The sequence below is a fragment of the Pelodiscus sinensis genome, chromosome 9 (assembly GCF_052426305.1).
Source record: "Pelodiscus sinensis isolate ZL-2025 chromosome 9, ASM5242630v1, whole genome shotgun sequence".
In the NCBI taxonomy this organism is placed as follows: Eukaryota; Metazoa; Chordata; order Testudines; family Trionychidae; genus Pelodiscus; species Pelodiscus sinensis.
In genome coordinates, this window is record NC_143060.1 from 21,419,566 (window position 1) to 21,491,654 (window position 72,089).

General features: G+C 43.0%; 1 protein-coding gene across 3 annotated transcripts; it reads right to left on the bottom strand.

The window, feature by feature from the left end:
* Positions 1-214: 214 nt before the first annotated feature.
* Positions 215-32,563, bottom strand: SERBP1 (SERPINE1 mRNA binding protein 1). 3 transcript variants are annotated; one of them, XM_006125015.5, is made up of 10 exons: positions 32,066-32,562; positions 25,080-25,233; positions 23,584-23,730; positions 23,371-23,442; positions 22,695-22,769; positions 12,993-13,170; positions 8,604-8,651; positions 6,159-6,332; positions 2,879-2,917; positions 215-1,845 (listed from the first exon to the last, which is right to left on the bottom strand). In XM_006125015.5, exons 1-10 carry the CDS (start codon positions 32,451-32,453, stop codon positions 1,789-1,791), a joined length of 1,332 nt encoding a protein of 443 aa, XP_006125077.3. In that variant the 5' UTR covers positions 32,454-32,562; the 3' UTR covers positions 215-1,788. The 3 variants fall into 3 exon arrangements, with proteins under 3 accessions (XP_006125077.3, XP_006125076.3, XP_075792306.2); XM_006125014.5 differs by having other exon boundaries at positions 23,371-23,466; XM_075936191.2 differs by lacking the exon at positions 23,371-23,442 and having other exon boundaries at positions 32,066-32,563.
* Between the last annotated feature and the right edge of the window lie 39,526 nt (positions 32,564-72,089).

A 72,089-nucleotide genomic window follows, 5' to 3' on the forward strand; every position in this document is an offset into this window, starting at 1 on the left:
TCCAGCATTTGAAAAACTACTCCTTCACACAGCCTACTATATTAAACTGACAAGTAAGAACACTAAAAGAGTCTAATCCAATGGCATTAACATTTGTTTAAAATTAGCGCACATGTGTTTTGGGTTTTTGTTTTTGGGGGGGAACGGGTAGAAAAGGTAGAAAAGTGTTTAGATAAAGCAAGGCAGCTAAACAGCAACATTTTTATATCCAAAGATATCCAATATTTTTGCCTGTCCTAAACAGCATTTTAAAAAATAGGGCATTACCATTTGTTTGCTAGCTACCTGGTTAAGAAATTACAAATATTTTATAAGATGCTCTAAGAATAAAACATTAAATAAAATGAACAACCTCTTTCCAGTCTCCTAACAAATGCTGCAGAGAAAAATCCTTAGGAAATATTTTTATTAGTCATTCTCTCAAGTCCTTTCATATTTGGAAAGTGGTAATGTTCCTGTTCACAGGGTTTAAATTAACCTAGAAGGGATTTCTTCAGGACATAGTGGGTCTTCTTTTAATCACCCTCTCTGTGAAAAGCACTCATTTGTGAGTTAGTAATCAGAGACCAAACAGTGAAAAAATAAAGCAAAAATTTCAAACAAAATTTAGAGCAAAAGGTGTTTTTTGGTTTGTATCCATTCAGACCACAGATGTCTCGCCCCCTCCCCCCCCCCCCCCCCCGAAAGAACTGACTTTGACTCAATCTTTCCTATTTCCTGACCTAATGACGCCCTTTGTTTTCCTCTTCCGAACAAGGATTGCAGGTAAGGGAACAGTGTGTAAATACATCAGATAATCTATTTATATAAACATACTGCAGTGCGAACATTCCATATTCCAAATGGAATTTAAATAGACTATTAGAAATAGATGATGCTCCCTTTCCACCTCCCACTCTTATAGAACAAAAAAGAATTACCCAGATCTAGAGGATACTTTCTCAAGTAGTAATATTAAGAAGGATAAACTTTTACCAAGAATCTAGTTTTTTTTAAGGAGAAGGGAATAATAGTGAAAAGGGGGAGTGAAAGGTGCAATATAATTTTTAAAAAACTTTTTAGACCAATTATCTGTCCATCGCTACTGGACTAATATGTAGGTATTTGACTATAAACCAATGTGCTTTGACTATTTTTCAAGTATTTGATATCAACTTTGTATAAAGATTCTGCATACACAAACGACCAAAGATAGATGAAAAATGACTTATTTTTCCAATTTTGAAAATAACTATTAAAAACCTAAAATATTCCAGAACAATATTCCACATGGTACTAACAGTTTGCCAGATTAAATTATCATATCCCAACTGACCATGGGCTGATAAAACTCTGCTAAGTAGGTATTAAAGGAAACAGAAATAGTATGCAATATTTAAAAACCATTTTGTAGTTTGGGGAAACTCTAAAATCCCGAATTAAAAAACACAAATGAAGTGAAAGCTTTAACTGGTACACACTGTTCACACCTATATTTCAAGTTTGGAAACGCATATTTTCAAGCAGCAATACAAAAAAGTATCCATGAAGAATGCATAATCTCTGAAAAAATTATGAAAACATCCCTGCTACCATTACATTTCTAAATACAAAACTGACTACCATATTGTTGCTTCTGTGTAGCGAGAGAAGTTCATTTTGAAAACAGATAAAATTCAGTCTTTAGGTGTGAATGGTATGAATGACAGTCTCCTTTTTAAAATTTCTTAGTTGTTTAGGATCCTTAAGCATGCAAGCCTCGTAGAGGAGGGCCCAACCAGGGGGCAGAGTTGGCTTATGACATCCAGTTTAGGACAGAGCTGGGAAAGCCTCTGGGTCATCTACATCAGGAGCAGAAGCACTTGACTAAAAGAAAAACATACAGAAATTAACCACAGAAATTAACCAGAGAACCACAAACTTTTTAGTCTTCATGTTTTTCATTTGTGCTATTGTTCTGCATGATACACTTGGGTCTAGCAAGCTGGAAGCTTCAAAAGTGTCTAAAATGCCAAACAATGGGTTTTCAAAGCAGCATATAATACAATTAAAATAAGATTACTGAAATTTCCTAAGATTTTTTTCCACAGTGAATCACACTGAGAATTATTCTAAGTACTGTCAGATTGCTCACAGTAACATTTTACTACTGCTAACCCACTATTCAGTTATCCATTTACAGCATCTTTTAAACATGTTCACAACTCACCATATTTAAAATCTCTCTCATATACTGGAACACATATTTCTCAAAAGGTATAAAATAGCTCTATGTTTGAAGTACCCTACATATGACTGATCCCATTCTATTGGAAGTACAAATTTAAATATGAACAAAGTGACAACCTGTGATGTGGCCATATATTGACACAAATTCTCAGTTTTGTCATGGCATGAAGGGATGGATTACAACAGAGTTGTTGACTGTATAGCTTTTATTCATAGATGAACATGTAAATATTTTGCCACTTTAAAACAGAAGAATTGAAAAACTGAGCAACAACTGACAAGCTAGAGAGCTTAAAATAAAAGGGTGACAGGAGAGGGGTAGACTCATTCACTAGTAACAAAGAGGTTTAGTTATAGCACTACCGTACAGGTTACTATTTATTTGGTTTATTCAACCCAATGATCCAAAAATTCCAACTTGCAATTACAAGCAAGAAGGACTTTCAAACAGAAAAGGCAAAAATACCAAAATCCAAATAGAAGACTGAAACAAGAAAGTCGTCCTCTATTCCATGCCCATACGTATACATTGGTGGGAGTATGGACATCAGTGGGCCCTTGAAACTAAAAAGGTAAGTGGTAAAAGCCAATCTATGCAGAAACCAATTGTCTCCACTATATACTACCTAATTCAAAGATAAAATTAACACTATCATTGTAAATCACCAACCTGATGGGGTGTGTGAATCACGTCAAACTCCTTAACCAACTGGAAGGAAACACACAAAGTCAACACAAAATAACTGCAAAATATGAAAATCTTTAAGAAAGCCATCACAAAAGCAGTCACAGAAACTAGATGCTATACTGGAGTACCAAGCTGGAACAAGAAATAATGGATTTTTTGATGTACTTTTAAGGAAAAAAAAAAACCCAATTCAATTACATTTGTAGAACCATTTCCCAACACTAAATCTAAATATCCAATGAGCTAATGCAGAAGTGATAAGAAAACTAGACTTCTGTGAGTGGTACAAGAAAGGTATTTTTTTTAAAAATGCCCCAATGGAATTTAACAAATATAGAAGGTGCAAATCTCTAGCAGTTCCCAACCGCTGGTCCGTGGACTGGTGCTGAGACGCGAGCTGCTGGCCCGCGGTGGCTGCCATTGTGGCTGGTTTTGCCCAGTGGTGGTTCTGGGGCTGAGGCGGCGGCAAGAGGTGGCAGAGCAGGAAGCATCTCCCTCCCCTCCCTCAATCTCTACCCATGGAGGCATGAGACATGCTTGGGAAGGGAGGGGACATGAAGGAGGATGGAGAGCATGCACTGCCAATGGCCGCTCCCCATCTGCATGGCAGTAACAGCCACACTCCCTAGAGGGGGCAGCCTCACTCTGGGGAGTGGAGAAGCGGGGTGGGCTATAGGGTGGGTGAAAGGTTGTTAGGTGCTGGGGACCAAGGGGCTGGGTTGGGGCAAGGCGAGCTGGCAACATTGTATTTACATATTAATTATTTGCAAAAAGCTTGCGAATGGGTCCGTGGTATAAAAAAGGCTGGGAACCACTGGTTTAAGGGACCAACTAAACTTGCTCATACTGTATCTACACTAGGATGATTTGCTTTAGGGTTACATTGGTACTGTTGTAATGCAGAACAGCCCGCCTAAGGTGCTCTCTCTTTCTGGAAAGGGAGAAGTGCTGCACAAACCAGGAGCACAGAAACTACAAAAGCAATAATGACGGAAGTCTATCAAGGACAAGAAAATATAGCGGGAATTAAGGAGTATTAAGACCAGGTTTCCAGTCTGCTAACTGTGCATACTTTTCCAGAGGAAAATTTCCATCATTGAGAACATGTCTAAATGAATGGAGGAAGTGTAGCCATAAACTGAGAGTTATGTCAAGGATAATATTAACCAGGGGTCAGCAACCTATGGCTCAGTATGGCCACCCCCTCTGTCCCATGTGCTGGAGCTGGAGTTGGGCTGCAATGCAGCTGTCCCTAGGGCGACAGCTACACCACAGACTCAGTTCCTGCTCTGTCGGTCGTCACGTGGCCCAGTGGACCCACATAGCAAGTCACTGCCCGGTGTGCCAGAGATGGAATCGGGCTACAGTATGACTGATCCTGGGGCCGAGGCTGTGGTGCAGCCCTCAGGAGCATCCACACCATGGTCCCAGCTCCAGCCTCAGCACACTGGGCAGCTACCCACTAAGTGGCCTCACCCTGGAAGCAGCTGGGCAAGCCACCATACAGCCGTGGCCCCAGCTTCAGCTCTTCACCAGGGCTGGAACTGTAGCCAAGGAAGGCCGCATGACAGCTGCGCCTGGCTGCTCCCACAGCAGCCTTGCCAACAACGCCCCAATCAGGAGCCCCTATCCTGGGTCAGGCCCTCCAATCCAGCCCCCGTCCTGCTGTAGCACAGATAATAGGGGAGGCTCCAATTCAGCTGCAGCCGTCCTGGCTCAACCCCTTGTCTAGCCACTGCTGCCCGGGTGTAGCAGCCCAGCTCCAGCCAGGTAAAGTAATCTGACTCCAGGACCCCCCACATATTTTATTTCCCACCCCCAGAGTCCTGCCCTGCCTCCTGCATGTCCCACACACTTCAACCCCCATCCCTGAGCCCCTCACACATCCTAACCCTGACTCCTGCAACTCCACATCCTGAGCCCCCTTCCATAAGATTGACAGAAGACAGCCTGAATGGATGCAAAAAGCTGAATTTGACCAGTTATGATGTAAACGTCAAAAAAATGTGAGAAGAGATGCAGCAGCAGAAGTCCCATTAAATAAAGTCTGAGTACAATGTTTCATGTTATGCTATTATTAAACATCACATCAACTATCAATAATATAAAGTTGTGTATTTTAAATCATGCGAACAGGCATTCGTATACCACCCGTTGTTGACCACTTGTTCTGAATTATGATGTAGTTTGGCTCTGGTTTGAAAAGGTTGCCGACCCCTGCTATACACAATTATAGATGAGATAGCATTTCTAGGCACTGTGTAAGCCAGGGAAGGGCAATAAATTTTTTGCCAGGAGCCACACCGGAAGGGGTGGGGCCAGGATACTTTGGGATTGCCCACCCACAGACCATGATTGGACTGGGGTTGGGGGAGCTCCTTTTCCCCCCCCACTCCTTCCCACTAAGCATCCATGCCCCTGGTGGTGGGAAGACTTCCTGTGCTCTCCCACCTCCAGACCAATGAGGGCCTGGGGCAGGGGAGCATGCGAAGCTCCTCCCGCCCTGCCAGGAGCACCTGGCACTTCGACCACGTGCTCCTGGCAGGGTGGAGGAAACTTTGTGCACTTCCCCCCGCTCCCAGACCCTAATTAGTCTGGAGGTGGGGGAGCAGCAGGGCCTCTGCAGGCCTGATCAACCCACTTGGTGGGCTGAATCCAGCTCAAGGATGCCCTTTTGCCCACCACAGGTATAAGCTGTAATGAAACCCCAAAGAATCCCTCAAAGTGATACTAACATGTTAGAGTCAACTTTCCTAATAATGAAACACTACTAAGTTGCATCCAACTTAAAATAGATAATGAGTTTACTTGAAACTGAAAGGAATAAATCGCACAATTAACAGGTAAGTACCTCAACAGTGCGGATGGACTCTCTCTCTACTCCAGCAGGAGGAAAAGGAATGGACTAATAAAGACCCATCTCTATAAAAAGAATACACATGAAGCACAGATTCCACGGCCAGAACGGACTCCTGAGACCATCTAGTCTGGCCCCCTGGGTAACACAGGCCACAGAACTGCTCAAAAATAATTCTTGGAAAATTTCTTTTAGAAAAAATATCTAACCTTAACTTAAAAAATGATAGGATGGAAAATGCACCACGTCTTAGTAAACTGTTGCAGCAGTTAATTATTCTCACTTTTAATGGCTTCTATAATAATGGCAAAGATTTCTGGAGCAGCTTTGGTGATTTATTAACCCAATTTGCTGGAAGACAGACTTTGTTAAAAGACCAAGAGCATGTAAGTACAGATTACTTACCTTGTCAGTTCTACTTCCACGGCTGGCTCTTCCACCACGTCCCCGGCCACCTCTACCACCTCTGCCACCACGTCCAGGGCGACCAAGATCTCCAAAATTGATCTCCAGCTGGGATGTAATATCGTTTGCGGGTTTACGGAAGTGATGATCCATTACAGAATCTTCAGCATGAGCCTAAAATTAAAATGAAAGCAGCCACCACCACTTAAAACATTTTCCAATACAAGGCCCTGCTCTAACAACCACTTATGTAGGAGTTTAGCTTTAAGCAAGTATGTAAGTACGCTAGGTTCAGATTTCAAGATCTAGAAACCTGCAGGTTCTTCTTCTCATGAGAAATATAACTGTACAATACAGAAACTCCATTGACATACTAGCTAACATACAGCTAAGTAAACATTTACCAAAACACTTTTAAATGGAACATATTGGGCTATTCTTTGTTCTTTCCTGAATTCCATTAAAGAAGCAAGAGTGGATTTATCTGTTTCGAAAGAACGTATTTATTTCTCACTAAAAAATAAAAAGGCAATCCTGAATCTCTAACGTTCACTCTTTCTTTTCCCATGACTTTTGCTATTTCTGTACACCAATTGTTATTCATTCAGTGTCAAAAACCTTGTCATATCCCCCGTATTTTCTAAAGCCAAGAAAAAAGTTGTATAGTACTTTACCCACCATACCATTCCTTTGGCCCAAATGGCCAACAGATTAGATATATACACAATATACTGAACCAATGATGGCAGCTAGCATACCCTGTTTAAATAAAGAACAAGTTGGTATCATGAGCTATAATAAAAATAATGCAAGGGCCCTAAAGTTGGTGCTATATTAGTATATACTTTAAAAAGCGAAGTCTAGAAAACTCAACATTACAAAGCCATTTACACACAACTTTTTTGAGCCCATTTCTTGAAATGTGCTTACTGCAACTAAAACCTTTCAACTCATTCTTCTGGTGGACTATTAGCATCAAAACAATTAGGCTACGGCTACACTGTAGTCTTCTTCCGGAAAAGCTTATGCAAATGAAGTGCAATGTGGAATATTGCCACGCTTCATTTGCATAATTAATTAGCAGCTGCTTTTGCGCAACAGCAGCTGCTAATTAATTATGCAAATGAAGTGTGGCAATATTCCACATTGCACTTCATTTGCATAAGCTTTTCTGGGAAAAGGCTACAAAACAGCCATAGCCTTAGTGTAGTCAAAAACCGATTTTATCAAAATACTGAGCCATAAATAATTGTCAATTAGCACTGTTAAATAATTTGAATTAATTTTTAAAGAAAATACCATCTCCCTTTTTTCACTGAAGTTCAACTTCAGATTAACCATTGTCTAGTAGGATTTTTTTTGTTCAAGTATTGCAATGGCTTGAACATCCAGAGGCTGCATAACACATCAAAAAACTGCAGTAGTACATATAAGCCCTACTCAGGATCCAGGAAGGATTCTGTGCTAGGGTCTATACAAACATAGAAAGATACTGTCCCTGCTCAAAGAACTAAAAAAACAAAACACCCCCTCCCCCCACCTAGACATCCCCCCTCTCTCCCCGGAGGGAAATGAGGATGAGGGGTAAAAGTAACAAGAAAACAGGATTACATAGGATACACATAGGTACACTATATGCATAGCTTGAGAGTTCCACCTCATTTTGAAAGCCTTTCAAAGTATGAACAAACATCAGCAACTCCCTCTAGCATTATCTAACTAGTATCATCTGATGATTTCCTATAGGCATCAGAAGTTGGTACTGAGGTGTGCAGCGAAAAAACTTTATGGACTATCTCAGGGAAATGGTTTGTGTGTGTGTAGAGTATGGCAGGAAAAAAGCATGAGGATCAGACAAGTGGACACTTATGAAACAAAGGGCAGGAAGCAAACATGCTAGTTACGAAAAGATCATGTGAGATACCTGGCAAGGCACCAGGCACGGACAGAAGAGTTATACACCATGGCTGTGTCTAGACTGCATCCCTTTTCCGTAAAAGGGATGCAAATTAGACATATCGCAATTGCAAAAAAGCGCCAGTCTAGACGCGGGCCTTTCGGAAAATAAAGCCTTTTCTGAAAGATCCCTTATCCCTCTTAAAATGAGGGATAAGGGATCTTTCGGAAAAGGCTTTATTTTCCGAAAGACCCGCGTCTAGACTGGCGCTTTTTTCCGACAAAGCTCTGAGCCGGAAAAAAGCGGCAGCCATATTTATGCTAATGAAGCAGGGGAGATTTAAATCCCCGCTTCATTTGCAATTGCGATATGTCTAATTTGCATCCCTTTTATGAAAAAGGGATGCAGTCTAGACACAGCCCATGTATTTATATAGTCTATTGTTATTCTTTTCCTTACACATAAATGTTTTATCCAATGGTTAGCTCATTAAGCAGCTCACATCAAAACATAAATATCACTAATTACACATATAAAGGATCAGGTACCTCATTTGACTCCAGCGGACTCCCCTGCATTTCTGTCATCCCCTTTGTCTGATGTAAGTTATGTATCCACACCAAGGTATAAAAACAAAAGGAAGAAATGAGACCCCACTAAATACAGAAATATCGCTAAGTTTAAGCGAACCTCCTGAATACATAAACCACTGAGTACATTAAACAAAAAAGACTACACAAGTATTCACAAAGGAAAAAAAAAGATTGCGCAACTTCATATTCATGTGGTGAAGTATCTTGATTCACCAGTGGTCAATTTAAAACACCACAAATGCAAACTCAGTGAGGAAACAAAGATGCAAATTCATCTCAGGTGCTCAGCCATCATAGTGAATGGCACAGTGTAAGAATCTAGAAGGATAGTTTTTTAGAGTATTTATCAATGAAAATATCTACTAGGGATATTAAAATTTGTTTATTTAGGATTATTGATCAGAGGCAGCAGCAAAGGGGAGTGGGGAGAGAGGCGGTTTTGCAGGAGCTGGCTTAAAACCTCCCCCCAAGCACTGCCTCCTGCCTGTCCCTTACTAGATTTAAGAATCTAGTAAGAAATCTTGGGGGGATTTTCTATATTTTCAAAGATATCAGATAATTTTCCAACAAATAATTTAAAGCTTTTTCAGCTGCCTCCTATCACACCACAAGCTTCACTGTGAAAATTAGGACTGACAGAAAGCTTGGAAGCATAGTAAACACCTTTCGTATAGCAAACAGGTATGATGATGTGAGTTGATTTGCTAGCAACCAAGTCTTGCACCAATAAACCTACTTAAACCTGAAACTCTAAATCCCTTTCACAATGCCATTTTCATTTTCACTATTCAGTTACATCAACAGAAATTGTACATTCTACTCAGTAAAACAAATCTGAAGGAAAACATTTGAGATTTGATTCCTGTCACATAATTCAATGTACTGTGTCTGTGGAAGGGGGTTTATTAGATCTGGATCAAGATTTCCAGAATTCAAGAGATCCCATATTAAACTTGCAACAAAGAGAGACGCTGAGTGAATTTGACTGGGCAGCCACCCTTTTTTCTTAAGAGTTTCATGGAAAATGTAAAAAGGATAAAACAGATAGATAATTGCTTAGCTGTAAATGAAGTTGGTATAGGGGAACAGTTGTTTCACAACTTTAAGGCAGATGGAGAGCACCGGACACTTAAATCCTCTTTATCCTAAACTCAAGGTGGTACTCTCTCACTGGTTACCTCAAAATGAATCTGAAGGGTTGAAAACTGTTCCATCAGCAAGCCCATCTCTAATTTCTGTTTAGACTATGGAGGCACACTTATCTGTAGTGTTCACAACAGTCAGGAAGCAACTGGACCATAACCTCAAACTTGCATTTAAGTCAAACCACTGTTGCACAATAACTTTTGATAGCTATCAACCAGAGAAAGTTTGCACCAGTGGCTTAATATCAATTATTCCATGTCATATCAAATTTTCATGCTTTATTGTTGATCGGGTGGTATGAAAGGAGAAGAAATTGAAAGAAATACAGTGATAGAAATGTAGCCGTGTTAGTCTGGGGTAGCTGAAGCAAAATGCAGGACAATGTAACACTTTAAAGACTAACAAGATGGTTTATTAGATGATGAGCTTTCGTGGGCCAGACCCACTTCCTCAGATCAAATAGCGGAAGAAAATAGTCACAACCATATATACCAAAGGATACAATTAAAAAAAATGAACACATATGAAAAGGACAAATCACATTGCAGAACAGGAGGGGGATGCCGGGGGGGGGGGGGAGGGGGAGAGGAAGGTAAGTGTCTGTGAATTGATATTAGAGGTGGGACGTCCCATTCTCCCCACCTCTAATATCAATTCACAGACACTTACCTTCCTCCCCCCCCCCCGGCATCCTCCTCCTGTTCTGCAATGTGATTTGTCCTTTTCATATGTGTTCATTTTTTTAATTGTATCCTTTGGTATATATGGTTGTGACTATTTTCTTCCACTATTTGATCTGAGGAAGTGGGTCTGGCCCACGAAAGCTCATCATCTAATAAACCATCTTGTTAGTCTTTAAAGTGCAACATTGTCCTGCATTTTGCAAGAAATACAGGTTATCTACTTTTTTTTTAAATCTCTTTTTTGGATTACTGCACTCCCCAATTTGTTGGCAGAGCAGTCATGCAACTGCTATTTTGGATTTCTGTATTATAAAAAGCTCCCCTTCCATATTTAGCCAACAAAAAATTGTTTTCCTTCTTGGAAGGAATGACAAATCTGTATGGGTGGAAAAAGATGTTTGTTGAGCTGAAATACTGAGTGCCTTTATATAAATTTTTAAAAATTAAAAGCAATTATTTAAATGTCAGGATAGTCTATTTTAATAGATGCACTCTATGCTCGAATAGTAAGGGAAGGCCAAATTGTATTTATCCTCAGATTCAATGGTGCTTGCTCCCCTCTTCTGCAAAGTCCTATAATTATTTACAATTCCATTTAAATATTTATTTCCATGAGTTTCTATGAATGTAATGGCCTTTCTATTAAAATTTAAAAATCTAGTAATTATGCCCACTTGTCAATATAGGATTGTATTTGAATAAAAGTGGCATAACTATAATAAGTCATTTAACTGCAATGCCAGAAAACAAAATAGCTAATAATTAAGATATAGTATTTATGTTCCTTTACATACAGTGATAAAATGATTCTACAGTACTGCTGCAGTATTTTACCCTTATTTTATTTTTTAGGAAAACAACAACATTCAAGTTTCCATGGCCAGATATCAAAACTGACCTGGTTTAGAGAGAAAGGTTCCAGCCTGTCTATGTGACTTCAAGAACTGCTGAACTTCCAAAACCATATTAGATTGCCTTAACACACAAACATATAGCTAAATAAAAAAAGTCATCTAACTGACATTAGAAAACTCTCTCTCTCTCTCTCTCTCTTTTCTCTGCCACTAGTTCTGAAGAAATCAGATGGTCTGTATGCCTTCAAAGTCAGCTTTTCCCACTAATCTCAGATCATTTTCAACTGTTCTTGCTAGGAAGGCTAAATTAAAAAGACAAATTAACCAGGCTATTACGATTTTTTTATTTGTGTTGCTGTAGCATCTGGGAGATCTATTGATAGATCAGAACCCCACTGTTCCAGGTAGAGATGTAAAAGGATAATTGGTTAACTGGTAACCCTCTCACTACCAGTTTCAGTTAACTGGCAGAGGGCTGGAGCAGCTCCCCACTCACCCTGGGAATAATGGGAAGCAGTGCAGCCACGCAGCTTAGTGGGAACTTAGGCTATAGTACTTATCTATCTGTAACAGTTTAAATTCTATGACAAATGAATTTGGCACGTATATGTAACAAGAGTAACAGATGTAAAAAAATGGAGATCATCAAATTATCCAATTAGATAAACTAAGGAGAGTAATGACAGTTTACTAGCTTAGTGGAAGTCAGTGCAAACCTTGGTAAAAATGTCTAGACTCTTTGCTTGTAACAGACTATGTCATTCATCCTTTTTTTGAAACTAGTATTTAAAACAAGGACCAACTAAAAGCCTTTTAACAGCTATTTGTAAAGATGTTTTAAACCACTGTTTAGACTGCATTAGAAAATGATGCAATATATGTACTTGCTACTTTACTTGAAAGTTAAAGGAATTTGCATCTGTGAAATTTCTAACAGCAGTGTGCAAGGTCTGATGATATGCTAGATATCGTGGGGACTGGATACTGAGACTCTTCAGAACACAGGATTTCCCTGCTTTTGATGCATGTAACAGTTACTGTTCTTCTATAATGTTTATTGTAGTAAGTACTTCATGAATTTTATATTCTTCACAGGCACTTTAGGTAGCCATGCAAAGTTATACTGCAAAATATCAGAATACTGGCAATATAAATTAGATGTTACACCTGTTTTTAAGATGTTTTAGACAGGACCAATGTGTTCCTATATGTTTATACAGAGCCTAGTACAATGAGTTCATATCATCTGGGCATAATGGAAACAATAAAAAATTACTAAATGTATTATTTGGTACTTGAGCAAATGCTTTTCTGAATTTAAGTTGTAAGTGTATTTAAACAAATCATCTTGATTAAGGTAAGGTTTTATTTTAAATGCTTAAAAACAGCTTCCTCTCCAGAGTTTTAGCACATTAATTTTACAGATAAAAATACAATGCCCACTAAGCTAAAGATACAGCTCAGCAGCTGAAACTGACTGCATTAAACACTGTTTTATGATGCTTAAAATTATTAGTAGAAAAGTATTCTATTACTGCTTTTAAACAGCAATTTTATTGACATAATCTTCACATGTCAAGTGGTGAAATCTGCAAGTCAAACAGTAAATTATTTTAACATGAAATCTAGATACTTTGGAATACCATTAAGTTTTACTTTACCTCCTCACTCTTTGACTTATGAAGAACAAATCCTTTTTTCCACTGCCCATCAGCACCCTCATTTGGTTTACGGATGTTGAATTCAACTTTTGCACGATCCTTATTCTGAATAGCTTTCCATTCATCCAGGGTCATTTCTTTAGGGCCTTCTTCCTTGATCTCTTCCACCTCATTCTCTCTGAATAAAATTATTTTTCTCATGATTACTTAATTTCTATTAATATTTTTAATAACTATGCATAGCAAATCCAGAAACACTGCATCAGAAGCAGAATATAGGGGGATTCATTATGTTAAAGACTTAGTAGTTATTAGGATATCAAGTAGAAAATATTCAGAACACTGCCCTATAAAAAGAGTGTTGTCTTTCAAAAGTTAAGATGGGATGTCCACCCTAATCAACTAATAAAAAACTGTCAGCAACGGCAGAGCAATGTGCCTCTGAACAACAAAATGGGAGTATAGCATATTGAACAGTTTTAAGTCAGTGGTGGCATAAGGTAATCCTATACCCATTGATGTTATTTTTCACTGTACAGGAGACTTTTACTGTTAGCTACAGAATCAATTTTTCAGATGTCCCCATGTAGATGAAAGCAAGACTGCTCACCAATGGTGAGTGGGGAGGGTCCAGTAGCTGACAATGGAGGTGGGTCCATGCAAGGCTGATGCCAGGACAAAGATACAGCTCCTGCAGGCCCATCAATGTAGCACTTGCTGTTTCTCATCTCTTGGTCAGAAGGCCCTTACCCCCATCTTGTTTCCAGCCAACATTGGCCAAGTGCTATGTTGTGGAGGCTTGTTTATACAGGTAGGCATGCCAGACACGGGCCACTTACAGGTCACTATTGCAGCCCACCCACTGGCTCTTTACCTGCTCCCCCTCGGATTGTCCTCCCTCTCCGTCCCTTTATCCCCTCGAGCCCTGCTGTTCCTCTATATTTCCTCTAGTGCATCCCACTCCCAGTACCATGTGGAGAACAAGGTCCTGATCGAAGTATGGAAGTTAAGGACTAGTCGACCTCCCCCCCCCCCCCCGCCTTTCTGCCTCTATCAGACAGATGCAGCAAAGCGGGGGATGAGGGAGTACTTCAAAGCGGCAGCGCCGCACAGCTGACCCTGAGTTCTGGGGAAATGCAGTGTGAAACCTGCAATCAGCTGGGAAGTACCCGGCTGATCCTGGGTTCCATGAGTTCGCTTCTGCTTTGAAAGGCACAAGAGCTCACACCGGGTTCTGGGGAAGTGCAGAGGAACCCGGGGTCAGCTGGGGAGTCCCCAGCTGATCCAGGGCTCCTAGCAGCAGGAAGCTGACCCCAGGCTCCATGGCTTTGAAATGCACAAGAGCCCCTACTGGGGCTCTTGTGCATTTCAAAGCAGGCATGCTGCATGGGACTTCCTACTGGCCCCGGGCTATATGGGGAGTTTCACATTCCTCCTTTGGAATGTACAAGAGCCACAGTGGGGGCTCGTATACATGTCAAAGGATCAATGTGGAAGTGCCTATAGAGTAGTCAATTAACTGCATTTTAACATCCTTAGTTCACACCCCAAATTTGCAGGTTCCACAGCAACATTCTGGAGTGAGCAAACTGACAAATCTGGGAAGGGTATGTGACCCTGCATTGCCCCTCCCTCTCCCCCCAGTACTGCCTCAGCAAGATGTGGCATCAGATACCACAAGTGGCAGTTCTGTCCCAGAAGCCTAGCTGGACATGGATGACAGACAGCACAGGGCAAGAAGGGGCAGTTCAGTCAGTCTTCTTGTGAGAGAGAGATGTATGGAAGTGTGTGCCCTCAGAGAGAGTGAGGGCATTCGGGAGTGTGGATAATCCCTAAGAAAAGAAGGTAAATGAACAGGAGCTCTGTGAACTTGATGTTGCATGTGCCATTTCCAAAGAGCCAACTGAATATACTCCGCCTAGGGGCTCTGGCTCTGAAAGCACGATTGTCTGTCTTGCACTCTCAATATTGCCACCTCTCGGTTCCCACGCATCACGGATGGAAAAGGAAGATGTTCAAAAGCAAAGGAGAACAATCAGGGAAGTGATGCTGAGCAGATAGGAACAATTACAAAGTACAAGGATGAAGAGTCGAGGCAAGGGAAAGGAGTAGCAGCAGCAGTGGAGGATATAGGAGCAGGAATGGCAGGTAGACATGGGGAGAGGAGGAGATCAAGAGCAAAAGGGTCTGTAAGCATTAAAGCACACTCTTAAGCTGATGTAAGCATGCCCTAACTATGTAAGTGTTTCTATCACCAAGTGTAAGTAGCCTGCTATACCAACCTAGTAAATCCACCTCATTGAGAGATACACAATTTAAGCTGATGTAATCTGGGTGATGCAGCAATTTCAGCTGCCCACTCCCTGCAGCAGACGCTGTGAGTCCAGGCAGCAGTCATGCTCCCATCTTGGAGCTCAACAACAAACTGAGAGCCAGGCTCTCAGGCCCCCAAACTACCCTTCTCCAAGCACTGAAAGAGCTCCTAGTGAGAAGATGCACCACCCACAAAACAGCAGACAGCAGCATGAACACTAAAAACCACAGCATTTACTGCAGTGCCAAAAGTCCATCTGGCATAGGTTGACTTAACTTTGTAGTGTAGACATGCTCCTAGAGAGAACCTAGAAATGATTTCACTATTCCTGAGTGAACTTTCAGTTACTGTCTAATAAATAGCCATGACCCCTGAGCAGGAACACACCCTTTTTCTGTTACCTGATTCTGTCTTACCAGGGTGTCCAACACACTAGCCACATGCGGCTATTTGGCCAGGTGAGTGTGGCTAGTTCGCTATAGCAGAACTGATTGAACACCATAGGTCTATTAACTCAAGCAGTAGATTACTACTGTGAATTTAAAGATCCCAACCTAAAATGATGACCCATGACTGAGTTGTCAAATACAGGATGAGCGGTTCAGTATGCCATCTACCCTGGGTAGAGAGGACTATTGCAGCCCAGCTTAGGGGCAGGTGAGAAGTGCCTCTCCATAACTGCTGCAGCCACAAGAGGGATGCATGTCCCCTGGCTGAGGGACGGACAGGCAAGAGACACAAACTCTCAGGCTACGTCTACACTGCAGGCTTTTCGTGCAAGAGATGTGCTTTTGCCCAATAGCATCCATGGCAGTGTGGATGCTCTCTTGCACAAGAGGGCTTATTCCTTGTGGGGAGAGGACTAACTCTTGTGCAAGAAGCCCTCTGTTCGATACTTTACTGTAAATTTACTTACGTGCAGTGTAGACGCTCTGCAAGTTTTGGCGCAAGAACAGCCATTCTTGCGCAAGAAGCCTGCAGTGTAGACGTAGCCTCAGTCTGCAGTGGGTGGTGTCTGTGTGGGATAAGGCAGGGGCACGCCTCTGCTATAATATGTTTATAAACACACAATACCCACCCCCCTCTCTTCCCCGCACGGGAATAGGTGCTACACCAAATTCTTGCAAGGCCATCAGTCACCTGCAGCAGTGGTCCTGCCTTGTCTTTCAGATGACTACATTTCTGCACACAATGTTCCATGCCTTGCTCCGCCCCCCACCTTTGCTGGGGGTGTGTAAAAACACAGGGGGTCGCAGCCCATGCAAAGCTAATTCCAAACAGTGGAAAGAGCAGCTCTTGCCCAGCTGCATGAAGTGCCTGGCCAATGAGCAGCAGGGCAGCTGTCTGCATTACTGACCACTGTCAGACCAGGGCAGAGATGGGGATGCTCATTAGCAATGGATTCAAAGCACCACAGTTCCAATGCTCCCTCAAAGCAGCTGAGCCAGCACAGATAGGCTTGGGATGCCCCCCACCTCCTTCACAGGGACACTGCCAGGGCAATGCCTACACAGGATGATGCTCACATTCCCAGGGACTGCTGGAGACCTCTGTCTGGAAGCTTGGCTAGGAAACAGATCATAGAACCAACCTCCAGGGAGCTTCCCATGGACACCTATTAGGCATAGCTGGGTGTATTCCACTCCAAGAACTGCTTGCGCTGCAGCAGGAGTGGGACATCTTGACTCTCTTCCATCCTCCTCCATGCTGCTTCCTCTGTCCCCACATTTCAGGGTGTTTAGCAGCAACTATGGTTATCATGGGCCAAGTTTCTTCCTGGGGCAGTTCCCTCATCTCTCTGCCCCTGTATGCACATGGCAAGGACACACACAATCCTGCAGCAAACATTTTCCCCCTCTTTACTACCTCCCAAGTCCAGCACTTCGGGACCTGTTTAAAATTATACTGTTTATGTATATAATGCCATCTGTCTAGAAAAAAAGCGTCTTTGGAGACTAACCCCCCATTTACATTAACTTTATGGGAAAATTGAATTTACTTTATATCATTTTGCTTCAAGTCATTTTTCAGGAACTGTAATATCCATTGTAGTTATGTATTAACCACATCTCTCCCCTTGCAGTTAAGTCTCATTCACCATAAATCTTCAACTTCCACAACAACAAGAGAGGTAGGGGTCCTTACAGACAACTACAAAACTCTGATTCGTTTCCCAGAGCACACTTATCTGTGTGTGCTGAATGTGGCAAGGATTGCATAGATCAGTGTTTTCCAACCTTTTTTTTTTTATAAAGTACCCCTTTACAAAAATTGTAAGCACCCCCCAGTACCTACAGTTTTCAGACAAAAATTTTTTCTACAATTACAACACATTTGTTTAGACACCTTAATCTTAGTCAGGCGGGCGATGAAATTTTTGGATGTGAAAAGTACAAAAATAATAAAGCGCTGTAAAACTTAAAACAAAAATTCAGTTTTCTCCATATTTCGGTTGTGTTGACGTACCCCCCAGACTTCTCTCAAGTACTCTCCCTACCCCGCAAGGGTACTCATACCACTGGTTGAGAAACACTGGCATAGAAAACACAGTACTGTATACACTCTTGTAATTAAAGGACCATTTCATAAAGCATACATGAGAGTCAAATTAAGGTTCCACACGCAGCTTTCATTCTACTATTTTCTAAGTTTGAGGAATTAATTTCGCATCCTTAATGTTCTTTTAGCCTACGTTTTTGGATGTAATATATTCTGCCACTGAATCAGACAGCTTTTATGCCTCAAATCAAATAGATATCAAAGGAGGCTAGTCCTCTTTCTACACTGGAAAACTTTACCACCACAAAAGGCTACAGTGAGTCACTGCACTGATCCTTTATAACAAATAATGGTCACGATTAGGAATGTAAAACAGTAGAGTTGACTACTTGCATTCCCCCCTTCCCAGTTGCTGCCTGTGATGGGGTGTGAATACCCCACACTGAATCAGGTGGAGTTAAAACTCTGTGGACAGAGGAAGTCCTGCCCCTTCACTCCAACTGGGCATACTCCAAATGCTGGGGAAGCATAAAAGGCAGTAGCGCAGTTCAATCTGGGCTGGCCACCAAAGAAGGACCTTCACCAGAAGCACCAGAACCCATCAGACACCCAGGAGACCACAGTGAGCTGCTAGTGCCGGAGCCATCTCAGGGAGAGCCAACCACAAGGAAACAAGAGAACCCAGTGACCAGTGGGACATGGCCCCTCCAATGCTGTAGGAAGTGACCCAGGTAGAGTGTTGGAGTGGTATCTCCCAGCCAGGTAAGCTTGGTGTGTTTTGGTCAGACTCCCCCTTGAGCAAGTGGTAGAACACTCTGCCACTCATAGGAACCCTTAATTAAGCAGTTGTCCCCCCTCAACTTATTGACTCTGCCCTGAGTTAAAAGGCAACCCCATATAGACTCTGGCTGCTACCATGCTGCCCTGAGTTAAAGAGCCATACCTTATTGACTGTAGCCTTTAGGCCGCACTACTTTAGACAGAGACTGATCTCTATGGGTTGCCGACTGCCTCTTAGCCTAACAAGACGACCAGGCTGGAGCTTAAAAGCCAGTCCCTTTGCCCTCTCCCCCCCTCGCCCTCAATACAGGCAGCAGCATGATGTGTCTGAAGAGACACCTTAGAAGTTATCAGCACTCAAATCAGGATTTTCTGTTTAAGTCTATTTCTCTCCTATTCCTACATACTACAATGAAGTAATCAGTTGTGACAATCAATTCTTAATACTGTAAGGCCATAGTGGCTTCACTATGAAAAAATCAATCACAAGGGAAAAACTAAATTCAAAAGTTTTCCTTACAACCAAAGGAATAAAAATCAGTGGCAAAATAGTTATGATTTGTTTAGTTTTGCCTCCCTTATCTCTACATCTTTACGTAGTACCTCATTACAAACTTTTAAAAAGCCTCAGAGAGCTTGCAAATAAACCTGTCTCATTTACTAGGGGGCACAATTTTAAAGTACATTTTAAAGGAAAATAATGTTGATGTGTTGGGATCATGCTTCCACAGTGCTGAACATTTAAAATAAATCTAATGTAAATAAATTATTCTAGTGCAAACTTCAAGATATGTGCAATTCCTTCTCAAGCCTCTTTTTGCCTAATGTACAGTATCCAACCTTTCTATGCTGCCTCCCAATGGGTAACTTCCCTCCCAATCTGTTTCATGAAGCTTATATAAGCTAACATCCACACTTTACTGACAGTGCCTGGGTTATCTTCTACCTATTTGTCCCAGGATACTTCTTCTGTTAGCAATCTGCATATTATACCAACATGAAATGACCTACATGCTATTTAAAAAGATTACAAATGGCTATTCCAATTTAGAAATTTCGTGTGGAATTCTATGAAAGCCACTCCTAGTTCAATAAAAACACTAATGAATGTATGCATTGCTCTTTGAAGATGTATAGCAGTGTTGCAAATCTTATTTTCTATCCCACCCATCTTTTACCTGAAATGGACCATTAAAGCAAAACTTTTTCCTATTTCACCATTCTACACTCCAGATCTGCTTCAAAAGGTATCTAAGCTACTCCAAGCTGCTATGGAAGCCTGATGTTTCATTAAATGCAGCTCACTTGAGATTCACTTTAATAATGCTACTCAGATGTATCCTGGAATAAGATAAGACTCCAATAATTTCCAGGGGAATGAAAATTGTTTGATCAACTGTTAAACATGTTTACGTAGTAATATATAGCCTGTTTTGGTTTGATGCACTTAATTTTTAACACAAGCTTTAGTACTGACAAATTGTAAGCTAACAACATGTCCAGCAAAATATGCTTAACATTATAGCTATTGAAATTAGTAGTTTAACATGTTTTCCAGGAGAAAGTATATACTGGATGCAATTCTGGGAGATAAATCAAAACTTCCACGTGATTCACACAGTAAAAATGATTTTCAACATGAACCAGAAAACTGCCTAACCAACTGTTAACAAGCAGTAATGAACGCAGTACCAAAAGTCCAATTACATCAATGTAATTAAATAGTCTATCAGTAATATATTTCTTACTACTGTTCTCAATTCTGAATTTTCCAGAGCTATGTTGACTCACTAGTTGTGCAGGTGAGGTGTTAGCAATATCTATTCAATGCTATTAAACCCACAAACAGATGCATGTGTTTCCCATCCACCAAACTTCACATCAAGTTTTTCAGAGATAATATTAAAATGGTATTTAAAACAGATTAACACTTAATTTTGGGGAGTGGGAATCTATAATATGGAGATATACCTCTCTCATAGAACTGGAAGGGACCTTGAGAGGTCATTAAGTCCAGTCCCCTGCCCTCATGGCAGGACCAAGTACCATCCCTGACAGATTTTCCCCAAATCCCTAAAGGGATTGAACTCACAACCCTGGGTTTAGCAGGCCAATGCTCAAACCACTAAGCTATAGAGTGCATTATATATTCAATCCAGCTGCACTGTGGAAAACGTAGTTATCTTGATATTCTGCCTGTTGTGTGGAACCCTACTCTAATCTTGAGTAAGTCTCCCTTCCACAGCAGCTTTTTGTGTTACTATGGGCTAAAACTTTGTTGTTCTAGGGGCAAAACCTCAAAAACCAACATGCAGCAAGTTTACACTGAGCCAGAAATTCCTGAAAATGCTTCACATAGAACTCACCTAAGGCTCTGCAAGACCAAACAAGATGTCTCGCATCCTGAGCACTACCGCACAATCCCTAATGCAGGGGAAATCTGCGGGTGGATCCACTGACCCCACTCCTGCTCACCTAAATACTAGAAGGTAGGGATAGTCACACAACAGAACTGCATGAGACAAGGGGGAAACTGTACCACTTCTGCTGTATCAGGGTCTTCTACAGCCTCTAAGGAGCAAAATTTGGCTTTTAAATACACAATACAAATTTCTCATCCTCACTGGATAATAAAATTTCACGCTGACTATCCATAAAGTGACTGAAAAAATTAACTGGTAATGCATCAGAAAAGCCATACTGGGTCAGACCCAAGGTCCACCTAGCCCAGTATCCTGTCTTCCAACAGTGGTCATTGCCAGGTGCGCAGAGAGAATGAACAGAACAGGTAATCAAATGATTCCTCTCCTATTGCCCATTCCCAGCTTCTGACAAAGTCCAGGGACATCATTCCTGCCCACCCTGGCTAACAGACGATGATGGACCCATTCTCCAAGTATTTATCTAGTTCTTTTCTGAACCCTGGTTTTTACAACATCCTCTGGCAAAGAGTTCCAAAGGTCGACTGTGCATTGTGTGAACACTTTGCACTAAACCTGATACCTATCAATTTCATTTATTGCCCCTCTAGTTCTTGTATTATCAGTAAATAACACTTCCTTATCTACTTTCTCCACATCAATGCATCCCCATTAGAATTTTCTTCAGACAAATGTATGCTCTGAGATGTCCCAATCCAGCTGTCTTTTTTAAGACAGAGTAACATGGAATTGTATCACGTCATACTAAATTTGACACAAATTGCTTTTCATTCATTCTCTACAGTTCTTAAAGTGTCTCATTGAGTTTTTATGAACCCAATTTCCCACTACTGATAATCTTATTTTCCAATAGCCAATTGTTTCTCTTCAACCAATCTAAGTTATTAAAGCCACCTATTTCAAATTCTCTGCTTTCCTCTTCCTTTGAGGGTAGATCACTCATACGCACAGCAATGGACAAGCAATATTCTCCTCAGAAGTTTAGCCATCATAAATACAACCATTTTATAAATCCAAAAGTGAAAAAGTAGTGCTGCCTCCCAACTATCTCCTTCTGTTGTTACCATGCTCAAATGTGGAAGGGCAGCTTTCAAGTTTGTGTTTTGATTTGAAGATCTTATTCTGAAAGCAAACTGTAATTTAACTATAAATGAATTGATTACATAGCAAAAAAATGGAAAGTGGTCTAGTTGTTAGAGATCACTGATGAACCATTAATATGTGAACATCCATAAAGATTGTTTAGAACATGAGTTCCCAAACTGGGGGCTGTGAAGAAATTCCGGGGGGAGACGGGGGAAGGTGGGGGAACGGGAGGTGACCCATCCATCCCCCCCTCCATCAAGTTTGCTGCCTCAGTCAGTTCTTTTTTTTTCCTCAACAAGTTTTGCTACTATTGGGGGGGTGGGGGGGATTGAAGGTTTTTCAAAAAGTCAAGGGGGCGTGATGCTGAAAAGTTTGGGAACTACTGGTTTAGAACATGCTCCATTTCTCCTCAGTGCTTCAACAGTACTGTACTGTAGCCAATTTCATTATCTGTGGAAGAAATGACAATGGTCCCATGGGAAACAGCTCATGCCAATGGCACCACAGCCAAAGAACCCTAGAAATTGAATAAAATAATTCAAAAATAGCATGTTAAGCAATTGAAGAAAGAATAGTACTCACTTATTCTCAGAATCAGCAGGCGGGTGTTCCTCTCCTTCTGGCGTTTCCTCGGTCACATTTGATTGATCCAATTCACTGCAATTAGGAGGGTTTTGGTTTTGTTTGGTTTTTTTCCACACTAGCACTGAATCTCTAATTCACACAGAAGTCACAAGATTGAACTTTTCTCACTATTTCATGAAAAAAAATCTTTACAGATTTAAGAAGGCCAACCACCACAATTTTCTGGGAAGCTTTCCTAAGATTTGTATTACTCTTAATACCAATCTCCAATATGTTAAGTCTCAAATATAAAACTGAGGACTAGAAAGATAATGAAGCAGTTGAGAAAGTGTCCATGTAAAAACTGGTACAAATTGACAATCGCTGCTTTTTAAAAAGCGGAACAAAAATACATCAACATAAATTTAGAACCAAAAGTTTAAACCTCAAATGTTACCAGCAAGCTATCAGGTAAGTTTTTGCTTGTCCCATGTAAATAAGGTTTCAAAACCGATTAAGAACATATTTAAACTAATGCTGTTTCCATTTAACCCCTCCTCTACCCCACCAAAAAATATAACATCCCCCCCAACCTAGAAATCCTATAGAAGCAAATACTTGTTTAATATATTATAAATTGTGGAAATTGGTGGATCTGTTTGTTACCAATTTCAAGAAATTATGAATTACTAACGTTAGCTCATCTTTGACGGTTCCCCAGTTGTGTGATCCACTGCCACCACGTTTATCCTCATGCTTTAGGCCACTGAAATGTGAATGTGAGAGAGAACTAACAAAACTGAGTTAACATAATAGTGTTTGGATACAGAAAATCAAAGGCAAACAAAGAAGTGTATTTTATTAAAGACTAGTGAAAAACATAGGAAGAGTTAAATTTAAGACTTACGATCTATCACTTCCACTATGCCTGTCAAATTCACGCTTGCCACGGGAGTCAAAGCCGTCTCCTCTGCCCATTCCACGTCCACGACCACCACGTCCACCTCTTCCACCTGGGCCACCACGACCACGCGTAAGTCGGTCAATAATGGGTCTATCATAGAGCAGAAGCCATTAAATATTAAATTTCCAAAATGGAAACACAGCTTTCAGAGTTTTGAATACTTTTATTTTTTTATTTATTTTTTTTTTGCAAGCAATACAGCAAATATCATAAGCATTAAATTTTTTCTTCAAGGGCCTTTCTCCCTCCAGCTTATTTCTTTAAAAGCTAATGATGTTTTTATTATGGTACAATTGCTTAAAAATTATAATACCCAGTGGCACAACAGGCAATCCCCGGGTTACGTACAAGATAGGGACTGTAGGTTTGTTCTTAAGTTGAATTTGTATGTAAGTCGGAACTGGCGTCCAGATTCAGCCGCTGTTGAAACTGACCAGAGGCTGACTACAGGAAGCCCGAGGCAGAGCTGCTCTGCCCCGGGCTTCCTGGAATCAGCCGCTGGTCAGTTTCAGCAGCGGCTGACTTGGGGACGCCTGGGGCAGAGCAGCTGGGGTGCTGCCAGGTTGGTCCAGTAGCGCCGAAAAGCGGCGCTGCAGGACCAACCCGGCAGCGCCCCAGCTGCTCTACCCCAGGTGTTGGCGAGAAAAGCCTGGTTTGCTGGCGCCGGGAGGGGGGGGGGGGGGGGCAGGCGCAGACCAGGGAGACGCGGAGCAAAGCCGCAGAGGACGCGGGCGGCGGGACCGCAGCACGTCTCGGCAGCTTTTCTCGCACTAGCTGTGCCCCCCCCCCCCCCCCAAGCAGACCAGGGAGACGCGGGCGGCGGGACGGCCAAGACGCGCCGCGGTCCAGCCACCCGCGTCCTCCATGGCGAGAAAAGCCCCGTTCGTATGTAGGGATCTGACGTAAGTCAGATCCACGTAACTCGGGGACTGCCTGTATTTAGAACACAATTTTGCAATCCTTGTAACTTGACCTATGTACACACAAGCTGCACTGGTCAAACTAAAATCAGTTTGAAAACCTCTCATGAAACTGACAGAATCTCCTGTATGGTCATACTTATACTGGCTTAAAACAATCTACAGATTTAGCTTTTGAGTGTAAGCTAAACTGATGGAGGCCTATATAAGAATGTGCGGACAGAGTTCTACACCAGTTTAAAAAACAATACAGATTAGTTAAAATCAAAGCAACTATATGTTTAGACTTGGCTTTGCGTCCACCATAATCTGGTCAAGTATATAAGTAAAGACATAAAATAATGATTTGGTAATTCTACATTGCAGGATAACAAATCTTTTCTGATAGTTAACAAATTGAAGATATCAATAATCTGATCCAACTAGCTCAGGGATTTTATTTTGTACACCAGGAGAGGGAAATAAGAGTACTGACCCAAATAATCACAAAGATTGGTTTTCAAGATGAAAAAGTCTTACTTATCCACAGAAAATTCCCCTCCTTCACCCTTCTCTTCAGCAGGTTTATCAAATCGGCGTTCACGAGGAGGTCGTCTCTCCTGTCTCCTCTCAATAGGCTTCCCTTCAGTCTGAGGCTGCTGCTGATCAGGTCTTCTGCCAATTCGTCTTATACCTAAAATAGTAGGCAATCTGTATCAGCAAATTATTGAGCAACTAAGAAATTGTGACTACCTGTACAAAAGCAAACCACAATACAGAGCTGATACTCAGGTTTTCCTTCCAATCTCCTGATGACCAGGAAGTTTGAAAGGATTTCCTTTAAGTATTTATTTTATGCTTCCTACCACAATTATCACTTCAAAATGTTATTTATCTCCTTATACAGCATTGTATACATTTGTAAAGAAACTTTGGCATGGAAACCCCCCCCCCCCCCACTTGCTACTGGGCTGGAGCAACCATCTCCCTGCATCAGGCATAAAGCTGCTCCAGTCCCACTGTTAAACTGAACTGGTATGCCTTACCCTTAATGGTTGAGGCTTACCTGTTGACCAGTAACATGCCTAACTCAAACTATAGGTAAGTATTGTGGCAGAAAATCAATATTAAATTCATCAACTGCTTGGACATTGCTCAGAGGACTCAAAGAAATAGCCCAACGCAACAAAACCTTTGTCACTGCTTTGGTGCACATTAAAGGAAGTCAGTCAGATGCACTAGAGCTCTGCTTTGAAGTGTGGATGGATCAAAGCGCCTTTATATCACCTTTCTACTCAATTATCATTCATCCTAGGAATGATAAAACAGCTGGGGATTGCCAAAGCTCTATGTGCACTAACCAACCATGTCCTACCCAAGGTATTAGTGGGTTTTGTACTAGTATTACTAAAGTGACACATATAAAACAAAGGCACATGAAGTGTGGTGCAAACTGATGGTACAGCACCTTTACTATAAAAGCCATTTGCTCCTTCTGCATCCAATCAAAGCATTTCTACGGTTCAGTCTGCACACACAGCAAATAGTAGGTATGTAAAGCACAGTCAGCAAAACTGTCTTATCCCAGGAGACTGTCTTGGCTATGACAATCTCGGGACCCACTGAGATGCAGGGCCATTCATGTGGTTCACTAGCTAGCCCAGGTTGCCCATCACTGCTCCAGGATGTCTAGAGGACTCTAAATGAACAATCCTATAGTAGTGAGTTAGCTTACTGCTCTTTAGAATGAAAACAGTTCACCAGAATAAATTTATAATAAACTTGCCTTCTATTCTGGCATTATCTTCCATAATAAGCCACATCATTTCAAAGCAACAGAAATGTCTTGATTTCTGTTTCTTTGCTGAACACTATATTTAGAGAATTTTAAATATTTAATTTCCCACTTCACACTACTAAAGTTATTTGCATGAAAAAGGACCTGTTTATTGATACTAATAATCTCATGGTGTTGGTTCCTTACATGGAACAAAGATATTTGAGATCTTCAAAGCTAGGTATGTCAAAGACCATTATGAGTTCATAAGTTCTGCTCAGAAGGTGCAAACCCCCCCCCCCAAAAAAAACCCTAAGAGAGATCCTTTTTATGCAAATCTCGTTTAGTTCAGCATGACGAAAATACACAAAAGCTGTTTTATCAAAAAACAAAAACAAAAGAACCACACATTTCCATGAGACATCAGCCGCTTTAACATGAAAGCTAAACAAGCAGGGGGAAAAAAAGCAACACACCCACCAAAACTGTGTAAAAAAAAAAATTTAAATTATGATTAAGTTCTGAAAAAAGCCATCTTCTTCATAAACCTATTCAATTATTTGTCTTAAGTCATAACAGTACAGGATTGAGAATTCAACAATATTGTCTTTAATTGCAAATTTAAAACTGGCTTATTTCAATTTCTAACAAGTCAATTGAACAAAATCCTGCAGAACAAGCACTGCCATATTTGGGTGGAGCGATAAGAACTAGCATGTTTGTAATAATATTCAAGCCCCACACACCCAAATGAACAATAACTTCTTTAGTATACAGACATGTTTTTCAAGACCCAAACTCTTGCTAGTAATCCTTTTCCATATGAAAAGACAGAAGTTTAAACCCACTGAGATTTACTTTAAATAAAACTCTTTGGAAGAAAAAAAAAAGTGTTCTTGATTTTACAGATACAAAGGTGAGGAAAAAAAGAAATGAAGTGACTTGCCTCAGACTAGGAATGTTAAATTGCATTTAATCAGCTAATCAAGCAGTCAATGGAATTTCCAAAGACTACTGATTAGTCAATAAAGGGGGGGGGGGGGGGACCTGCAGCGGGGTTAGTTCCCGGCCCTGGGGAGCTCACCCCACTGCGACTCTGCCTTTTAAATGTATTGAGAGCCTGGTGGCTCTCAATACATGTAAAAAGCAGAGGCACTGGGTCTGGGACCAGGTGCAAGCTGGGAATCAGCTGATACCTGGCTTGTGATAGGGATGTTAAAATTAATCATCTAATTCAATAGTTGATGGAATTTTCATCCACTATTCAATTAGTTGACAAGGGCGCTTCAGCTGCTGAAATGTGGCAAAAGCCTGCCCGGCTGTTGTAACATTTCAAAGGCAAAAGTGCCATGGGCAACCCACCTTTGAAATGTACAAAGACCCTCTGATGGAGTTCTGTGCATTTCAAAGACTGAAAAGCTGCCTGGGCCAGCAAGGGACTGAGTCCCTCGCTGCCCCAGGCTTCATGCAGCGCTTCCACTTTGAAACGTACAAGAGCCCCAGTGAGGACTCTTGTACATTTCAAAGGCAGAATGCTGCTGCTTCACCACTGCCATCTTTTAACCTGGCTCTCTCCAGCACCCTCTCCTCTCCCCTCCACCCCCAACTACCTCTTTTTGATAGACAGAGCAAAGGGGGAGGAGGGGAGTGCGACAAGTCGACTATCCGATAAGCTTTTGATTATCGGATAGTTAACTAGTTACTTACATCATCACCTCAAGTTGTACAGGACACATGCTGCAGAACTTGGAACTGAGCTTAGATCTCAAGAGCCCAAGTGCTTTAACCATAAAAACCCTCATTCCTAGCACAGCCTTTTTTATGAGTTCCTGACTTCGCAGGACTCACTTCTTATATTTTTAGACTGTAATGGGGAACTTCAGGTCCAGGGGCCTGATGCAGGCCTGGATGTGGCCCCCAAGGCTCAGTACCCCTACCCAGCATTGGTTTGCCTACATTGGCACTTCAGCCCCCCTGCTGCCCCACTGTGGGGCTGGAAGCACAAAATCTACTAGGCTGGGCCCCCTAGGCTCCAGTGTGCACTTTTTGTGTGTACCAGCACATACAGTTTAAAATGCTATTAAAACTAGGGATGTTAACTATCTGGTAACTGAATAATTGTGTAACCGCATGAAATCTTTACAGGTATACGACTACTCGATAGTCCCCGAGGGGTGGGAGGAGGAGGGCAGCAGCCAGCACGCTCTTGGTCCCACATCCGGGGGACTCCCTGCCATCACACACTGCTGCCTCCATCAAAATTTAAAAACCAGCTCCCCTCATGGACCGGCTGCCTGTGGTCCCATGCTGCTACCTCTGAAACAGAGGCCTCAGTGTGTGGTAGCAGAAGCCCCTGTCAGGGGCTGGGGGAGGGAGGGAAGAGAGAAGGGGGAGGGGTTTCCAAGCTTCCTATTGACAGAGGCTGTTCCATGGGATGTGGAGCAGCCTGTCAATATGGACCTTAAACCCCCTCATGGACAGCAGCTGCTATCACAAAGCAGCCTCCACCTGTGACAGGCCCAGGTTCACCGTGGACAGAGACTGCTCAGGGAGATGCAGAGCACCTGCTGTTCACGTGGAGCTCGGGCCACACAGTCAGGGGCTGCTCTGAGGCAGCCTCCTCTTCCTTCCTCCCCTCACCCTCCGTGCTGCCTCTCAGAGGGGAGGGAGCAGGTGGCACTGTGGTGCCGGGGGGGAGAGCCAGCTTTCCTGACTCCTGTTTCCACCCCCCCTTGCTGCCTCTGATACAGAGGTATCAATGGGTGGGGGGAAATGCAAGTAGTCAATAATATTAACCAATAAACCCCAGCTTATTGGTTAATCGGATAGTTGGCTACTCATTGACATCCCTAATTAAACTAAAACAAAACATTTGTGTTCTACAGAAAATTAGGGATGCTCACACACCTGAGTGAATTTTCCCTTATTACAATGTGCAAAGTTTAAAACTTCACTTATCTTTATCATTCTAGTGAATGGACTTACCACTACTAGATTTCTACTACGAAACCCTGAAATACTAAGCTATTTCTTTCCATCTGGAAACTGTTCATTGGAACAAACGAACAAAAAAGCCCTTATGATAGTTATCTCAAAGGTCAAAATATTACTACTCTGTAGCTTTACTCAGAAGTATTACCCACAGTTAAAAGTGTATTTCATGCAGAAAGACAGAGAAAGTTTATGTTGTCTGGTTTTTCAAAAAAGCTATTAGATTAGTAATCATCAGTTGGTATATTCTGAACATGTTATTCCTCTGCTCAGGAAAAAAATCCAACTACAAACTTTGTTGTGCAAAATATTCATAGGTCCATTAAGATAATAAAAAATGTCTCAATTTCTCTTAAAGGCTTTACTTAGTACTTTGTTAAAGCGACCAATACCTAGTCTTGCTCTTACCAAAAGTCCTCTTTCTCCCCCTCTCCCCAAAAAACACTGACATTATTGTTCTAACTATTGTTCATGCCTGTTAGAAGCTGAGAGTGGGTAGGGAGGGTAGCTATCACTTGATAATTGCCTGTTCTGCTGATTCCCTCTATGGCAGTGTTTCTCAACCAGTGGTATGAGTACCCTTAGGGGTACTCAAGAAAAGTCTGAGGAATACATCATTACAACTGAAATTTGGAGAAAACTAAATTTTTGTTTTAAGTTTTACGGCACTATTATTTTTGTACTTTTTACACCAAAAAAATTAATTGCTCACCTGGCTACATTTAAGTTGTTTAAACAAATGTGTTGCAATGGTAGAAAAAAATTGTGTGTCTGAAATCTCTAGGTACTGGGGTACTTAAAAAAAAGTTATAAGGAGGGTACTTTATAAAAAAAAAAAAACCTTGACACACACTGCTGTAGGGCACCTGGCATTGGCCACTGTCAGAACAAAGAATACTGGGCTAGATGGATTTTTGTATGGCCATTCTTATTGCAGTGTACTTTCTCTCTCTAAAAGAAATGCAATGTATCGATCTTTAGTACTGTAATTATTTTAACTCTTCTTGTTAGCAATATTAAGAGTTTATTGTATTTTGGTTAAATTGTAATTCTTATTAGCTTGCTAAATAGTTCTTTATCCAAATATTACTGAGCACATTCAACACTCAAATTACATGACTATTACAAATTTAGGCCACAATCTTTCAGTCAGGCATGGGCTGAAGTTTGTGTACATAAATAACCCTTAATCACTGGCTTTCTAGGGAACCTCCCTGTGCCTCAGTTTTGCCATCTGTAACATAGGGATTATAATTATTTCCTTTCTAAAGTATTGTAAGAGCTAATGATGAAATGTGTCATCTGTCAATGAATGATAAATTAAGCAAGTGTTTTTGCAGGATCAAGCCATAGAAAAGTAAGTCAAAGACATTTGTTTGGTCACTTTTTTATACCTTCATTTGTTCATAAGAGAAATGAAACTTTATTACAGTCCATAAAAAGGTTTACCATATACACTCAAATAAGTGTAGCTTCAGTAATTACGCATCTGAAAAAACAATGTATTTTATTAATCACAATCCCAATTAATGTCATCCTTAGGGGGAAAAAACAATATTCCAGAATGAATATGAAAGGCTATAAATACTGAAAAGAATCCAGAATAAAACTGATAAATTTACTATTCAATGGACCACATCCTGGGAGATGCAATTTAAGCTTAATATCTGATAAATTCATATTTCCCAAGTGTTCTTTTACTCATGCTTCTCTTATCAGTTAGGTGAGTACCCCAATTCAACAATGAATCTTACAAGAACTGGGTCCAAACATAAAAAATTAAGACAACAGATGCACCACAAATTAAAAAATACCATTTTGAGTCTCTCACCCAGTGGAAGGTGGCAGCAGTTAACGAAGTTAAGGGTTGGGGATAGGCAACATACTGAAAACGCACATGGCTCAGGTATAACTAGTTCAGCTTTGCTAAACACACACAGGCGACTACTCTGCTTTTTAAAAAAGTGATGCAACTCCCCTTGGAAAAACAGACTCGACTGATAATTTTTCATCCCAACACTTTAAGGGCGCCAGCCCTTCTCGAGGGCTGCCACTCCACCCAGACCTTCGTCCTTAACAGGGTCATCCAGCCATCAAATGTCTTTTTGTACAATTCACCGGGGCCAAAAGTATTGGGTAATATAAAAGCATTAGCAGGCCTCACTCTTCTTCCTAACCCCAGATAGCTGGGTCACCCAGAGCCCCTCTACCCACCTCCAGCAACTAAAATTATTAGAACAGCTTCCATCCGTCCCGCACCCCCACTTAGATGCAGCCCTTCCTTCGCAATAGCCATGTGCGACAGACAGGCCTCACTTCCCCCCACGTGGTAGATGCAGCGGCCCCAGAGCGCGACTATTTCACCCCACCACCCGCAGGGCCAGGTGTTGTCTCTGCGGGGCTCGAGCAGGTGCTGAGACTCTTAGAAACTCCGCAGTTCAGCCTCCGCGGCCAGACCGTGTGTGTGGGGGTGTGAGGGGCTGTCACAGCCCGCGGACGGCAGCTTCTCCCTCGAGGGACGCGCAGCCCGTGGCGCACCCCAGCAGGCCCGAGGGGGTTAAGGACTCTCTGCAGGTTGCTCAGTTGAGCCCCCACATCAGGGGTCACAGCCGCCCTCCCCAAGAGGAATAGGCGGGGCTCGAACTCAAGATTCTCCCGCGCCCCGCACCAGGGCCGGGCGCGCTACCGCATGTCTCGTGCCCCACGCTCCGGCGTATTAGCCGCGGGGTCCCCGCCGCCGCCCGCTGACCCCACTCACCTTCCTTCCTGAGCGGCGCGGCGGGCTGCCCGCTGCCCTCCTCCCTGCGGTCGCCGGCGCCCCCGGCCGAGGCGGCGAAGGGGGGCAGCGGGTTCTTGCGCTCTTTCTGCGACTCCCTGCGCAGCTGCTTGGCTGCGCTACTGTTGCCGCCGCCTCCCCCAGTCTGGCCCGGGCCCCCGCTGCCGACCCCGCCAGAGGAGTTAGCCTGGGCCGCCTGCCCGCTGCGGGCCCCGCCGCCGCCCCCCTGGCTGCCGCCGCCGCCGCCGCTCTCCTTCCTCCGGCTCTCGGCCGCCCGCAGCACCTCGAAAGGGTCCGACTCGTCGTCAAAGAGCTGGTCGAACCGGTTGGTGACGACGCAGCCGAACCCTTCTTGCAGGTGTCCGGGCATGATGGGCCCCTCTCGGCGGGATCCTCCTCCGATGCTGCCCAGGCCCCAGCCCCCTGCTCGCGACACCACACAAGATGGCCGGCCCCAAAGAGACCCGCTTCTCTTCCGGCGCCAGGAACAGCCGGGCTTTGCCGCGCGCAAAGCATCGCGGGAGCAGGAGGCCGCCTCCAAGCCACGGGAGCCCCGCGCGGCTGGAGGGGCGGGACTACGATTCCCAGCAGGCCACGCGGCCGAGCGCCGTGTTGGGCCGGAGGAGAACGCGCGCTGGTGTGTGGCGCGAGGAGACCACTGCGGGCGGGGGGAGGGAGCCGAGAGAATGTGAACCAGCCACCTGTCTCGAGTAGGCCTAGTTCCCCCTCCCCCAGGGCACGGCTGCCGTGGCTCCCCAGGCGGGCCCCCACGTGGCCAGGCTGGCCGCCCTCCCGCGCACAGCAGCGGGGCAGGAGGTTGTTGCGGGGGAAACAAGGCCCCGCACGAGCCCAGCCCTTCTGCTGCTGCAGCCCGGGCTGGCGTTGTTCGAAGTGCCCATCACTTTTAAAGGACGTTCCCAGCCGCTGTGTCCGGCCTCAGCAACCCCCTCTAGTCATGCATAGGGCAGCCCGGGCACTCGTACGTTTTATCAGCCGGGGTTTGCTACAGCCAGCTCCCGTCTACCCTGGAAGGGACACTGTCCTCGCCCTGCCTGTATCTAGACCACATGGATCTAGTGATTTCTCCTCCCCTCCCCCAACGTATTTTGTTACATTGTAACAAGTAAGATTAATGATTGAGGGGTGGGGTGGAAGGTGGTGTGTTTTACTATGGGCATGATCTGAAAGCATCTGTGGGATAGTTTCAGGGTCTGTTTTCCTCCTGCCTGAGGTATGAAAAACACTGAAAAACACTTAAACCCCAGGAAGATCTAACTTTAAAGCCATTTATTTAAATTGATAAATTGTCTTAATTTTACTTTACAGTTTATGCTTTTAGAAATTGTTAAGATATCTCTGCATGGACAATGAATCAGTTTTAATACTTTAGATGTTAATAAGGCTCCACTCCTCTAATGCGCTTTGCACCTATATAAACCCCTGCTTAAACTGTGCAACTGTTTGCTCATATGGCTTTGTCTGAAATGCAGATTACATATTTTATGTAGCACGTCTATTAATGATATGGTCTGAGCTATGTTGTTCACTATACCCACCATACTGCGGGTGAAGATATGAAGATCGCTGTGATGGCTGCTATCAAACCAGGGATTTCCAGAGCTGAAAGAACCAGTCCTGGCAGCTTGAGCTATGAGCTGTAGATGAGGACTATAACATTAATGTGTGGGAGTCAGGCCTTTCATAATACATTACACTAGCAATAATCAAAATGTAACCCACTGATCAGTGGGTATCAGAATCAGCTGTTGAAATGGAAAAAATTTATGAATACAAAAATCTACCTTAGAGGGTAACATCAGGGTTGGCAAATCTACAACTAAAACATTTTTGCAAGTTATACCACATTTTAATATATAAAAAGCAGAGTTGCTTGAAAGCTATTGAATATCAAAGGCTCTAAAACAAAAAACACAGACTGGCTATGTCTAGACTGGCATGATTTTCCGTTAAAAGCATTTGCGGAAAAGAGTGTCTAGATTGGCACAGACGCTTTTTCTGCAAAGACGCTTTTTGCGGAAAAGCGTCCATGTGAATCTAGACGCTCTTTTGCGCAAAAAAGCCCCGATCGCCATTTTCACGATCGGGGCTTTTTTGCGCAAAACAAATCTGAGCTGTCTACACTGGTCCTTTTGTGCAAAAGGACTTTTGCCTGAACGGGAGCAGCATGGTATTTCCGCAAGAAGCACTGATTTCTTACATGAGATAGTCAGTGTTCTTGTGGAAATTCAAGCGGCCAGTGTAGACAGCTGGCAAGTTTTTTCGCAAAAGCAACTGCTTTTGCGGAAAAACTTGCCAGTCTAGACACTGCCACTTAATATTAGCATTGCTTAGTCATTGGTGCTTCAGTAATATAAACAAGCAATAAACAAAATCCAAATAGTTGTTGAACCTTTCAGTTCCTCATACTGAAGTGAGATTTAAAAAAAATAAATAAATAATAATATCCATGTCTGCTACCTACCCAAAGGACCTCATCACAAGCCCAGTATGTACCTTCAGATAAGGGGTCAGTAGACACACATTGCATGAGGATTCCACTGCAAGTCTAGAATCACTTCTGAAATATTCTGCAAGTATCCTTTCAAGGACATTTAATCCTACTTTTAAAAGGAGACAAACTTTTGTAGGGATTATATAAAGGATTACTCAATTTGACCACCCTATATTTACAATTTTCATGTATTTCCTTATAATTACCTGTGTACCAAAACGTTATAAGATTATGTTGACAATCGCAAGGCAAAAAGCACAGAACTATGATTGACCATATTTTTATATGTTCAGATACTTTTATATGGTATTTTAAAATCTAATATATTGTCTGGATTGATAGCTATAAGTCTGAAATCGCTTAATTTATTTTTATTTAAGTTCCTAGCACAAATCCTTCAACACATAGCATGCAACCAGAAGTGGTCCTATGTGAGAAAATGTCATTGTAGCGCTCATATCCTCTACTGTTCAAATGCATTTACAAACAGAAATAACCGATTAGCGAATGTCAGGACTTTCATGTACAAAAGAGGAGGAAACAAATGTAGTGTGCTGCGTACTGAACTTAAGATGTCAATTGTCAAATCAAATAGATAACAATAAGAGGAGTCTTATATCATGATGAATATTATTTAGTCATAGTCCCAAAAGTAAGGCAGAAGATCATCTACATGTGAAATGCTGGGTGAATATTTGAATTCCCCCATCACACAAACTCAATTAAAGGGTAAACATGTTCCAGCAAAGTCACTAAAGAAATGTATACCCAGGCTGTACAAGATGTATTAACATTGAAATTGATGGACTGGATCAGATCCAAAGTACATCTTGGCTATATCTACACAGCAGTGTATGTCTACACTGACGTTATTCTGAAATAAAGGGTGCGTTTACACAGCAAGCCATTATTTAGAAATAATGGTGAGCTGGAGGACTTCTTACTCCAACTCTTGTAACCCTTACTCCTTCTGTGTCTAGGCTAGCCAGTTTTTCCCGGAAAATCAGCTGCTTTTCCGGAAAAACTTGCCAGCTGTCTACACTGGCCGCTTGAATTTCCACAAAAGCACTGGACTTCCTATTGTAAGAAATCAGTGCTTCTTGCGGAAATACTATTCTGCTCCCGTTCAGGCAAAAGTCCTTTTGCACAAAAGGGCCAGTGTAGACAGCTCAGATTTGTTTTGCGCAAAAAAGCGTCTAGATTGGCACGGACGCTTTTCCGCAAAAAGCACTTTTTGCGGAAAAGCGTCCGTGCCAATCTAGACGCTCTGTTCTGAAAATGCTTTTAACGGAAAACTTTTCCGTTAAAGCCTTTCCAGAAAATCATGCCAATCTAGATGCAGCCCTTGTGAAATGAGGGAAGTCGAAGGAAGAGCGTTCTTCCTTCGACTTCCTGCTGCGTAGCCAGTTCCAAAAGCCAAATTAAGCTATTTCAACTTCAGCTACATCAGCTCCATAGCTGAAGTTTAATAGCTTGATTTAACTTTTGCCTTGCTGTGTAGACATGCCCCTATAGTCCACTCTCCTGCCTCTGACAACAGTCAGTACCACATGCTTCAGGGGACAATAAGAACCTTGCAGTATGCAGATTATCTGCTCTTAACACTGGTGTCATTCTAATCTGCAGCAGAGACTAGTTTAAACCCTGAAGCATGAGGTGTAACATCTTTCAATTTTTTCATAGTGATTTATATGGATATTAAATATACTCAATTACCATAAATGTCCTTTGTTAATTTGGTTATTTGTGGTTTATGGGACTTCCTATAGCAATAAGTTTCACACAAACTACACAGGGGTATCCTTTTATTAGTTTTGAATTTGCCACCTTTTAATATATTTAAAGGTCTTGTCTACTTTTGTATCACGAGACAGGGAGAATACCTTAGTACTTGAGATGTACAAACCTATTCCTTAGGAAATCAGAAATTTGAAATGAAAATGTGGAACTATCTAGTCCATTGTGTGGGTCAACTCTTGCTCATCAAGACAAACCCAGCTTTGATTTAATGATCAGCTTTAGTTATTGCCTGCTTAGATTCTCTATAAAACATTTGGGTGATCATCTACCAGGACCTGGAATGAGAATATTCACATCTGACAAAGACACACATTCCAATTGGTACCATGATTTACAGACTCAGCAGAGGTTCTTAGATTAATAGACATGGATGCTGAACTACTTGGACTAATTAAAGGGTCTGATTTTGGCTACTGTACATACAATGTTAATATTCCCATTTCAGCACTAGACCATCTTGCTACAAAAAAGCCTACTTTTCTATAAACCTTCCCCATCTCCCTTATTCAGATACCCCTTAGCAGAGTTGCACTCACATAGTGGGACACAAATGTAAGCATAGACACATGCACAACTAGGTCAACACCAAGTCATCTTATACTGGCCTAACTTTGTAGTGGAGATCAGGTCTACACATGCAAGAGCCTCAAGAATGACCTGTTTTTCCCTGCTTTTACCAAGATTTCTATTTAATATCTTGATTAAACTGTATTAAACTAAAGCACTAACAAAAACAGAAATGAAAGGTAATACACCAAAGTTCTCAAAAATATAGTATCAAAACAAATGTTTCAATTCATCTCGTAGACACCTACGCACCTAAAGGATGCTACAATCTGTTCTGTCTTCATTCTGGCAATATCTCCTTACTAAAGAGTCAACATTCCAGAAAAGTAGGACTATAAGCCTAAGTGCTTCTAAAAATCAACATCTCCAAATTGGTTTTGGAAAAGTGTATTTCTTCATTTAGAGCCAACTAAACAGTTCCATCGCAACTGTTCATGCACCTCTTGGCAATATGCAAAGGAATAAATTAATAAGTAATCTCAACATTCCTAGTTTATGAGGAGAACAAAAGTAAACAACTAAAGCGTTAGCCATTTAGAGAGCCATAAAACTAAATCCAAATCACATTATGACTTTTGGTTAAGTCTTATAGTATCAAACAAAAGTTTTCTAATAAAGTAGGTTTTTGCATCACTGAATAAGTTCAAATACAGGCAGTCCCCGGGTTACGTACAAGATAGGGACTGTAGGTTTGTTCTTAAGTTGAATCTGTATGTAAGTCGGAACTGGCATCCAGATTCAGCCGCTGCTGAAACTGACCAGCGGCTGACTACAGAAAGCCCGAGGCAGAGCAACTCTGCCTCGGGCTTCCTGTAGTCACCGCTGGCCAGTTTCAGCAGCGGCTGACTTGGGGACGCCTGGGGCAGAGCAGCTTGGGTGCTGCTGGGTTGCTCCAGTAGTGCCGCTCCTTGGTGCTACTGGACCAACCCAGCAGCACCCAAGCTGCTCTGCCCCAGGTGTCCTGATTCAGCCGCTGCTGAAACTGACCAGCAGTGGCTGAATCAGGACGCCTGGGGCAGAGCAGCTGGGATGCTGCCAGGTTGGTCCAGTAGCACCCAGAGCGGCGCTACGGGACCAACCGGCAGTGCCCCAGCTGCTGTACCACAGGCGTCCGGAGCAAAGCCGTGGAGCACGGGGGCAGCGGGACAGCTGCGGCGCGTCTGGGCTGTACGCTGCCCGCGTGCTCCCCGGCTTTGCTCCCCGTCTCCTTGGTCTGGGGAGACATGGAGCAAAGCCGCGGAGCACACGGGCAGTGGACAGCCCAGACGCGCCGCGGCTGTCCCGCTGCCGGCGTCCTCAGAGGCTTTGCTCCCCGTCTCCCTGGTCTGCTGGTCTCCAGCAGACCAGGGAGACGGGCAGCAAACCCCGTTCATAACTGCGGATCCGACATAAGTCGGATCCACGTAACTCGGGGACTGCCTGTAAATATAGAAATGAAAGTGAGGTAGTATCTTTTAGGGGACCAATTTCTATTGGTGAGAGATAGGAGCTTTCACAGAGAAGCTCATTTCTCCTTACCAACAGCTTCTCTGAGGAACCACGCAGTGGTGGTGGTAGAATAATTTTTATAATGGGAGTGCTGAAAATAATTGAAGAAAACTGTAAGTCTGTATATAATAGAAACTATTTCACACCATCTCACCATTATTTCCACTACCCCTGAAAGTTCACCTCCCTTCAATAAAAGATAGTACCTCACTTACCTTGTCTCTATTATCCTGGGACCAACACAGCTACACCACCACCACCACAAGTATACATATTAAAATATCTTTATGCTAAGAAAGAGATTGGTATGTAGAACTGTAGCATATGCTCACATTAGTAAATCTAGAAACATGGTATCAGGAGTAATGCTTAAAAGCAGCCAGTCTATTCTAGCCATTATAAAGTGACTATTCTAACTCATAATGAACTTGGAAGCAGTTGTAAATTAGAATCAAATAGACGATAATATCTTTCCACACCGGTGCTACTTCTACACTGCAACGCTATTTCAGGATACCAGAGTATCCTGAAATAGCTATCCCATGTCTTCATAGCAAGCCCGTTATTTTGGGCTCGCTATTCTGATGTCCCTATAAACCTCATTCTACAAGGAGTAAGGGATGTTTCAGAATAGCACATTTTGAAATTTGGTGCTGTGTATGATAAATAAGCTATTTCAAAATAGCATGGAAATACAATATGCAATTTGTGTATCTAATTTCGAGTTATGGTGCTGTGTAGACGCACCCTTAGAAGTGGGTTAGAATAAAACTCTCCTCAAATTAACTATAAGAATAAGACGACTACAATTTTGGGGGATAATTAATAGTTACAATATGAGACAGTTTTATTCTGTTGTTAAATAGCAGTTCAAGAGCTAGAAACAGAAAGTGAACCAAAAGACTCTTTGAACAATTCTGTTAGCATACATTTTAATTAGCTATGCTAAAGAAGAAATGAAGGATTCAAAGGAAAGGCTGGGAACCCTAGTACAGGGACTTTGTGAGAGGCTTGAATGCCATCTACTGGATGGGCAGGAAACTTGCCCCAACACTTTGACCTGTCCAGCTTCAGCTGATCGTATTTAAAACTGATATGGTGCTGATGCTATGATATTTGATTTAAATCTTAGTCCAATTATGTTTGTGAAAGAATTTTCCAAATTTTAAGATACTTCAAAACTCTGTTTCATTTTCCTTTATCTGCTGTAAATTTTCTTCTTTGGCTTATTTGGAATCAGGTTATCCTATGGTATCTGTGGAAAGTGATAATGCTTGTGACTTCAGTATTTTCTAGAGAAAGAGTTTCTATCAACCCAAGAAACTTGTATTATGGAATAGGGATGAAGCCCAATGTTTTCAGTGTTCTAGGAAAATAATAATTATGCGCTTTAAGGCTAAATTCTGACTTTCTATAAATACACAATAGAATTGGAGCAATAAGCATTGATTTCCTGCATTTAAGCAGGTGGAATTTCTCACCATTCCTTCTGTTTGGTATGCATTCTTTTTTGTGGGGGACTTAGGATTCTGTCTTCTGGGAAATCTCCTTCCACAAGAGGCTAATAATTGTAATTCTGGATGTCTGTCTCAGGAGCTAAAATTGTTCTCAGTAAAGGATGATTTAGTGTAATAAGTGTTTAACTCAGAGGGGTTTTTTTTTATGTGGAATGGACCCATTGATCTGCTGAAGGAATGTTTTGTTGGATAAAGATTTTATCTTGACAGTCCTTTCTATGTATTTTCTCCTCTTTGGTTGCACTGGGGAGTTTGATCTACCCTCTGAAGTGCGTATTTGGCAATTTTACATTGGCCCACTTTCTTCTTTGGAGGTGATGCTTACACAAAGCTCTTCCTCAGGTCTGGGAAATATACCTTGTATTTGTGACATTGAGTATAACAAATCATTTAGCATAAGTGGTTAGCATACTGCTAACCATACTACAACAAGGGACCAGTGAAGGTGAAGTGGCCTACTAAAATCTCTCCAGTCATGGAGGAGGGGGAGGAAAGGGAAAAATAAGCCTGGAAGTAGAACAGTTTGATTAGGTCATTAAGTCAGTTCTGCTGATATTAAATGCAATATTTACCCGATTTCCACCCATATGACAGCACTTAATGAGCAATGACAGTCCAGGAATTTAACTACTAAAATGCATATCAACAGAAGACCATTATATTGACTATTTTTTTTCTTTTGTTTCCCACCTGCAGGTCACGTGTTGAGCGTAAACCCAAACTGCGTCATGGGCCACAAACAAATGGTCCAAAGGATGCATGCGGCCCACGGGCCACAGGATGCATGCGGCCCACATGTTGAATAGCCCTGTTCTAAACCATCCCTGATAGATGACTAACCTGCTCTGAAATATCTCCAGAGATGGAGATTCCACAGCTTCCCTAGGCAACTTATTCCACGGTTTAACCACCCAGACAGTTCGGAAGTTTTTCTAATGTCCAACCTAAACCTCCCTTGCTGCAGTTTAAGCCCACTGCATATTGTCCTATCCTCAGAGGCCAAGGAAAACAATTTTTCTCCCTCCTCCTTGTGACACCCTTTTGGATACCTGAAAACCGCTCTCACGTCCCCTCAGTCTTCTCCTTTCCAAACTAAACAAGACCAGTTCTTTCAGTCTTCCTTCATAGCTCATTCTCTAGACCTTTAATCATTCTTGTTGCTCTTTTCTGGACCTTATCCAATTTCTCCCCATCTTTCTTGAAATGTGGTGACCAGAACTGAATACTCCAATTGAGGCATGATCAGTGCAGTGTAGAGCAGAAGAATGACTTCTCGTGTCTTGCTCAAAACACTCCTGTTAATACTTCCCAGAATCATGTTTGCTTTTTTTGCAACAGCATCACACTGTTGGCTCATATTTAGCTTGTGGTCCACTAGGACTCCTAGATCCCTTTCTGAAGTACTCCTTTCTAGACAGTTGCTTCCCATTTTGTATGTGTGAAACAGATTGTCCCTTCCTAAGTGGAGCACTTTGCATTTGTTCTGATTAAACTGCATCCTATTTACATCAGACATTTCTCCAGTTTGTCCAGATTGTTTTGAATTATGACCCTATCCTCTAACAGTTGCAACTCCTCCAAGTTTGGGATCTGCAAACTTAATAAGCGTTTTCTCTATGCCAATCTCAATAGTTGATGAAGATATTCAACAGAACAGGTCCCAAAACAAACTCCTGAAGAACCCTACTTGTTATACCTTTCCAGCAGGATTGTGAACCATTAATAACTACTCTGAGAATGGTTGTCCAGACAGTTATGCATCCACCTTATAGTAGCCCCATACAAGTTGTATTTGCCTAGTTTATTGATAAGAAGATCATATGAGACCGTATCAAATGCCTTACTAAAGTCTAGGTATACCACATCCACTGCTTCTCCCTTATCCACAAGACTCGTTATCCTATCAAAAGTAAGCTATCAGATCGGTTTGACATGATTTGTTTTTAAATCCATGCTGGCTGTTACCTCTCACCTTATTATCTTCCAGGTTTTTGCAGATTAATTCCTTAATTACTTGCACTATTATCTTTCCTGGCACGGAAGTTAAAATGACTGGTCTGTATTTTCCTGGGTTGTTCTTATCTCCCTTTTTATAGCTTCAGAGGGGTAGCCCAGTTAGTCTGTAACAGGAAACACTTGAAAAACAACCAAAAGTCTAGTACAGGGGTGGCCAACCAGATAAAGACAAAGAGCCAAAATAGCTGTGGATAGAGTGTAAAGAGCCATGTATTATATATTTATTTTTATATATCTATATATAGATATGTTCACAAACTATGGTGATAAAAATGACACTACAAGGCATTTTAGACAAAAACCAATAAAAAAAGTCTCTAGTCACTTAAATTCACAGCCAGTCCATAGCTCTTCAGAGAATAATCATCAAATAAAAAAAAACATCTTTAAAAAACTCACAGGACATAATAGGGCAGTAGTGTTAAATTTAAAATACATGGTGGGGATGCCTTTAAGTGAGAGAATATTACTGTATTTTTAAATTAAACTGAACTGAAGTAAATTAGCACAATTTGAAGTGCCTGTTTCACTCCAGCTTGTTGATCTCTGGTATAGTTTCCTAATTTTTTTTTTTAAACTTAAGATTATGGGGTTTTTTTAGTTCTAAAAATTCAGGTCTGTCCCAGACTGCATATATGAACGGTTCAAAAATCAAGAAGGGAGAGAATCATCTCATAATAATTGCTTCAGCCTGGCAAACAATAGCCTTTGGATTTTCTTTAAAGAAATACAGTGTAAACCAGGTACATGCGGATTCTTTTTTGCCCTGGAATTTAAATATGACATCTGTGTTGGCTTCCTTATTCTGCATCTATGAAGACTTTGGCTACGTCTACACTGGCATGATCTTGTGTAAGAACTCTTTTGCGGAAGAGTTCTTGTGCAAAAACTCTTCCAAAAGAGAGCGTCTACACTGGCATGTGCGTTTGCGCAAGAGCATCCGTGCCAGTGTAGATGCTCTCTTGCGCAAGAAAGCACTGATGGCCATTTTAACTATAGGGCTTTCTTGCGCAAGAAATTCATGTTTCCTGTCTACACTGGCCTCTTGCACAAGAACAGTTGTGCAGAAGGGCTTATTCCTGAGCGAGAGCATCAGAGTTCTTGCACAAGAAGCACTGATTTCATACATTAGAACGTCAGTGTACTTGTGCAAGAACTCACGGCCAGCGTAGACAGGCAGCAAGTTTTCACGCAAAAGCTGCTGCTTTTGCACAAGATCATGCCAATGTAGACACACCCCATGAGTTTAAGCCCCCCCACTCTATCCCAATCCTCCTCCTCTCCCCCAGAGCCAGGCCCCCTGATATTCCTCCCCTCCCCTCCCCCCCCCCCGCTCCAATCCATTGCCTTGGACTCGGAGCCGCTGCCTGCACGTGCTTCTCCCTCCAGGCACTGGGGCACATCTGCAGAGCAGCCACCTGTGAGCAGTCCTGGCACGCAGCTCAGAATAAGAGCTGCATTTCTTTAACCAAAGAGCTGCATGCGGCTCAAGAGCTGCAGGTTGGCCACCCCGGGTCTCGTAGCACCTTAAAGACTAACAAAACAGGAAAATGATATCATGAGTTTTCATGGGCACAACCCACTTCTTCATATGAATGGAATGTTGGAAGTCCAGCCATTAGGATCTTGTGCAAAACGGGGGATTTGCACAAAAAACCCCTCTCACACTGCTTCTTTTTGCGCAAAAAGAAATGGCAGAAAATATGCTAATGATGTCACAACTCATGCCAATGAGTCCCTCATTAGTATATTTTCTGCCAAAAAAAAAAAAAAAAAAAAAAACCTTGTAGACGCTACAGACAATATACAAGAAACCTATGTATCATCACACCTATCTTCACAAATCCAGTAGCCACATTAAACATACCTAGAAACCTGTTATCTACATACATCCAGGTACTCAGATACTACAGAACATACTCTGGTGAGAGGGTCAAGATACACACTTTAACATACTTAAAACTGTGTTTGTCAAATGGGGACATGCCACTGGGGAAGTAGATTGCATCATGAAATGGGCCACCCTAATTCCCTAAGAGAACCTGCTACAATATGGACATAAAACCTGTTCTGACTACACACTTCTAATAGTCATGTACCACTCCACACTGAAACTCATACTGAGCATCAAGCAATTGCAACCCATACTCTATGGGGACCACTTTCTGAACAGAAATCTTTCCTGAACTCTCATGTCTAGCCAAACAACCTCCAAACTGACTATCAGATGCAACTTTTCAAAGACCAGGACACACCAACTCAAAGCAGCTACAGACCCTGCTATAACAACTGATGCAAAACCTGCAGCTATACCTGCACAGCTGCAACAATCAACACTGCCCACAACAGATCTTTTAAGACCCAGGCATATTGTGACCTGGAATGTACCTCATCCAATGCACTGAATGCCCCAACAACTAAGTGGGCAAAGTCAGACAATATCTATGCTACCAAATGCACTCACTCAGAAAAATAAACCAAACACACTATCATCCGAGAGTGAATACTTTGCAGAAAGTGATCACTCTGTATCTGAACTCTCAGTCCTAACTACAAGGAACCGGTACAGCACCTTCAAAAGACAAGTGGTAGCTGAAATTCATAATTTTTAGGTACTAAAAATTATAGACTGACTAGAGACACAATGTATGGCTTATTACATAAGAAAGGCCATACTGAGTCAACCCAAAGGTCCATCTAGCCCAGTATCCTGTCTTCTGACAGTGGCCAATGCCCGATGCCCCAGAGGGGGTGAAAGAACAGAGAATCTTCAAGCAATCCCTCTCCCATCACCCATTCCCAGCCTGTGACAGAGACTAGGGATATCATTGCTACCCATCCTGGCTGATATCAATTGATGGACCTAATTAATTATCCATGAATTTATCTAGTTCTTTCCTGAACCCTGTTAAAGTCCTCATTTTCACAACCTCCTCTGGCCAGGAGTTCCACAAGCCGACCATGCACTATGTGAAAGAACACTTCCTTTTGTTTGTTTTATACCTACTACCTATTCACTTCGTTTGGTGACCTCTAGTTCTTGTTATGGGAACAAGCAAATACATTTTTTTATTCACTTTTTCCACACCGGTCCTGATTTTATAGACCTCTATCATATCCCACCTTGGTCTCCTCTTTTCTAAGCTGAAATGTCACAGTTTTATTAATCTCTCTTCATATGGGACCCATTCCAAACCCCTAATCATTTTGTTGCCCTTTTCTGAACCTGTTCCAATACCAATATATCTTTTTTGAGGAGGAGGCAACCACATCTGTATGAAGTATTCAAGATGTGGGTGTATGTCATAGTCTGTAATTGCCAGAATCACCTCTGGAGCCCTTTTAAAATATTGGCATCACATTAGCTATCTTCCAGGTACAGAAGTTGTTTTAAAGGATAGGTTACAAACCACAGTTAATATTTACTCAATTTCACATTTGAGTTCTTTCAGAACTCGTGGGTGAATGCCATCTGGTCCCAGTGACTTGTTACTGTTCAGTTTATCAGTTTGTTCTAAAACCACCTCTAATGACACCTCCATCTGGGACAATTCCTCAGATTTGTCACCTAATAAGAATAGCTCAGGTTTGGGAATCTCCCTAACAAGCTGTCACGGTCATACCCTTCCCCTCATTTCTTCCCCGTTACTTAACTATTTCTGCTAAACAGTCCATTTCACCTTTTGTTTAGCTATGACACTGAGTATTTCCACAGATCTAAGAAGAGTTCTGTGGAAGTCAGAAGCTAGTCTCTCTCACCAACACAATTTGGTGAAATATATTTTATTGGACCTACCTCTGAGACCCACATGGCTACAATGGCACTGCCACCCTGGCGCCTCCAGCCAACAGTCCTGGGAATTAGCTTGCCAGCTCACTGTACGCCTTCCTTTGGCTGGTGTCTCCCCATGTTCTTGCTCTTCCCTTTGATTCCAATGCGTGCCACTCTTTGACCATGGTGTCCTCTTCAGGATACTTCCCTCCGGCAGTGTCCACTCCAGTCTCTCTGCACTCCCTTCTGGGGGAGAGGGGGAGAGAAAGGGGTGTTTACTCAACTGCACACTCCAGGTCCTCCCCTCCCAAGGGGCACCCAGTTCTTCTCCCAGAGAACACCTAGTTCCCCTGCACCCACCTTGCCTCAGTGACTGAAGGGCAAACTGCAGTCTGTAATGGCCACTCATCACCTGCTGCCCCTGCCTACCATGGCTGCCCCTTGCAGCCCCAGTAACTTCAGGCCTTGCAGCCTAGGGGCTTGCTTGGCCAGAGCTTCCCCGGCCAGAGCTTCCTTCCTTCCTTCCTTCCTTCCTTCCTTCTCCAGCACGGCTCTACCTCCAGAAAGCCACCTGCTTCCTAGGCAACCAGATCCCTCATACTGTCCAGCCAGAACAAGAGTGAGCTTCCTTCTTGCTACCCCCAGAGTCCTTCTTTATATAGCCCCCAGCTGGGCCCTCATTAGCCAGAACTGCCTCAGCTGGGGCTTCACACTCAGCTCTAGGTCAGGGCTGGGTTTTTGCCCTTAAAGGGCCAGTGCAGGGCAAGCACCCTGTCACAGGCACAAACGACCTGTCAGTGAGAGAATCATCCTCGGATCTCTTTCCCAAATGATAGTACAGAGTGTGGGAGTTAGAGAGAGATGGTAACTTCAAATATTACCTGAATCTTTATTTATGTTATACACTTCAGAATATTTTCCCATTAACTTTAATTGAATTATATGTTTAACTACCAAGATATGTAATGTATTTAATACCTCATGTTCCACACTAGTTTCTTTCTGATCTCAATCTAGTTATTTTACCTTTGTTTATTTTAAAGACAAATAGCAGAGTACTTTAATATGTAAATACAGAAAAGTATTGCCGTGTCTACATAATCATCTCTTCTGCCAATTAACTCAAACACAAGTATCTCCCTTCAATACCAATCAGCTCTGAGATCACTCGGTCTCAATTTTAATACCTTGCTTAATAAAACTTCTTTCTAAATATTAGGAGTTGTAAATACACAACTGATACCACTAAATCAGAGCTTATGCTATCTTCTCTGTGCTGCTGTATCTATTGACATGTTTCTACTACAGGTGTGGGAAGTGGTGGTGCTGCAGTATCTCCGGATTTTGCACCAGGCTTTCCCACTACCAACCCTTCACTGGTTCCAATAGCCCTGGGTCCTGGCCTCTGGGGTACTGCCACCTACCATCCTCGGAGTACAGGCCAATGGCCTTGGAGGCTCTGCTGCCACTTGGAAAATCATGCCAGTCTAGACGTAACCCTACAGTGTCGCTACTGCAGCACTTCTGTGAAGACACTACCTACATCAATGGGATGGATTGTCCTGTCAGCATAGATAGTCTGTCCTCACCAAAATGATTTTTCACACTCCTATGTGATGTAGTTATACCAGCTTAATATCCTACTGTATACCAGGGCTCAGAATACTATTTTCATAAGACAGGAGTAAAAGTAGGAGTAATGGTTTTACTGGCTTTTATTTAAGTTAACACTACTTTCAATTAAATTGCCCTATTCAATCTATTTAGTTTCATCCTAATTCATTCTTTAGTTTAAGAGTTTTTATATCAAGGTGAGTTACTGCAAAGGCTTTGGCTTTGTCTACACTGCAAGGTTTATGTGCAAGACGTCTTTTGCGGAAAAGTTCTTACGCAAAAACTTCTTGCACAAAAACACATCCAGACCTCAAAGCGCATTGCAAAAGTGATGTGCTTTTGCGCAAGAGAGAATCCACACTGCATGGATGCTCTTGTGCAAGAAAGCTCTGATGGCCATTCATGGAATGGCCATCAGAGCACCTGTGCTTTTTCCCTCTGGAGCATCCAAACTTGCTTTCATGTGCAATAGCTGTAGTGCAAAAGAGAGTTATGCCTCATAAAAGGAGGTTTACCTGCACCAGCAAAAGCCCTCTGTTCTGCCATTTTACTGCTGATTTACTTGTGCAAAAACACATTCGAGGTGTGGGTGCTCCACAGGTTTTTGTGCAAAAACATCCATTTTTGCACAAAAACCATGCAGTGTAGACATAGCCTTTGAGTGGAGAAGGTGGGGACCTGCAAGAGAGTTTAAAAGTATCTTATCTCTATATCCTTCTGCTTAAAAACTCTCCTAGGTCACAGATTCCCTGATTTTGGATGGTACTCTGCCACCACCCAAGTGAAAAACACCTTTTCCAAACCCAGGAAGACTCACTTGGGAATTTTTTCCTGTGGGTTACCCCAAGCTCTTTTACACTTCCTTAGGAGAGAGCTTGAAAATAAATTGTAATTTCTAATAGCTGACTTCTCAGGCATGTGCACACAGACTCTTCTGCCTTGTAGGACACTAGTATCAGATCACAGTCTTAAAAAAGGAGATTTTATTAACAAAAGAAAAAAGACATACTTGGTAAAGCATATTTGGTTGCCAGGTGTTACAGAGCAACTGAGAAAGCAGATTAAAACACAGATAATTGCTTCCCTGGGATTCAGCTTCTGTTACAGTGTATGAGGGAGAGGGAACACATGGGCTCAGCACAGAGTTCACAAACCAGAAATAATTAAAAAAAAAACAGATTGCATCGAACTACACATTCCCTATCTACTCACATTTCTTGTTCCCAGGTTCTGTCTGTTGGATATGAGTATTGTTGGACATTCCATATCCGACTCCCAAAGTTCATTCCATCTTTCCAGCTTTTTTTTCTCTCTCTCAAAACAGCAGCAAGCACATTACTGCTTTCAATTCAAATCTCACACTATCTTCCAATTGGCTTTCCTGGCTCCCTGCCAACACTTCCTGAATACCCACTGTTCTGGGTTTAACGTTTTAGTTACTGAATGCTGGAATGTCTAGAAAAGGGTATGACTCCTCTCATCCATCACAATTACAGTTTCCACAATCTAGTTACTTTATTACATTAAATAAATAGTATAACACAAAGCATTAAACTTAGATGTTAAATTATGTCAATGTTAGCTGCTAGTTTGTTTACTGTAATTAAGCCTGTTGATGCTGTTAATATCTTAAGTGAATACCACTGTGTTTGATGCTTATCAATTTTGAATTTTATTCAGTTGTATAGTAGCAGTCCATTCAATACAGTTAGCTAATTTTGTTTTATTGTATTTTATATTTTCAAATTGTGTGGTTTTAAATATTGTATCAGGTGTATCTGATTTGCATGATTATTGTTGATTTAATTTTTTGCATCTATCATTTTGATTTAAATAAGCATTTCTTTATTTCAAAGTGAAGGGCATCCTTTAGTGTCGTGGTGTCCAAGCAGTTCTGAAGCACTAGCCATTATAGTGATTACTGCTATAGAGAACTAGCCACACTCAACCAGCCAAATAGCCACACATGGCTAGTGTGTCAGACAACATGGCTTTAGTGTATAGGAGAAAGAATCCTAGATGAAATTTATGTTAGTCCTTGAATGCAATCTCAATAACAATTATCAATAATTTCATCTTTTGAGTTAGTTTTCCTAACCTCATCATAGGAGGAGTAATTAATAATTCTCTAATTGTTTCTCCCTCTTATTAATTCTGATAATTGTTTTCCTTTTGGTAATTTTACTTTGAAAGTTACTTGGCATTCAACCCTTTTTTACCCAACATTCTCAGTTATGGAAATGACACCTCTATCAGGAGAGGCACAAAGGTAATGTTACAACTTGGTTTAGTGTTGCACCACTTACAATATTTGTGAATATACAGAATACCTTACACTCTAGCACTATCAGTGTGACATTTTCATTAGCATTAAAATTCACATTTAGAAGAAAATACTAGCAGATCTGTATGATTTAAATGTTGCTTTTTAAGGTTTTATCACTAAAGGTATCTTCAATGTATCCTAATAAGAAACCAGATCAGAGAGTCCTTGTTACAGTGTTTTTTTAAAGAGAGAAAGTCTTACAAGCAACAGCCACAATGTAAAATAAGTGAATTTTAAAAGATTAGTGTTCATTATTTAATCAGGAAATATACACAATAAATTAGAATTAAGCAGTATCAAGTGAAGAGTCTGAAACAAGAACAATTCATATTGCAAATATGTGCAGCAACAATGGAAATATAAGCTACGATATAAAGATCAGAATGTATTTCATAATCATAAACTTAACATATAGATGCCCTTCCAAATATAATTACTTCAGGCTATGTATTATCCTATGCCTTTCAAATCCATTGCAAAGCTTTTGTTATAATATATTTTGAAACCCATCAAATGACAGTTTAATATTAACATCCTTTTTCTTGTCTACCCACAAAAGTTGCATCAGTTCAAAATAATTGCCTTAGAAACTGATTTCATTAAAGCATGTCAAGAGTGTCAACATATGGAGTACTACCAATTCAATGTGATCATTTAAAAAAAAAGTTAATTTTTGCAATAAGACAAGGATGAAATTATTTTATTTTCAGCTCATCATTGCAGCCCAAATTTCATTGCAGTATCCGAACAATTTTTCCTACAATGATTAAATGCTGGAAATGGCTCTCAGGAGTCCCTTTTTAAAATGCTGCTACCAAACTGAAGGGAAGTTTGGGTTAATTGTCCTTTATAAGGAAGCTTACCCCATCCTCAGGATATTGCTAACTCACTGCCATAGAGCAAAATATTTTGCTAGAGCAAGTATTTGGTTATTGGAATGAATCAGATTTCACCAAATAGCAGATATTTTTTTTTAAAAGGGAAAATACCCCTGGATAAGTGTTCAGTCTGTCCCATTCTCCCTTCAAAGTAGGCCAGTTGAACAAATTAGACAATTTTTCCAGGAACAACAGTATTAACATTTCCCAAATTAGATGTTTAATGTACCCATTTGCTGAGTGGTATTGATAGTTTATTTGTTATAAGGCACATATTTATACAGAGATTCCAGTTAAGTAACCATAGTACATGAGGTTTGATATAGACAAAAGGGGAAGTTTGTGAGTACTCCTTGTTAAAATATTTCAGAGCACACTGTGCAAGAACAACGTAAAAACCTGATGCTTTGGATGCAAGGGATATCTGATTCTTTTCAACCTCATTTTGCTTGAGCTCCACACTGAGGTTTCCTTAAATCAATGAGTAAGTTTAAATGATAAACTCCTCAGGTAAACAAAAGGCAAATTACTATGTGCGAAACATGTTAAAATTGCACCTTTTAGTCATGAAAATATGGCTTCACTCTGTTTTAAGGTGAAAATTGTGTGCTGGGCAGCACACACCTTAGACTAAACTTGATATATTAGAACATCAGCTAAAATTAATGCAAAGGATGCTATTCATATATAATCATTGATCAATAAGTTGTTGTTCCATTGTATAAAAGGAACAAAATAATATGGAGATAAAAATCATTCTTTAATTTTTCACTGGATTACAAATCTACTTTAGTTGAATGCCAACAAGGCTATGTACTTGGTATTGACACTAAGCATTCCATTCAGCCATGCAGGTAATCTCCAATATTTAAATTAAATTCCACAGAAGACCAAGAATATTAAGTCATAAATTGCAGAATTAAGTTTAGGCACCAGCAATTTTCTACTAATGCTGGTCATAAAAACAATATTTACAACATTCTGAAACCTTGACTCATCTACAGATTGGACTGTCTTACCTTTGAAGGAAAGAACAACTTTAGTAAAATGGAAGAGTTAATTACTTTAAGTTAAACTTGTTTAACTTGATACATTTTTGCCTACTCATGACCAGGATATCTGTTCCCCTTTCCAATTCAGTATTGTAACTTATTGTTGTAGCATGTCGCTCTAAAATAAAGTATTTTTTAACATAGCACAGCAGGTTTCAGTTAGGTAAGCAAAAGATGATGTTTTTTCTCCAAAACTTTGTTGTAAATGATTGAGTGGAGGGTGTCCTACCTCCAGCTGTTTGATTTCTAGCATTGTGGACAGCAGAGCTGTTTAACTTGAGCTAACACTGATTGCTGATTAACCTGAATTAGATAATATGTTTGTACATGACTGATTCATTTTCAACCAATGTTACTCTGACAGAGCCCAGGGGCCAAACACGGATAGGGAACTTTACAGACTTGTGTGCACTAGAAAGAACAGTTTGTGAAGTGTCCAAATGTGCAAGTACATGTGTGTTAGCCAACCTAAGTTAAACTTTATTAAACAAATCCATGTACTCCTTATACCAAGTAAGGGCAGAGTTCATGCTGCAGCCAGGAAAGAAAAACCAGGGATGGGGTTTTAGGCTTCTTCACTTTCAAACTCTCAGATGCATAGCAGCTAGGTCAGGGAAATAACACTGATTTTCTTTTTTTTTTTTTTCTGGAAAAACTGTTTTCATTCACATTCCATGACCAAGAATTGTCTTCAGTCCTGAAAATCTGATCTGTGACTAGTCCTTGCTTGAGCATTAAAAAGCATCTTTAACCTAGCACTTTTGCTTGTAATCAAGTCTAGTATTGTACTGAAGCACTGAACTACCGCACATTGTCCTCAGGCTAGTCACCTTATTAGTATTGTGTATTGATCAGAACCTTATGTACTGAGACAAATGAAAAATAATTAGAGTTGAAATGCAGCTTTGGGCTTTGTATAGAACAGGTTTATTTGATTAGTTACCATTTAACATTGCAGCAAAGCCAACACTTCCACCAGCCACAGCAACAAATCATTGGTGCTATTTATAGTTGCAACATGCAACAATGTTACTTGGCGGCAACCGGCCTATAGATAACCTACCAGAGGAACTACAGCTGTACTTCTTACCAAAAGAGGAGCTGTGAGCTTTGTGACATGCTACACTGTTGTCAAGCTTGGCTAACAGCTGTTGACTAGCTGTTTATTAAGCACCATTAAATAGGAATAAACTGCAATAAGTTTAAGGGGTAGAAAGGCACCTGTTTGGAGTCTAGCTCCATTAACAGTATTTCTGACGTATCCACATCAAGTGGCAGATTTTTAAATCTTGCTGATAATTGCCAAATGTATACTTTAGAGTTAGACTGTGTAACTGTCTGAGGGTACAGTGTTGTGAAGATGAAGACAATTTTAAGAGCTTTCTTTTGGGACAGCTCTTTTCCCACCCTGTGGAACACTGAATTGTTGTACAGAAAATACTGTCTGCATAAGAACAAGGAAGCTGTTCTACAGTTGTAACCTCTATATAGCTTGAATGAAGATCACAACAATGTAAAATGTGATACTATGACCTATTCCCTGCACCCTATTCTTTCTGAATACAGAACACAGATTAGCTTTCATTGCAGGTAGATTCTGAAATAAGACAATTATTGCAAAGAAGAACAGACACCAAATTCAAAATGATGGCTTTTGAAGTTTACAGAAACACTGCACGAATAAGAATGGCCAAAAGGATACTTAATGTTTCTTAGACTATTGCCCTTGTGGCAATGAATTAGGTTCTAATAAACCAAAGAAACTTGCTGTGGGATTTGTTACTTTGCTTTTTCCCATTGTGCAGTGCTGAGTTTGCAGCATTGGCATGAAGTACGTGAATGCCGGTTAGGTGTAAGTACAGGTTGAACCTCTGAAATCTGGGACTTTCTGGTCCGGCAACATCCACTGTCTGGCAGGACCATGGCTGTTGCTGGATCAGAGAGCCCCGGCTCACTGGAGTGTGAACCCTGTCCCCAGGGAACCCCAGCCAGGTGGGGCAGCAGTGGGACCGGCAAGCCTCATCCTCAAGGATTCCCAGCAAAGTACGGCAGAAGCAGGGCAGCTGACAAGCCCCGTCCCCGGGGATTCCTGGGCAGGTGGAGGAGAAATGGGGCCATGGCAGCTGGGGAGTTCCATCCCAGGAGAGCCCCAGCAGGCCGGAGCTCAAGTCCAAGCCCTGAAGGCTGGACCCAGTAGCAGTGGGGCTGGAGTGGAGCCAGCCACAGGGAGGGGGAACGTCCTGGGAAGTTGGTGACAGGGATCTTCCCTGATCCAGCAAATTCCCTCATTCGGGATGGCTCAGGGCTCGAGGGTGCCAGACAAGGGAGGTCCAACCTGTATAATATAGTTCTATCCCAGTCTACGAGGGTATGTCTACACTACAGAGTTTTTCCGGAAAAGCTACACTTACATCCACACTGCTATTGCATTCTTTCAACAGAAAGTCAAAAGAATGGAGGGGTTTTTCTGACAGCGGTAAACCTCTTTCTACGAGACAGAAGCCTTTTTCCGAAAAAGCTTTTTTTCATGAAAAAGGCATGTGTGGCTGCGGAAGAGTGGTTTTTCGAAAGAGGAGGCCTCCAGGAAAAAGCACAGGTGCCCTGGTGACCACTCCATCCACAGTAATCACAACTTAAATGCGAGATAGTGTTCACATTGAAAGGATGCTATCTTTCAAAAAAGCAGATTGCTTTTTCATTGCACTTTTGCTGTGCAGATGCTCTCTTTAGAAAAAAGTTTTTCCAGAAGATCTCTTCCGGAAGAAGCTTGTAGTGAATGAGCCTCTCCTAGTTGAGCCAAAAGCCAATTGGCTCTCAGTTAAGGCTGTAGAACAGTGTTTCTCAACCTTTTTTAAAAAAGTACCCCTTTTAAAAAAAATTATAAGTACCCCCAGACACACCATTTTTTTCCTACCATTGCAACACATTTGTTTAAACAACTTAATCGTAGCTGGGTAGGTGATTAAATTTTTGTTCATAAGAAGTAGAAAAATAATAAAGCACTGTAAAACTTAAAACAAAAACTCAGTTTTCTCCAAATTTCAGTTGTGTTGACATATCCCCCAGACCTCTCTTGAGTACAACTCATGGTACTTGTACCACTTGTTGAGAAACACTGCTGTAGAGCACACTTAGGCTATGCGTAGACTGCAGAGCTTTTCTGGGATACTGGAAAAGCTCTGCTGCTTCCAAGGAATGCATCTGCTTTTCCAAAAAAAATTTCGGAAAAGCAGACGTGTTTTTCGGCATCCCTGTAAACCTCATTCTGCAAGGAAGAAGGGATGTTCTGAAAGAGGGTTTTTTCTGACATTTGGCCCCATGTAGATGGGCCAAGTGTCAGAAAAGCCTCTTTCAGAAGAAAGGCGGAAAAAGATACGCAAATTGCGGTTCGCAATTTGAGTGTCTTTTTCTGACTTTTCTTTATGGTGTAGAGAGAGCCTCATTCTCTCTCTCTGTAAGTGTTCTAAATGCCACTACATGGAACAGTGAACCACACCCAATAGGTGTTTGGGTTACACAGGCATAGCCTAGGCAACAGTCACACAAATTTCACCATACAGCTTTGCTATTCTGCAATGACTTTGTTCATTTCAGCATAGTACTAGACTTTTCCCAAGCAGAAACAATGGTGATTTTCTTATGGCAAGGGTTAATTATTTGAATTGCTACAATAAACCTGCCGTAAGCACACACATCATTATAATATAATGAAGGCAGACTTAGCTGTAGGGCTTTCAACATTAACATGCATAACGCAGTTGAAATATGTCATAATTACAAAGCGGCAATACGTTTGTTTGGAATTTAAGACTAATTTCTTTCTTTCGAGCTTCTTTTGAGTGCTCAGTGATCTGAAAATTAAACTTTCATCTCCTTTCATAGAGAGGAAAAACAAAATGATTGACACTGGTGACTCTCAATATGTAAAGACACCCTTTGTATTTTAAAAATGGAGGTAAAACACACAAAACCCCTTTTATAGCCATTTTTGTTTGACCCTCTGCCCGCCGTATAAGCTTCCTAAATGTAAGCTAGCTTCCTACTGAGGGGATAAATGTCTTCTCAGTTATACTTGCAGCATCCCCAGAACAGGAAATGCCAATAAAACTCATTCCAAATGATTTTTAAGTTAGTCACTAGCACTTCAGTTTGGTTGTGCTCATAAGCAGACAAAGGGGAAAGATGAAGAAAAGTATTTCCCCTCCCCAGAAAGGTCTTTAGAGCCTAGAGTGAAGTCCATGTCTACTCAGAGAGGTGTGAATACATAATCATATCTAGAAATGGAGCCTACATAATGTCACTCAATCCCATATACAGTATACCTCAATTCATAAAAATAAAAATTAAAGATTAAGGCCCTGATTTTATAACCACATATACATATGCTTAACTTTGTGGAAATAAGATATTTCAGTGGTGTTCTCAGGTGTTTGTGTGGAACAACGTACAGGATTACAACCATGGATGGCAGCCCACCAAGGACAAATTTAGTCATACTCAATTAAAAGATGCAATACTCCTTCACTGATAAGCCTTTATAAACAAAACCCTGCAAATTTGTGGATATCTGGTTTATATTCATAAGAACATCATAAGAATGGCCATATTGGGTCAGATCAAAGGTCCATCTAGTCCAGTATACTGTATTCTGACAGTGGCCAATGTCAGATGCCCCAGAGGGTGTGAACAGAACAGGGAATCTTCAAGCAATCCCTCTCCCGTCATCCATTCCCAGCCTTTAACAGAGGCTAAGGACACCATTCCTACCCATACTGGCTGATAGCCATTGATGGACCTAACCTCCATGAATTTATCTAGTTCTTTCTTGAACCCTGTTAAAGTCCTGGTCTTCACAACCTCCTCTGACAAGGAGTTCCACAAGCCGACCATGCACTATGTGAAAGAACACTTCCTTTTGTTTGTTTTAAACCTACTACCTATTCATTTCATGTGGTGACCCCCAGTTCTTATGTTATGGGAACAAGTAAATGATTTTTCCTCATTCACTTTTCCCATACCGGTCCTGATTTTATTAACCTTTATCATATCCCCCCAGTCTCCTCTTTTCTAAGCTGAAATGTCCCTGTCTTATTAATCTCTCTTCATATGGGACCCACTTGAAACCAGTAATCATTTTGTTGCCCTTTTCTGAATCTTTTCCAATGCCAATATTTCTTTTTTGAGATGAGGTGACCACATCTGTACACAGCATTCAAGATGTGAGCATACCATGGTTTTATATAGAGGCAATAAGATGTTCTGTGTCTTATTCTCTATCCCTTTTTAAATGATTCCTAACATTCTGTTTGCTTTTTTTTTTTACTGCCGCTGCACATTGAGTGGATATTTTCAGAGAACTATCCACAATGATGCCAAGATCTCTCTTGAGTAGTTATAGCTAAATTAGTCCCCATCATATTGTATGTATAGTTGGAATTATTTTTTCCAATGTGCATTACTTTACATTTACTATCATTAAATTTCATTTACCATTTTGTTGCCCATTCACTTAGTTCTATGAGATCTCTTTGAAGCTCTTTACAGTCTGCTTTGGTCTTAACTACCTTGAGCAGTTTAGTATTATCTGCAAATTTTGACACCTCACTGTTTACCCCTTTCTCCAGATCATTTATAAATAGGTTGAATAGGACTGGTCCCAGTACGGATTCTTGGGGGACACAACTAGTTACCTCTCTCCATTCTGAAAATTTACCATTTATTCCTACCCTTTGTTTCCTGTCTTTTAACCAGTTATCAATCCATGACAACTTATTTTACTCAAGAGCCTTTAGTGAGGGACCTTGTCTAAGGCTTTCTGGAAATCTATGTACACTATATTTACTGGATCTCCCTCATTCACGTTTGTTGACCCCCTCAAAGAACTCTATTAGATTAGTATGATTTTGCTTTTCAGAAACCATGTTGACTTTTCCCCAACAAATTATGTTCATTTATGTGTTTGACAATTTTATTCTTTACTATAGTTTCAGCTAATTTGTCCAGTGTTGATGTTAGACTTACCAGTCTGTAATTGCCAGGATCACCTCAAGAGCCCTTTTAAAATAAATATTGGTGTAACATTAGCTATCTTCCAGTCATTAGGTATGGAAGCTAATTTAAAGGAGAGGTAACAAACCACAGTTAATAGTTTTGTGATTTCACATTTGAGTTCTTTCAGAACTCTTGGGTGAATGCCATCTGATCCTGGTGACTTGTTACTGTTAAGTTTATCAATTTGTTCCAAAACCACCTCTAATGACACCTCAATCTGGGACAATTCCTCAGATTTGTCACCTAAAAAGAATGGCTCAGGTTTGGGAATCTCCTTAACATCCTCAGCCGTGAAGACCAAAGCAAAGAATTCATTTAGTTTCTCTGCAATGACTTTTTTCATCTCTGAGTGCTCCTTTGGCATCTCAATCATCCGTGGGTCCCACTGGTTGTTTAGCCGGCTTCCCGCTTCTGATGTACTTAAAAACATTTTGCTATTACTTTTTGATTTTTTGGCTAGCTGTTCTTCAAACTCTTTTTGGCTTTTCTTATTATAGTTTTATACTTAATTTGACAGAGTTTATTCTCCTTTCTATTTTCCTCTCTAGGATTGGTATGGATATAGATGTGGATACAGATACCCATGGCTCATTTCTTTAGATAGGGATACAAATTTTGTATCCATACAGGGCTCTATTTATAAAGTTTGTCTATCCAAAGCTCTGGGTGTACTGGCAAAGATTAACAGTGTACATAATTAACAAATTTCCACTGAAAAGTTCATCTAATATATGAACAATAGTATTAGTTCTAATTATATATTCCTTAGTGTTAGAAGAAAATTGTATGGGACTATGTTACATATAGTGATAGAAATGTAGCCGTGTTAGTCTGGGGTAGCTGAAGCAAAATGCAGGACAATGTAGCACTTTAAAGACTAACAAGATGGTTTATTAGATGATGAGCTTTCGTGGGCCAGACCCACTTCCTCAGATCAAATAGTGGAAGAAAATAGTCACAACCATATATACCAAAGGATACAATTAAAAAAAATGAACACATATGAAAAGGACAAATCACATTTCAGAACAGGAGGGGAATGCGGGGGGGGGGGGGAGGGAAGGAAGGTAAGTGTCTGTGAATTGATGATATTAGAGGTGGGGAGAGTGGGATGTCTGTGAGCTAATGGTATTAGAGGTGATAATTGGGGAAGCTATCTTGGTAATGGGTAAGATAGTTTGAGTGTTTGTTCATTCCTTCCCGGAGAGTGTCGAATTTTAACATGAATGACAGTTCAGAGGATTCCCTTTCAAGTGCAGATGTAAAAGGTCTTTGTAGCAGAATGCAGGTGGTTAAGTCATTGAGAGAGTGTCCTTTCTGGTTAAAATGGCAAGAAACTGTTTTTTCTTTGTGATCTTGTCTGATATCTGTTTTGTGGGCATTAATCCTTTGGCGAAGTGTCTGAGATGTTTGTCCAATGTACATAGCAGACGGACACTTTCGGCACATGATAGCATAAATTATATTTCTGGATGCGCAGGAATATGTGTTCTTGATCTTATAACTCACTTGGTTAGGTCCAATAATGGTATCAGCAGAATGAATATGTGGACAAAGCTGGCAATGGGGTTTGTTGCAAGGGAAGGTACCAGGGTTGGTATTAGTGTGGTATGTCCTGTGGTTGTTGGTAAGAATCATCTTGAGGTTAGGTGGTTGTCTATAGGGGTATGTCTACACTACCCCGCTAGTTCGAACTAGCGGGGTAATGTATGCATACCGAACTTGCTAATGAAGCCCGGGATTTGAATTTCCCGGGCTTCATTAGCATAAAGCCGGCTCCGCCATTTTTAAAAGCCGGCTAGTGCGAACCCCGTGCCGTGCGGCTACACGCGGCACGGGCTAGATAGTTCGAACTACGCAGTTATTCCGAACTATCTGTACGCCTCGTGGAACGAGGTGTACAGATAGATCGGAATGGCTACGTAGTTCGAACTATCTAGCCCGTGCCGCGTGTAGCCGCACAGCACGGGGTTCGCACTAGCCGGCTTTTAAAAATGGCGGAGCCGGCTTTATGCTAATGAAGCCCGGGAAATTCAAATCCCGGGCTTCATTAGCAAGTTCGGTATGCATACATTACCCCGCTAGTTCGAACTAGCGGGGTAGTGTAGACATACCCTAGGAGACTATGGGTCTGTCTCCCAGAGCCTCTTGGAGTATGGTATCCTGTTCCAGTATAGGCTGTAGTTTATTGATAATGTGTTGGACAGGTTTAAGTTGGGGGTTGTAGGTGATGACAAGTGGTGTTCTATTGTTGGTTTTCTTGGGTCTTGGTTTTCTTCCATCGTCTATAGCCAAGCCCTTGGATACAACCGCATCTGCTCTAATCCCACTGACAGAGACCAGAAGCTTCAGGATCTCTACCAAGCATTTATAAATCTCAACTACCCACCCGGAGAAATAAAAAAGCAAATTGAAAGAGCCAGACGAATACCTAGAAACCATCTACTTCAAGACAGACCCAAGAAAACCAACAATAGAACACCACTTGTCATCACCTACAACCCCCAACTTAAACCTGCAACTTAGTTATGCTGGTATGGCTCAGTAGGATACACCTGGCCTTAGTCAACCATCTCAAACGGAGCAGGAACAGACTTTATATCAGAGATGGGCAACTGGCAGCACATTGCTCCATCTAGCCCACCAGATTGTTTTATTTGGCCTGCCATTGCCCAGCTCAAGACAGGTGATCTAGGGCCATCAGGTCCAGGAAGGGGGCAGGCCTTTGCAGGACACCAGGAAGGGGTGGGCTTTCCACATCACATGACACTGTGGTGAAAGCCAATGGACTAGAGCAGGGGTGGGCAAGAGGCTGCCAGCAGGCCGGATCTGGCCCGCCAAGCCACCGGATCCAGCCTGTGGCCGCCTTGCTGGAACCCTTAGGCAGAGAACAGCTCACTCTTTAAAAAGCCAGCTTTTCTCCATTCTGGATGGCTAGGGTGGGAGGAGGGAGACTTCTCAGGCTATTCCTGCCCCCCCCCGCCCCCAGCAAAATCTCTCAGCTCCCATTGGCCAATCTCCCAGTTTCTGGCCAATAGGAGCTGAGAATTTTTGTTGGGAGCCATGGCAGTGTAGGAAGCCTTCTTCCTTCCTCCTCAACTCCCTTCCCCCCAATGCCTGGAGCGGAGCCACATAGAGCACCCTGCAACAGACAGTCTGCCTCTGGTTCCTGCTGGTAAGCACCTCCCAGCCAGAGCCTGCCTCTGGCACCCCAGCTCTCTGCTCCCCCATCCATATATGTAAATCATCTGCCCCCTTCTGCATTTATGCCCCCTCCCAGATCTGACACCCCAATCTCCTCCTATCCTAGGTCACATCCCAAAATCCTGCATCCAATTCCCCTGCCCTAGGTCACAACTGCCCCCTTCACCCAAATTCACTCCCAGACCCCATTCTCCCTCCTACACCCCAGTCCTTTACCTCAAGCTCCCTCCTGCACCCAACCTCTGTCCCAGACCCCAGAATTCCTCCATTAATATCCTGGATGAGTGCAGCCCTTGACCACTTTCCAAAATCTTGGAGTGCCCCCCCCCCATCAAAAATTATTGCCCATCCCTGGGCTAGAGTGTGGAGCCCAGCTTCAGAGGTATAGCAAAGGGGGGGCAGAGAGGGGCAATTACCCCTGGGTGCCACGCTAGGGGGGTGCCAGGCCGGTGCGAGAGTGAGCGCACGCTGTGCAGTCTTACCTGGTATGGGTGGTGAGTTATATGGGCGTTCCCCCCGGCCCCGGACCATCCCTGCCATGCTCAGCGTTCAATTGGCTCCCTCTTGCCGGCGTGCTGTGCCAGCTGATGCTGCCACCATTCACGGCATTTCCAGGTGACCAGGGAGATGCCCGGGTGTCACGTCACGTCACAGCCCGGGACTTTAAAATTGCTCGGTGCCGCGTTGCGTTATGTGGCCTAGCTCCCAGTTCAGAGCCCGGGGACTTCTAGGGCCTGAGCGCAAACTCTGGCCCCGCAAAGTGGAAGGCAGAAGGCGTGGTGTGGTGCAGCAGGGCAGGGCAGGGCAGGGCAGGGGGAAAACTAGGGAGAAGGGGTAGGAGAGGAAGGCACCAAGGGACAGCCTGGAGGAGAGACAAATGCCAGGGGGCCAAGTTGAGACAATGAGGAAAAGAGCAGGAGGGGAAGTGTCAGTGGGAAGGGGGACAGGGTGATGCTGTGAGAGGAGAGGGTAAGGGCATTGGGGTATAGAGGAGGAGGTGCTGGGAGAAGGCTTGAAAGAAGGGGTGGACATGAGAAAGGTGGGGATGGAGCAAGTCATATGTGAGAGCACAGAGGGGCATGAGGGAAATGGGGGCAGAGAGTGGTGAGAGGATGGGCATCAGGGAAAAAGAGGGCAAAAGGGGCAGGGGCAGTAAGGGAAGGGGGAAGCACCAGGAGGATGCAGGGCTAAGGGAAGGTGCAGATGCCAGGGGATTCTTGGGGTGAAGCAGAAGGGCAAACACCTGCAGGTGAGGGCCCAGCACCAGAGGAGAGAGGCAGGGCAGGTGTGTAGAGGGAGGTGTTAGAAGAGGGGATGAGGAGGGGTAGCTCACATGATCAGAGTGGGGCTACTGGAGGAGTGGGCACAGGTGGAGTGGAGGGGGGCAGTGAGAAGGGCAGGAGTCAGGACAGCAGAGGAGGGTTAGGAGTTGGGGGGCAGCAGGCACCAGGGAAGATGATGGAGCAAGGGGAGGAGACATGGCAGCAGAGAGAAAAGGTAAAGGTTTATAAAATATTTATTAATAACTTGGTAAGCTGCCCACAGCCAGTTTGTTTGTGCCCCGCAGTGCAGTTTGGGTTTATGTGGGGATCAACAAGTGGCCGGCGAATGGGAGCCAAAACAAAAAAGTAGTCAGTGTAATGATCTTCTGTTGATATGTGTTTTAGTAGTTAAATTCTTGGACTGTCCTTGCTCATGAAAAGTGCTGTCACATGGGAAGAAATTGGGTAAATGTTGCATTTTATTAATATCAGCAGAACTGACTTAAATGGGGCCTGTGTGTTGTGTAGTCTTGCCTTAATCTTTGTATTCATGCCTGTCAGTGTGAGAGAAGCTATTTGTATATATTTGCTTGCATATGCAACCACACTTAAAATGAGGCCCTCAGCATGTTCTGTAAGTATCAGTTTGGGCTCTGGGGCTTCCAAAGTTGAGTTACACTAGCTCATCCCTAACAGGTGTCTGTCTAACCTGGTTTTAAATATCTCCAGTGATAGAGATTCCAGAATCTCACTAGGCAATTTATTCCAGTGTTTAACCACCCTGACAGGCAGGAAGTTTTTTTCCTAATGTCCAACCTAAACCTCCCTTGCTGCAATTTAAGCCCATTGCTTCTCATCCTAACCTCAGAAGCCAAGGAGAACAATTTCTCTTCCTCCTCCTTATGATACTCTTTTAGGGTATGTCTACACTACAATGTTAGTTCGAACTAATGCTAATTCGAACTAACGCGTCTAGAACTAAAAACTAGTTCGAATTAGCATTTTGCTAATTCGAACTAGCAAGTCCACATTGAGTGGACCCTGAACAGGGCTTAAGGATGGCCGGAAGCAGTGCTGGCAGGGCATCAGAGGAGGACTTAGAGCGTGGAGATGCTGTCTCAGGCTAGCCGAGGGCTGCGCTTAAAGGGTCCCGACCCCCACCCCGGACAGGCAGTTCTCAGGGGTGCCCCGCTTGCAAAGCAGTCCTGGCTTGGATTGCCCGGAGTACCCACACTGGGCACATCACAGCACTCGGCCATCAGCCCGGCTGCACTTGCCGCAGGCTGCCATCTGGGGAGAGGGGGCAATCGGGGGGCTGCAGGAGAGCTTCCACCCCCAGAAGCCCGCAGAGCCAGCCCAGTCCTCCCCATCGGGGGTTTGTACCCCATTCCTCCCTCACCTCCTTCCACTTACCCTTCCCTAGCCCCCCTTCTTATTGATGTACAAAATAAAGATAACGTTTCTTCCAACATTGACTCTGTCTTTATTGAACAAAACTGGGGGAGACTGGGAAAAGGAGGTGGGAGAGGGGAAGAGAGAGGCTGGGAGAGGGGAGGGCAACTAACATGATCAGGGGTTGGGAACAGGTCCCAGATGAAGAGAGGCTACAGAGACTGGGACTGTTCAGCTTAGAAAAGAGGAGATGGAGCGGGGACAGGATAGAGGTCTCTAAAAGCAGGGGTTGGGTGGAGAGGATGCATTCAGAAAAGTTCTTCATGAGTTCCCATAAAGAAGGACTAGAGGACACCAAAGGAAAGGAATGGGTAGCAGGCTTGAAACTAGTAAGAGAAAGTTGTTGTTCTTGACAAAGCAAATAGTTAACCTGTGGAACTCCTTGCTGCAGGAGGCTGTGAAGGCTACAACTAGAACAGAGTTTAAAGGGAAGTGAGATCAAGTCATGGAGGTTGGGTCCATGGAGTAGTCTTAGCCAGGGGGTAGGAGTGGTGTCCCTGCCCAAAGTTTGTGGAAGACTGGAGAGGGATGGCACGAGACAAATGGCTTGGTCACTGTCTTCGGTCCATCCCCTCCAGGGTCCCTAGGGTTGGCCGCTGTCGGCAGACAGGCTACTGGGCTAGATGGACCTTTGGTCTGACCCAGGACGGCCATTGTAAGCTCAGGGTCGGGGGTCTCAGTGGACCCCCTTGATTTTCATGCACACCTGCTCCTGGGTGGCCAGGCTGGCAGATCTCCTGCCCTAGATGGCCACTTTCCTGTGCCTAGTGCGGAGATCGTGGACGAGGTCCACGATGTCCGCACTAGCCCAGGAAGGTGCCCGCCTCTTGCGGTCCAGGGCAAGCTCCCGGGAGCCGCCAGCCTGGTCCCGGGAAGAGGGGATGGGCTGGGGGACATCGGGTGGGTGGCTCTGTGCCGTGCCAGGTGCAGGGTCTGCTGGCTGGGTGCTGGCAGGCTTGCACCTGGCACGGGCACCATAGCCAGCCCGTGCCCCTTTAAGGGGTTCGGGGCCGGGAGGGGGGCATAGAGTTTCCCTGGTGTTGGCCAGAGTGGCCACCAGGGAAACCTGGGGAGGGCTAGCCTCCCAGTAGTTCGAATTAAGGGGCTACACACCCCTTAATTCGAACTAGTAAGTTCGAACTAGGCTTAATCCTCGTAAAATGAGGTTTTCCTAGTTCGAACTAAGCGCTCCGCCAGTTCGATTCAAATTCGAACTAGCGGAGCGCTAGTGTAGCGGCTATGAATGTTAGTTCGAACTAACGTCCGTTAGTTCGAACTAACATTGTAGTGTAGACATACCCTCAGATACTTGAAAGCTGCTCTCATGTCCCTTTTCAGTCTTCCCTGTTCCAAGGTAAACAAAGCCAATTCCTTCAGCCTTGCCTCATACCTCATGTTCTCTAGACCTTTCATCATTTGTGTTGATCTTCTCTGGACTTTCTCCAGTTTCTCTACATTTCCTGAAATGTGGCGCCCACAACTGGATATGATACTCCAGCTGGGGTCTAATGTAAATGGCTCATTCCCTGCCAAGGGGACATGAGACTGGGCGGGTTAATTTCCAATCCTCCTGTTTATTCTTTTCCTAAGCCAGGAGGGCACGGTAGTTCTGATGGGGGCTCTGCAGGAAGGCAGCCCGCACTGCTCCCTGCCTGAAACCTTGTGCAGGTGTTAAACAGCTGTCCAGCCCACCCTAGAGGTGACTGCATTTCAGCGTGCCTGAAGCAACACAGCACCAGCAATGGACAGGAGAATGGTTCCCAGGCATGGCTTGCTCATGATTGCTTCAGTCCCGTTGGATGGGCCTCAGCCTCTTTCCTTCCCCTCCCCCGCTTTGCAATGGGGCTGTAGACTCTGGGGGAGAGGGGTGGAGGCAGGCAGAGGTGTCTCCCTGCAGCAGATGTAGACACGTCTCTGTATTAATCATTCTCTCATTGAAGTTTTTAGCTTTGTATTGAGTCCTTTTACATGGAAACTTTGTATTACGTCTTGGTAGACTAGTCCCTAGGACAAGTGAGGCAGAGACTGTCCCTGTGGGGTGAATGAGGTGGGAATGGATAAGGCAGAAGGTGAGCACCTCTGGGCAGTTGCAAAGGTTGGAGAGGGTATGGAAGCCAGAGATCAATGAACCCTGGGAAGTGGGCCCATTGAAAGGAGACTGGACCTGTGGGGTGCCTTGGGGGTCTGCAGCAAGGACCTGCTTTGGGAAGCCCCCTCTTTGGAGGTGAATGTGGCAGCATTGAGACACCGCCCAGAAGCCGGTGCCACAGACACTAACTGCAGATTCATAGAACAGCTCTCATAGATCTTGCACATGCATATGATAGAGGGGCAGCAGTGGTGTAGTGAGGGAGCCAGAGGGGTCAGTTGCCCCTGGGCACCATGCTAGGGAGGCACCAATTTAATCCCATTCTGCTCCCCCCATCATCCCTCAGCTCATGTGCTCCTACTCCGCCTGCCACCGGCAGCTGGAGCCTCCTCCCTGCCTCTCTGCTCCAAGCCCGACCCTCCTCCATCTCCACTGGTGAGTTAGTGCATGCGGGAGCCCGGCCCCAAACTGTAGGGGGTTGGGGAAGATGTGGTACAAGCTCCCATTAGCCGTGCACCAGGTTCGGGGCCCTGCCACTTGGCGGAGGGGAGGGGAGCGCAAATTTTTCCTTTGCCCCCAGACACATAACACCCTCGCTATGCCTCTGCCCAGCTTTGCCACCTGGGACAGGAGCTGCTGCTGTTGAGCTGGACATAGGAGTCCTTGAGCTTCAACATCTCCCTTCCTCCCCCCTCCACAAGGGGCAGGACCCAAACCTCTCCTCTCCTACATACAGCCTTCAAGTCAGGGCCTGACACACCCAACTCACTGTGCCAAAACTCTTGGCCTGGCAAAGGGTTATATTTGCCCTCTACTAGCTTAAAGTTGCCCATCCAGGCATGCAATGGTGAGTCCCTATAGCTCGGTGCGGACAGCTTAGTATTAGACTCTTCCTACTGCGCTCCTCCCTCATTAAAAAAACAAAAAAACAGTAAAAGTGGGAAGTTTTAGATAAAAGCCACCAGTACCAGTGCCACTTCCTGTGACTATCAACAGAACTGCAGCTGCCCACTATAAGCTCAAACCTCAATCCATGCAACTGTTCAGTCTTCACATTTGTACCAATGGTTCAGCTGTGTCAAATAGTTTAACCTACGAGTCGCAGCATGGGGATGTCTTCCAGTTATAAGGAATAAAATCCCTTATTTGTTATTTTCCTTGTAAAAATAACGAAGGCTGGGCCCCAGTCAAAGCCTCTCCCTCCTAACACTCCAGGCACTGGGTTTGTTAAAATCCTTCTCTACCTCTTTATTTTGCAAGTGCTCCATATCTTAACAGGGGTCTGATCCAAAACCCCACCTTCAAACGCAGATGGACTTCCTGTGCAACACTTGGATCAAATCAATTTGTGGCTTAAACCCATCTCTGAAAATAATTCTTAAAATACTAGATCTTGCACAACTATTACTCCAAGCTATTGTTTGGAGTATTGTTCCTACCAGGGAAGGTTGCTGCATGGAACTCTCTTATTCAATGAAGAGACATGTCGAAATTTGCTTTTCCTTCTGCTGTGTGCAGATGTGATGCCAAGCCCATTTTTGCAGCAAAAACCAGCCCTTCCTGTTCATACATACAGAGCAAACTTTGAGAGGGTGTGAAAGAAGGCTGAGAGAAAGCAGAGTGAGACCTCAGGGAAAGCTGCTGAGCATGCTGCTTTGTTCAGCTCCAACGTGGTAAACTGAAGGAGCAGGCAGTGCAGGTTTAAAGCTTTGCTTTACGTGTGTCATGAGACAGTGAGTAATTGGCTGTGGAGTTCATGGCTTTATTAAAGCCCTTGGATGTGTGTGTTCAGTCACTGGCTTTTATGGCTTCCCCTATTCCCAGTTTCTTCTGTGTGCAGTTCTTAAAGCACACACAGGTAGCCACTGCCTCTTATGCGCAGTAGGAATAACAGAAAATACGTAAAATATCTGAGATTCACATTAGCATAGTGTAAACGCACTATGCCACGGCCACACACTTTGGCAGCTCCACTTGTTTTCAGCTCCTCCCATTCGCTCTCTTACTTAGTCTGCTTAGTTCCGTGCAGGTGTCAAGGTTTTCTCCATTTACTCCACCCAACAGCAGGAATGCTAAGCAAGAGCTTTCTTTGCCCAGAGCTCTGGATAGTTGGCCGCACTTCCTTTCTTTTTCGTGTGCACCTGTGAAACTCAGGGTGGCTTTGGCTTCACTGTCTTAGTATTTCCCATGTACTATGACTGAGTTAATCTGCGGCATCTCCTTGTTAAGGAAAGGACTGTGTATTTATCAGAGATGGGAGAATGCCTACACTGTAGAACACACTCTCTAGAAGCAGTGGGTGGACTGCGAGGGGACTGGAGGGTTCGGGGGAGTGGCAATGGATACACAGATCTTCCTTTCTAGTTCAACAGCCCAAGATCGAATATTGTTACCAGGTGACAGCTGCCAAGGGAACAGTGGGAGTTAGCAATCTCAGTCCAGGCCCTAATGGACAGGCACCTTCAGGACCAAAAGCACCACCACCACGATTGCTATGCTTGGCGGCAGCCTCAGCTGAAAGTTCCAAGAGCTGAGCAAGCACAGATACTCCCTTCTCACTCACAGAATGTTTCCCTCCAGAACAGCATCCAGGAACACTGGCAAAACACCGTGGGGGAACTTGCACTGCAGCTGGTGGTGCTGCTGCCCCTATTACACTGCCCCTATCATGGCTGCAGGCCAGTGGTGGCCAGATCAAACCAGATGATCCAGTGATGTAATAAAAAACTCAGAATACCACCATTTGGAAGCAGGCATTGATCTTCTGCAAATCGGGTTCCAGAAACACAGTTTCATAGAAAGCAGAGTACAAGTCCACATCCTAGAAGTGAGTGGCTTTTTCTGCAGTTGCAAACAGACTGATCTTGCAATTTGCCTCCTTCTACATGTACCTGAGATGCCTCCTTACATGGCATGTTTTCATTTCAGATTAAAAACACTTAGATCAACAAATCATCCTCTCAGAAAAAACAAAGACTTATCTAAAGGAGGTCCCACTCCAGCTCAGATGTCAGGTATATAGGTAGGGGAGCAGCACTCATACTATGCCCCATACTGCCATCCCACACTGCTACCCGTGCTCCCACCCCCACACTGCCATCCCTAACCCACACTATCCGTGGACAGCCAGCCCCACACTGCATACACCAGAGGTTCTGTCTGTTGTGTAGCTAAATAAAATACCTCATTTTCAACACAAACCAGCATGGTTCATAAACCAATTGATTCCTACCCCAAACGCCTGGAACAACAAGAACAGATGCTGTATTTAGGACTTTGGTTATTAGATTTAAATGTGGGGGTCTGAGGATACAAAATTGAATTCTAGAGACCCAGCAACAAGTGATCATCACTCTACAGGGCCATCTATTGACCTAGAAGCAGTAAATAGCATTGAGTGAATTCCCTCCCACTGGTGTTCATTCAGGATACAGTCTCATAGGAATGAGAAGTGTGTGACCTTGTAGAAGGGTATTAAGTGCAGGCTCAAATACACAACCTTGCTCCTAACTGAGCTGCCTAATAAGTCCCAAAATTCACCACCCAAGTCAGTCAGACTCTATTCACTGATAGAGGGGGCTGGTGCCAAAGAGTGTAGGGTAAACACAAAGAATTAAGAAGTGTTCCAGGGCACTCATTCTCAGTTTTCAGCCCTCACATCCTAATGGCTGCGGCACAACTACATCTCTCTGCATACACACACCCTTGCTCTTTGAAACCCACCCCAGGACTTTATCTAGTGCTTCCAGAAGCTGTTCTAACCACTTAAATGCCAGCATGCGGGAGGAAGCCAGCACCAGACAGCAGAGTGACCTGGGAAATCAGAAAAGCAGGAGCTGCAGGCAACAAAGGCCTAATCAATGTTAAGTTCCACGCCCAGAGGAGGAAACCAAGATACAAGGAGGGAGAGGCATAACCAAGGAGCCATGTGTACCTACTACATTAAACTACTTCCATTTTCACCTTGCATCTTTCACATGGTCCTCGTCCAAATCCTAAAGAACTTTGTAACTGAGACCTATCGCGTATAGCTTTTTATGTTCTGTGCACAAGGGAGCTGACAGGTGAAGAATTTTCTCTTTTTCCAAAGCCTCTTAGCACATGTTCTGACACATACCTAGAGTGGCACCCCCACTGAGTCATGTTGTTCTCACAGCAGCATGTCACTTTCTGCCAAGGAGTTATTGGTTGCTGCTAAAGAGATTGAGAAATAAATGGGTTAGATGATATAGTAAAAACAGATTGAAGATGGATTAGAATTGGGGATCAGAAAGCAGTCTAAGGACATCACAGCTGGGACATCAGCAGTAGACCGATCTAATGGACAAAGCAGGAGTCAGGCTGGGTCCAATAACAGAGGGTTAGAGGGCAAACTGAGGTGAGGAGATAGGCAGGCTCAGGTTACTAGCAGGAGGCACAAGTATCTCAGGGGATGTGGTCAAACCTAGGCAGAACCCAGTTACATGGACAACTTCCTGAGCCTGTGCTGGGTTTATATAGAAGCTGTGAACCAATCAGCACACTCTAAAGTCTATCAGATTCCTGAATGGAGTCCTCTGTCAGAATTTAGCTTCTATCCTACGGGCTACTCAGAGGTTGCTAGGGAGCAGTTGCATGTCTGCTATGGCTTGGGGGCCTTGTAGACCAAGGTTCAAGACCCATGGTCTCTGACATTAGAACAACTAAAGCTCTGAAAGGGCATCTGAGATGCTTCTAAAGGCCTGGTTGATACTGCAAAGCTAGATTGATGTAAATTGCCTTGCATCGACCTACTTGTATCTGTGTTTTATCTCAAACCGATGTCAGCGCTCTTTTACAATGATGCAGGAAAAACCATTCTGTGAATAGAGTAGAATCCTGCTTGACCTGCTGCGTGACCAGTGTTGACAGTTCTCCAGCGGTTGTCCCACAATGCTCTACTCCCTGTGCCAGTGATTACTCTGGTCACAATTATAAACTTCACTCCCTGGGGTCACAGAGACTGGAAGCCACCCCACACTCCCTTTAAAATTTCTCAAGTGTTTTTGAAATGCCTGAAAACACCCTTGTGAGTGCTGCTTCCATGCACAGAGACAAGTACTGGACAGACTTCTGCCTGGAGAAGACAGGAAGTATTGGAACTCCTAGGTCTGTGGAGAGAAAATGCTGCACAAGCACAGCTACAGCTCAGACTCAGAAATGTGGCCACTTAAGCAGATTGCCCAGGGAATAGAGGCACAGGGCTACAACATGGAGCAGCAGTTGAGCTATGTGAATACCACAAGGCCAGGGAGGGCAGCAATAGATCTGGTGCTATGCTGCAAACCAGCTGCTTTTACAATGCCATACCCAGTGGAGACCAAACGAGCACCCAGAGAGGACTGAGGATACATTAGAGGAGTCTGAGACAGAGATGCCTGCCATGAACAGTCAGGAGAAAGAGAAGGCAGAGAGGGGAAAGATTTGGTGGAGGACTCCAACCCTGGCAGGAGCAGTCACCATGATTGAGACCTGATTGAGATTTTACCATAGTCTATCTAGACCTCCCAGGCGAACACAGATGAGCCTGATGAAGGGAAGTGTGTACATTCATTTTTCCTTACAACATTTAAATTTTATTGGTGCCTGGCTCAGCAAAAAGTTATCAATTAATTCAAGAAAAGACAGACTTGACACCTGCTTTTTAATCCTTTCTTGTGTTAAGCAAGAGGGGAACTGTACTTTTTTAAAATATAATATATGGAGACATACTTATCTCACAGAACTGGAAGGGACCTTGAGAGATCATTGAGTCCAGTCTGCTGCCCTCCCAGCAGGACCAAGTACCATCCCTGACAGATTTGTCCCAGATCCCTAAATGGCCTTCTCAAGAATTGAACTCATCACCCTGGGTTTAGGAGACCAATGCTCATACCACTAAATTATCCCTCCCCCCTATGTACATAGGGCTGTCCCTTCTGTCCCCCAGAGTGACCTTCCTCTGCCATTATCTCCCAAAAGTTTCTAGGGTTGGCTGCTTTATTTCTTCCACCAGGGTAGGAGAGTGCGTCTGGCACCTCTGCACTAAATAGGCAAGTGGCTTTGGGATGCCAAAGCAACTGTGTTCTCTGTGCCTTTGGCTCAGGAGTGAGAAAGCTAAAATCACCATCGCTCATGGAAAATAGTGCCACTATAGGTTGGACCTCCCTGGTCCAGCACCTTTGGGACCTGACCAGTCCCGAGTGAGGGAATTTGCCAGACCAGGGGAGGTCCCCTGCCACCAGTCCCCACAACCTGCAACTGGTTCTGTCACTGGCTCGGCTCACTATGGGGCTGTAGTGGCCCTGGCTCCCATGCTGGACTCAGCTATTCCACAGCTGTGGCTCTCCTGCCAAACTACCATGGCCCCAGCCCCTGTGCAGACCTACTACACTGCTATGGCCCCAGA

What these genes read in the sequence shown, in the direction of transcription:
- SERBP1 (XM_006125014.5), bottom strand. Translation starts at nt 32,453, where the DNA reads ATGCCCGGACACCTGCAAGAAGGGTTCGGCTGCGTCGTCACCAACCGG. An exon ending in GTCCGCTGGAGTCAAATGAG is followed by an intron (nt 6,333 to 8,603) that starts GTACCTGATCCT and finishes TTTTAATTTTAG; the next exon opens with GCTCATGCTGAAGATTCTGT. An exon ending in TGATTCACACACCCCATCAG is followed by an intron (nt 1,846 to 2,878) that starts GTTGGTGATTTA and finishes TTTTTCTTTTAG; the next exon opens with TCAAGTGCTTCTGCTCCTGA.